The sequence below is a fragment of the Panthera leo genome, chromosome A3 (assembly GCF_018350215.1).
Source record: "Panthera leo isolate Ple1 chromosome A3, P.leo_Ple1_pat1.1, whole genome shotgun sequence".
Taxonomy (NCBI): Eukaryota; Metazoa; Chordata; class Mammalia; order Carnivora; family Felidae; genus Panthera; species Panthera leo.
Window position 1 is genome coordinate 21,226,173 of NC_056681.1, and position 59,559 is coordinate 21,285,731.

A 59,559-nucleotide genomic window follows, 5' to 3' on the forward strand; every position below is an offset into this window, starting at 1 on the left:
TCTTATGTATGTGATCCTCTTGAGGGAAGAAATTTCTTATTCCTCACCGTGTCCCTACTCTCAGCACAGCAGCCTGACAAGTATTTTTTGAATGGACAAGTGAACCTTGATTCTTCCAGCTTCTGTTCTCCTGGCTTGATTCAGCTATATAACTCCCACCAGCTGCTTCATCAGGGCCTCTGTGACCAAGCACCTATTTTCTGATGGGATCATGGCTCTTCCTGACCCTAATCCTGGTTCTTGGGCCACTTTGGTAACACTCGGTGAAGGTTTCCTTAAGCTCGGGAGACCTAGGATGACTCTGTTTCAAGACGCAACAGTAAAGAAGGAGACAGTTGATATTTTGGTGTTGGCTGAAATATGCCTATTGTCTCTCTCCATGTCAGGTTCACAAGTTCAAGACTAAAGATTGCTGAATTAGATGGGGAGTATTTTAGGAAAGCTGGAAAACAGGCAACGTGAAGCAGATGGACAGAATAGTAAAGTACCCTAATTTCCAGTTTTCCAGTCCAAACAAGCATCTGACAACCTCAGATGCGCATGCTATTTATGAAATCGGCCTGCAACATTTTTCACTACTTACTATGCCAGGAAATGCGAAACGAGCTGAGCCACTCACCAGAAGTAAGACAGGTCCCTCCGTTTCTCTGAGTCTTGGTTTCCTCCCTTATAAAATGGAAGATAATTAAATCTACCTCACTGGGTTGTTGCGAAGATGAAATGAGATAATTATATAGACGGGCTTACTTAGTACAGCGCGTGGCATACAATCAAATTTCAATCAGTGGTGGTGGTGATTACCACCAAGTCCTACAGGGATATCTGCAAATGAGCAAAGAGGAAAGTATTTATGGTGTCACGTTGACAGATGAGTCTGTCATAATGACATATTTGTTCTTCATGCTAACTAGCAACATGCAAGACGTGCTCATCAAATAAAAATAGCTGATATTTATCGAGCGTGCACTATGAGGCAGGTACTGTGCTATGCATTCGACATGCATCGTCTTATTTGACCCTAACTATTGGGGGTAGGTGCACAGGGTCAAATCACAGAGCCAGAAACTGAGGCCCAAGGAGGCAGAATAACAGGCTCCAGGCCCCCACGGCGATTGAGGGACAACGCGCTAATTCAACAGGCTCTAAATGATTTCATCAGGCTGCTTCCTGATGCGGGTGTAGTTAGGTATCCTGGTGACACGGTGTTTGTAATCACGGGGACAGAGGGGTCTCCATGAGCCCTTTCTGGTGCACACGGTCAAGACCACGATTGGCCTCATTCCACATCCTTGAATGCTGATTGAGCTGTTTGTGTGTGTCAGTCACTGTACTGGTAAGTAACACCCTTGAGGCTGTTAGGTGCAGACTCGTCTGGCTCCCCTGGCAAAGGCACAGTGGTGGTCAATGTAAGGTCTCTGGTAAGAAAAATAGGAAGACAGGAGTTTTGGTCACTTGGCCATGCCTTGCAAAAATTCAGGGACAGCTGAACGCCAGGCCTTCTGGAACATTAACGTGGTTTGGAGATTGGAGTATTGTTTTTCCCCATAAGCGTTCTAGAAATGGCTCCCTCCCTCGCAACGGGAGCTTAGTGCTCTGCACCTTTGGATTCTGTGGTTAAAGGGACTCAATTCCTGTCTCTTCCTGTTTCTGCAACCGATTACTCTGGCTCTTCACATACTCATCACATCTCCCCAGAGGAAAACCTGTTCTTAGTACTAAACCAAGGTCACGGGTTAGCACTGCCTGTCGGGTGCTTCCCTAATCCACTGAGCTGTGGGTGGGAGGGCGACAGGGCCAGAGTTGGCAGGTGTAGAGCCTGCCCTCAAGACAGGCACAGCCTCCATTGCAGCCACTCATAATCAGGTACAGCCCTGCAGTGGCCTCATTGGCTGGTTCCTGGGCCTGGTACCCCAGAGGAAAGTTTCCTGCCACCCCATCCATGCTGTGAGGGAGGCAGCCAGGCTGCTATGAACACCCAGAGGTGAGAGGCCCTCCCTAGACTCAAATGACACCTCCCGGGTGAGGCCTTCCCCGTCCACTCAGTTTCAAATGCTGCTCTTCCTCTTGCCCCAGACTTCCTGTTCGTTTCCCTGCTTTATTATTCTTTCGCTCAGCCCTTCTCCAGCAAAGTTTAGGACGTTGTTTATGGTCTGTCTCAGTCCTCTGAAATGAAAGGACCATGAAGGCAGGGGGTTGCTCTTTTGCCTTCTCTTGCAGCCCAGTTCTGAGAATCGTGCCTCCCACAATGGACACTTGGTATGAATGAAAGGCGGGGCAGACAATCCACGCTGGCTGGAGGTTTAGCCAAGGAAGGCTTCCTGAAGGAAGTGACGCAAGCTGAGTCAGGCCAGCATCTGAAACGGGGGGTGCATCCCAAGCAGGCAGGCCGGGAAAAGGGGAGCACGTTCGGGAACCTTCAGTAGTCGCATGGCTGGGGCCTGCGGTGCTGGTGCGGTGTGGCGTGTGACGGGAGGGTGGACAGGCATGCCATGGGCAGTGAGGAGGGTCCCTCATGTACCCTGGAGGATGGGCAGTCTCCGCTAGGGCTGAGGGTCAGGTGGGGCAAGGGTTGCAGAGGGCGGGGGAGGGCAGACAGAAGAGGCTGGGCCGGGGGTGAGGGTCATTTACAGTTTGAAAGTAAACGAGTTATTTTTCGAGAAGAGCTGTGCTCTGAGCGTATCCTGTGCCCGACGCGGCAGTACTTGCTTCCAGCATGCTAGCTCCCTGACCCCACATGCCATCGTGGTACTAGGGTGCAAAGGATGAGTGGGCCTTCCACAGCCTGACCCGTGGGGCTTACTGGGGAGGAAATTTTGGTGACCTGGGCCAAGCCAGTCAGTGATCACGCCTCTAAGAGTCCCAAGACTCCTCTCCCTTGACCATTTCAGCAACCAAGGCGACGTCACCTCTTCCCTCCTTCCCACTCTGTCACTGCCCCCTCCTACAATGGCAGCAGAGATCCCCCAGGCCATAGGACAGAGGTGCAGGGCAGGGGATGGGGGTGGGGGTGTAGGGAGTTAAGAAAACAAACAGAATAAAGAAGGGTCTGCTACTGAAAGCGGACAGGAATCTGCTACCGAATCTGACAGGAAACTACTTGGCAACGAAGGGCCAGTCAGTATTACGGAAAGACGTCTACAGAGATCAAGGCCACAACCAACAGTTAGGCGTCCCTGAAAAGGAAGGAACTTTGGCCAAGCTGGGGAAAATGCATTCATTTTTCACTAGATGGCCAGGGGAACGGTTGGAGGACACTGGCCCAGAAAGAAGGGGAGTAGGAAGGAGGGGGCTCTTCAAGAGAAATAATGGGTGATGACAGGCCCTTGGGTAGGAATTGAGGAGAGGGGCGAGGCAGAAATAAGGATCTCTGCCCGAACTGGTGGGGAGAGTAGATCCTTTAGCCCCCAAGAATGCCTCCTGTTGACTGAGGCCATCAAGGCCTTGAACTCACAAAGGTAGGCCCGACCACCTGGGTTTGACCTCAGCCCCCATCAGTGATTTCAATTTCCACGGAAGGAATGGACAATCAGCCCCTCCCTCGCTACCTTTGGGAGAGCTCCTCTGTGTGGACCTACCCACAGGTGGTGAAGCGCAGGCGTGCTTAGCACACCACTGCCATTACTTCACCGGACAGAACTCTCAAAGGCCAAACCTACTTTGTGGGAACAGTAACAGAAATCCCGACACCTGGCCTTTGCCTACCCCAGCCCCAGAGTTCTCCAAGGGACGGTGTTCCTCGTCCATGCCATGCCCACCCCTGCTTAGAACCATCCCCTGAAATTCCCCCGGGGAACCCTCCTCCCCAGAGCTCAGAGCACTCCTGCCTCCTCTGTCTCTATGTCCACTCCACTGTCATCCTCTTTTCCAAAGCCCTGGCCCAGACGTCCTTCAGCCAATGACTCTAACACTTCCCTTTTCTCCCAAACCTGAGCCCCCCCCAAAAGCACTTGGGGTTGTTCAACCCCTACTTCAATTCCTACATCCCAACTCCTACCCCCTAAGTTGAGCCTTAGGAGTGCATTAAATGGAACATTCCAGTGAGTAAAAAATGGAAGATCTGCTTGTGACCCACTTTCTGTATACCTACCTTGTTGGCACATGGAGGTATGAATTTATCATTTTTAAAAAATTTTTAATGTTTATTTTTGAGAGGTAGAGAGATAGAGTACGAGCAGGGGAGGGGCAGAGACAGAGGGAGACACAGAATCTGAAGCAGGCTCCAGGCTCTGAGCTGTCAGCACAGAGCCCGACGCAGGGCTCGAACTCAAGAACCACGATATCATGACCTGAGCCGAAGCCGGATGCTCAACCGACGGAGCCACCCAGGCGCCCCTGGAGGTATGGGTTTTAAAAGAGAAGCAAAACAAAACGAGGAGGGCAGTTTCAAGATTTATTGGGTGGGTGAGGGGACAAGGATGCACAGTGCAGAAAACTCTTGGTTGTAAAAAGTTACAGGAGGAATAGGCAGGGGGACGTGGAGCCTGCTGGACACCTGGCTCAGGTGGAAGGGAACCAGTCTTCCTGGTCCCAGGTGCTGTGTGACACCTGCTGGGGGAGCGGCAGAGCCAGCTGAAGTCTCTAGCTCTGGACCTCAAGTCTCCAGGGTCCCAGGACTTTCCCTCTGGCCCGCTCACGCAGAGAGAAAAGTCCCTCCAGGCTGTGCTGAGGCAACAGGATAAGAAGGTCTGGCCATGGTTCACGTGGCGACATCATTCTTCACTCCGCCAGTGTCCATGATCAACTCCGAAATAATCTAAAGCAGAAAAGTCCAATGAGACCAAGTGCTTGGAACTTCTGTATCACCAACACAGGCCAACTTAGCCCCTTGGCATTAACTCACCATGAAGAGGTCCCTCCAGGGCAGCCGGGACCCAGGTCATCCTGAGAGGACCAATGCTCCATCTCCTTAAGGATTCTTCCAACAATCTCTAGATCCGAGGCAGCATCCCTAGGGTGAAGAGGACGTCGCAGAGCAGAGGGTCACAACATGCGTTTGGTTTCCAATGTTATCTCTCGACTGTCTTCAAGCCGCTATCAGTGAGAATGCCCCCATTCATCAGGGACGAGCTGCCAGTTTTGTTTCACACCAAACACAGCTCAAAAATGAATCGCAATGTTCCCAGAGAAGGGTCAAAATAAAACGATCTCTTGACAATTGGGCCTTTGCAGGGCAAGAGCAGATATAGTAATTGGTGGAGAGGTGGCTGGAGGGCTCAAGCTCAGAGGCTCCTCCCACTGAGCCCCCATCCCCCATGCTGGGAGTGAAGGCCACCACCGCAGCCTCTCTCCACGGTCTATTACATCCCTGCACATCTGTCTCCCAAGTGCTTGTGCTCATCCCTGCGTCAAACTCCTTCTCGTGTTGCTCCCCGCACCACCCAATACCTTTCTACTTCCCATCACGTTCCACCCCATCCAAGGCATGCACAGGGCCACCATATCCAAAAAGAGACTTCCCTTTGAAAACGTTACGGCAATCAGTAGAAACCACCCAGCATCGCGTAACGTCATCATGCAGAATTCATCCTGGCTCCTTAAACCCCAGAAAGTTTCGAAACCTCGACACCGACATAGCCCGTTTTCCCGTAACAGGAGGCCAAGCTGAGAAAGGCCAAGCTCAAGTCTCCCGTCATTGACTCTCACACAGCAGCCCTCGATGCCTGAGACCACACAGCACTAACTGGGGAGAAGGAGGAGTGTGCGAAAGCGCCAGCATTTGAAAGGGATGGGTGTAGACCCTCCAAACACGGGAAACTGCTTTCAACAATTCCTCTCCCTGCATTATCAATGACCAGAGCACAGACAGCCCGTGATCGCTTCTGAATGCAGGTGCATGCAAGGGGAGAGGGGAGAGAGGGGAGAGGGGAGAGGGGAGAGGGGAGAGGGGAGAGGGGAGAGGGGAGAGGGGAGAGGGGAGAGGGGAGAGGGGAGAGGGGAGAGGGGAGAGGGGAGAGGGAGAGGGGAGAGGGGAGAGGGGAGAGGGGAGAGGGGAGAGGGGAGAGGGGAGAGGGGAGAGGGGAGAGGGGAGAGGGGAGAGGGGAGAGGGGAGAGGGGAGAGGGGAGAGGGGAGAGGGGAGAGGGGAGAGGGGAGAGGGGAGAGGGGAGAGGGGAGAGGGGAGAGGGACCTAGGAAGGGGAGCAGGTGCTACTGGCCTGTGGAATAGGTGGAATCTGGGAAAACCACCCAAGCACAGGACCCCGTGAGTGGCCACTCTTTCTTGCAAAAGAAACCCATAGAACCTCCCTGCCAAGTGGAATCAAAGAAAAGTCACTTTGGACACAAACACTGGGAAAATATTAGGGTTGGAAATGATAGGGATCCTGTGGTTTTAAGCAGCACAGAAGTCACCAGTATCATAAGTTTGTTGTTTTAAATGGAGAAAATAAGGTTCTGAATAGATCACTGACTTAGAGAGCAGCAGAAGGGGATTCAAACCCAGGGGACGGGAGTGTCTGATGCGTGGGTCCACTCGTTTCCCATTAAAAACATGCTTCTGCCGTCACTCCAGGGAGGGAAGGCAGATACCCCAGAGAGCTCTCATCACCCAGTGAGACTCTGGAGGCCTTTCCTCTACAGCAGCCATTGAAGACATGTCAGGGACCAGATGTGATCTAGGTTACCTGGGGCTGAGGTGGGGAACAGATCTGAGGACTCATGGACATTACCGTCTCACTTCTCAGCTCCCCTATACCTTCTTAGGAAGCCCCTAGGAACCCCCACATGATTGTACCAGATGCAAGGAACCAACACTCCAGAGAACAAACCAGAGATCTTACCTCAAGGACACTGGGGTCTAGAATGTTCCTGATAGAACTCCCATGATGTCTCTCCACACAGTGGGCTCATCTGCAATAGACAAGAACCCAAGAATGGGCCCCCAACATGTCCCTGCTCACACCAGGGCAGGGCAGGGCAGGGCAGGGCAAGCATCAGGAAAGGTCTCAGCACAGTAGTTAGCAGATAGTAAAGTAAGCATTTGACAAAGATCGGCTGTTATTATTTCCTAAACAGACATGCTATTTCCTCATAGAGAAGATAGTAGTTAACCCTACTGTCCTAGGGGGAGACAGTGCTTGGTCTATGACAGGGTGGCCAATGCCGATTAATGCATAATTAACCAGTGAGAGGCTGGAAAGGACGCCAATGCCGGATTTATGGGAGTGCCGTGGCTGTCTGACAGCAACCATGCTGGGCCTCGAGGAGAACTCAAGTGACACATACAGCCTGGTTCCCAACAGCAGGGGCAGAAGTGAAAGCTCCAACAGTGACCCTAATGTACACACAACTGCCCCGAGGGCCCCGGGGACCCAAGGTGTCTACAGAGAGAAAGGGATGTGGGAAAGCTCCTGGAAGGTGTGGACGTGGACCCTCCAAACACAGGACAACTCTTTCCCTGAATCCTCTGCCTGAAATACCAGTGAGCCCGACATTGGCACCAGGTGACAGGAGACATCTAAAAGTGGGTAGGAAAGAGGAAGTGCAGGAAAGCCCCAGGTTTGGAAGGGACAGGAGTGGACGTTCCCAAGATGGGGAAACGGTTTTAGCAATTCCCTTCCCTGCACTATCACTGCTGACCTGGACACAGGCAGCCCATGTCAGTAGCCTATGTTCCCAGGCAGAGGAGAGCTGCCCAGCCAAGCCCAGGACCCTGAGCGCCATCACCATCTCATGAAAACACGTCATCTCCCGTCATCAAGAGGGGGCACGTGAAGACCAACTAGCGGCAAAAACTGCCTACATTGTTTAGTCCCCCACAGATACAGACGGGCGATCTACTACGTGCCACCAACCGTGGGCTCAAAGACAAAGAACACAGACAAGACTTCTGTCCTCCCAGAGCTCTGGCACTTTCCCCACTTAAAACACAGCGGAGCTCAGGGGCGCCTGGGTGGCGCAGTCGGTTAAGCGTCCGACTTCAGCCAGGTCACGATCTCACGGTCCGTGAGTTCGAGCCCCGCGTCAGGCTCTGGGCTGATGGCTCAGAGCCTGGAGCCTGTTTCCGATTCTGTGTCTCCCTCTCTCTCTGTCCCTCCCCCGTTCATGCTCTGTCTCTCTCTGTCCCAAAAATAAATAAACGTTGAAAAAAAAAATTTAAAAAAAAAAAAAAAAAAAAAAAAAAAAAAACACAGCGGAGCTCAGAAGGACCTAACCTAGCCAACGTGATGCGCTCGCCACAGGCTGAGGCAGGATCTGAACCCAGACCTCTCTGGCCCCCAGACACACCCCCATCCACCACACCAGGCCTCCTGGGGGCTTTCTCAGAACCCGCAGGAGCTCCAGGACGCTCCCCCCCCCACCCAAACCCCCCACGGTGGTGTGGCAGGAAGGCAACGAGTCCCTGCTCAAGGATCTCCTGAGCAGCAGCACTTACCCAGGCCTCACCCCCTGGACACCGCGGGGGCACATCCGGCGCTGCGGCTCAGGGTCCTGCAGCAAAGAAGGGGGCGCTGCCTGACGCACAGCCCCCAAAGCCGTCCAACGGAGAGTTTCCATCTGCTTCCAACAGAGCCCCGGAGCCCGCAACGCCTACGCAGGAGACAGCACGGGGAAGGGGCTTTAGTGCAAAACAAAGACACCGGAATCGGCCTCTGCCACTCTGGGGCCCCGCGAGTCCCCCAATTGAAAACTCACACAACCGCTCTGCACAACGGGGGTTTTAACGCTTTCTCTCAAAGGCTGTTTGTTGACGAGAAAACGGGTTAACGCTCACATGGTCACTTCGTGGGCAACCGATGAAGCGCTTTGGGGGATTCGAGGCCCAGAGCCGGAGGTGGGTGTGTGCGTGAAAATCACGCGGCCCCGGGAGCTTTTCAGGCCCGGGGCCACACGGGGCTCCGCACCACTGGTGGCGGCACTCGGCCCGCGCGTCGCCGGACCCGCTTCTGGTAGTTGGCGGGACACGAGTCTTCCCCGCGCGCGGGGGATCAGACCCGGAGTCCCATTCTCGGGGACACGCATCCCGAGAGGTCCGCAGCCGGCGGAGGGGCTGGGCCCGGACCCAGGAGCGGGGCCTGAAATCGGCGCTGACCTCCGCCGGCTCTCCCCGTCCCCCCGGGCCTCAGTTTCTCCTCCTGTCGGGGGGGGGGGGGCGGTGGATGATGCACCGGCCTTGGGAGGCCGCGGGGGGTTTCCTGTGCATCGCGGCCCCGCAGCGACTCACCCGGGGAGCCGGGCCTGTCGCCGGCAGGGTCAGAGGGGACGGCGCGAGAGGGTGCAGCACGCCTCCTAATCGTTCAGGACTATTTGGGACAGCAGCCACTGCCGCAGGAAACTGCTACACCCGGCCCGCGCCGGCGGAAATGCAGCTCGACGGCGAGCTGCGCCCTAGAGAGGCATCTCCCGGGCTGAACGCGCGCGCGCTGCCTCTTATCGCCCCCTGGTGGAGAGGAGGTCAATATCTGACCCGCCAAGTATCCAACCCTTCACTTTCCCATCGCCGCATCCAACCATCCATCCATCCATCCATCCATCCATCCATCCATCCATCCATTTACCCCTAAGAGAAAATAGAGGGCACCAACTTTCTTATCCATCCATCCACCTACGCACTCATCCATTCATCCATCTAGATGTTCATCTAGACTCCCATCCGCACAGAAAAAATATACTGAGCAGCTACTTCATGTTAGGGACTGGGCTAAGCATTGGAAATGTATTGCAGAAGACAGGGTTCTGATATATTTTGTTGCTGTTATATTCTTGTGGAGATAATGAATCAGCAAATGCAATAATTTAAAATCATGACAAGTGCTACAAAGGAAGTGGGCATGGTGGTATAATAGTGGGGACCTACTTAGCCAGGGCCGACAGCAAGGGCCTGCCCGAGGAAATGGTGTAACAGTGTTTTTCATAGCATGCTGTCACTGCAATGCCCCATCCCATCAACGCTACAGATGACAGCTACAACCATAATATCAACTAATAATGACTAAGTGTTGAATGCACCCAATATTCCAGGCATTTTGATTCGTTTAATCACGTCAATCATGTAAGATAAACCCTACTATTATTAATTTTGCCGATGAGGAAACAAAAGCTCAGAAAGTTTAATTCATGTATACAAGATCACGCAGTTAACGTGTTAAGAAGTGTGCATGATCTGAGAATGAACCCTACTTGTGAGCTAACCAGTTAGCCCGTTGTTTCGTAGGTGCTGGCAGAGGACAGAAAATTCCTGAGGCAGTCTGAGGACCTTATTACTGTGGCAAAGCAGAGAGGGCTTTAAGTTTCTTGATGTTGTTGGTTCCCATGCCTCAGAGGTCCCATGGAGTGGTGCAGGGCCCATGATGGCTGCCTGGACACACAATGCGTTACAGTGTTACAAAAGAGGAGGAACACTGAGCTTAGGGGATTTGCCACTTGGAGCAAACAGAAGTAAGCCTGCTTTTAGTGTGGGAGGAGACTTTATCTCATCCTTCAAGGTTTGCTCACTGCAAAACACAGCTCTAAGAAAGGGCCTGGGGGAAAAAGGAGTCAAAGGCCTTGCCTTGTTAGCATGCCCACAGGGCCCGTGGCAAATTGCTTCTCCTAAACAGAAGATATCAGAGTCAAAATTCAAACCCAGAAATCAATCTAAGAGCAATTTAATAGGTGCTTAAAAGTATGTTTGGTAATATTTAATTTCTCTTTTTTTGGTAATACTTAATTTCTATTCCTGATCAGAAAAGTGTATTTCGGCATACTTGGATTAAATGAATGCTTTCCTCATGTGATACAGACCATCACCAGCCAACAGCATTACATTTCAATGCCTACATTTAGAGGTATTCTTGGAAAAACTAGGACCAACAAATTGCCTATTTTCATGAGGATCTGGATATTAAGTGGCTGGGCTATCCAGAGTTTGGGCCTAGTCACTCTTTCTCCCTGGTTTTCTTGTGGCACTCTTCCTGTTGAATTCAATCGAGTTGTAAATGTCACTTATGGTGTCCTGCCCTCCTCTGACAAAAAACTGGATGTGAGACCCAAGCTGGGTAGGTCATACTTTCTTCCTTGATTTGCCATGGTGAATGTGAGGAAGTACGGATCCAAAAGCAGCTGTGGAACCATGAATAGAGTTATCCCTCTATTAATTTCCAAAAAGGTGGCTTCTTGGAAGTGATATGCTTTGGTAGGGTATTGAAGGGCTCACGAAGAAAGGGAGAACAGGAAGAAGTTCAGGGAAAGGGAGGAAGAAGTATCAGAAGCTGAAGTTGGGGAAGGGGCAGAGGAATAGTATGCGAAGTAGTTAGGAACTGGATGGGGTCTTACCTTGACATCTCATTGCATGGCCTGTAACAAATGAGCTTTATTTTTTATTATATTTATTTATTTATTTATTAAAAAAAATTTTTTTAACGTTTATTCATTTTGAAAGACAGAGAGAGACAGAGCACAAGCAGGGGTGGGGCGGAGAGAGGGGGACACAGAATCTGAAGCAGGCTCCAGGCTCTGAGGTGTCAGCACAGAGCCCGATCCAGGGCTCGAACTCACAAACCGTGAGATCATGACCTGAGCCGAAGTTGGATGCTCAACCGACTGAACCACCCAGGAGCCCCAATTATTTTTATTTTTTTCATGTTTATTTATTTTGAGAGAGAGAGAGAGCGTGCACGTGCTCATGAGCAAGGGAGGGGCAGAGAGGGGGAGGACAGAGAATCCTAAGCAGTTTCCACACTGTCAGCGCAGAGCCCGGTGCAGGGCTTCAGCTCATGAACCATGAGATCGTGACCTGAGCTGAAACCCAGAGTGAGATGCTTAGCTGACTGAGCCACCCAGGTACCCCAACAGATGAGCTTTAAATGTTGACACAGGAGAAGAGAAATCCTCATTCTTGCTATGAAAGAGGGACCCACTTAATTCTAAAATGCAAGAAGAATTCCATCTGTCTGCTCATAGCACTGGAGGTGTTAAAAAAATAATAAGAAAAAAGGACACTCGAAAGATCTAAATAGAGCAAATCAATGAAATTACAAAAATAGAAAGTAAAATGGCAGAAAATGAACATAACCATACGTAGAGCAGCAGAGGCAAACAATTTTCGGAATGAGAAAGGGGTCATAGCATGATATTATACATGGAAAATCAGATAGACTCCACCAAAAGTCTGCTAGAACTGATACATGAATTTAACAAAGTTGTGGGATACAAAATCAATGTACAGAAATCAGTTGCATTCTTATACAGTAATAATGAAGCAACAGAAAGACAAATAAAGAAACTGATCGCATTCACAATTGCACCAAGAAGCATAAAATACCTAGGGATAAATCTAATGAAAGATGTAAAAGATCTGTATGCTAAAAACTATAGAAAGCTTATGAAGGAGATTGAAGAAGCATAAAATACCTAGGGATAAATCTAACGAAAGATGTAAAAGATCTGTATGCTAAAAACTACAGAAAGCTTATGAAGGAAATTGAAGAAGATATAAAGAAATGGAAAAACATTCCGTGCTCATGGATTGGAAGAATAAATATTGTCAAAATGTCAATACTACCCAAAGCTATCTACACATTCAATGCAATCCCAATCAAAATTGCACCAGCATTCTTCTCGAAGCTAGAACAAGCAATCCTAAAATTCATATGGAACCACAAAAGGCCCCGAATAGCCAAAGTAATTTTGAAGAAGAAGACCAAAGCAGGAGGCATCACAATCCCAGACTTTAGCCTCTACTACAAAGCTGTAATCATTAAGACAGCATGGTATTGGCACAAAAACAGACACATAGACCAACGGAATGGAACAGAAACCCCAGAACTAGACCCACAAACGTATGGCCAACTAATCTTTGACAAAGCAGGAAAGAACATCCAATGGAAAAAAGACAGTCTCTTTAACAAATGGTGCTGGGAGAACTGGACAGCAACATGCAGAAGGTTGAAACTAGACCACTTTCTCACACCATTCACAAAAATAAACTCAAAATGGATAAAGGACCTGAATGTGAGACAGGAAACCATCAAAACCTTAGAGGAGAAAGCAGGAAAAGACCTCTCTGACCTCAGCCGTAGCAATTTCTTACTTGACACATCCCCAAAGGCAAGGGAATTAAAAGCAAAAATGAACTATTGGGACCTCATGAAGATAAAAAGCTTCTGAACAGCAAAGGAAACAACCAACAAAACTAAAAGGCAACCAATGGAATGGGAAAAGATATTTGCAAATGACATATCAGACACAGGGCTAGTATCCAAAATCTATAAAGAGCTCACCAAATTCCACACCCGAAAAACAAATAATCCAGTGAAGAAATGGGCAGAAAACATGAATAGACATTTTTCTAAAGAAGACATCCGGATGGCCAACAGGCACATGACAAGATGCTCAACATCACTCCTCATCAGGGAAATACAAATTAAAACCACACTCAGATATCACCTCACACCAGTCAGAGTGGCCAAAATGAACAGATCAGGAGACTATAGATGCTGGAGAGGATGTGGAGAAACAGAAACCCTCTTGCACTGTTGGTGGGAATGCAAATTGGTGCAGCCACTCTGGAAAACAGTGTGGAGGTTCCTCAAAAAATTAAAAATAGACCTAACCTATGACCCAGCAGTAGCACTGCTAGGAATTGACCCAAGGGATACAGGAGTACTGGTGCAGAGGGGCACTTGTACCCCTATGTTTATAGCAGCACTCTCCACAATAGCCAAATTATGGAAAGATCCTAAATGTCCATCAACTGATGAATGGATAAAGAAATTGTGGTTTATATACACAATGGAGTACTACGTGGCAATGAGAAAGAATGAAATATGGCCCTTTGTAGCAACGTGGATGGAACTGGAGAGTTGTGATGCTAAGTGAAATAAGCCATACAGAGAAAGACAGATACCATATGTTTTCACTCTTATGTGGATCCTGAGAAACTTAACAGAAACCCATGGGGGAGGGGAAGGAAAAAAAAAAAAAAAGAGGCTAGAGTGGGAGAGAGCCAAAGCATAAGAGACTCTTAAAAACTGAGAACAAACTGAGGGTTGATGGGGGGTGGGAGGGAGGGGAGGGTAGGTGATGGGTATTGAGGAGGGCACCTGTTGGGATGAGCACTGGGTGTTGTATGGAAACCAATTTGACAATAAATTTCAAAAAATAAAATAAAATAAAATAAAAATAAAACCCCTGGACACATGTGACCCTATTTTCCTTTCAGCTTTCACAAATGCTGGTTGCACATCACTGCGAATGTACTAAATGCCACTGAACTGTTCACCTTCCAATGGTTAATTCTCTACTAGAAGAATTTCGCCTCAATAAAAACATGACTTTAAGAAAAAAAAAAAAAAGAAAGGGGTCATAGTACAGTCAGAGCAGAGAGTAAAAAATTAGACAAATATAAAATTCAAAACTTAGGTAAAATGAACACATTCCTGAAAAATATATAGCAAAATTGTCTTAAGGAAAAATAGAAAACCTGAATTATCTTGTAACACTTTAAAAATGTTGAATCAGGCAGGGCAGCTGGGTGGCTCAGTTGGTTGAGCGACTGACTCTTGGTTTCTACTCAGGTCATGATCTGGTGGGTTCGTAGGTTCCAGGAGCCCACGTGGAGTTCACTCTTTCCCTCTCTCTCTGCCCCCACCCCTGACTCGTGTGTGTGTGTGTGTGTGTGTGTGTGTGTGTGTGTGTGTGCGCGCGCGCGCTCTGTCTCTCTCCCTTTCTGTGTCTCAAAATAAACTGAAAATTTTTTTAAATTTTTAAATAATAAAATATTGAATCATTAGTTAACACTATTTCCCGTAAGAAAACATCATACCATCATACCCAGCTTTTCAGCCTTATGTTGCATCCACACGACTCCTGAAACAGAATGCTACGGGCACCAGTGACAGTCACAACAAAGTTTATTACAATGAGAGGCAAGGCCGACCGATCGGGACCAACACTCTTGATAAGAGTGCGGCCTCGAACAGCCGGGGTACAGAGTTTTTATAACCGATCACATCGTTTTATCATCACCTGGGAACAGAACAAAGAAACAATTTCCAGATGAGTTAGAAACAGTTGCCTAATGAGGTGTTTACTTTAGACTTTCTGCCTCTAAGTTGCAACCAGTGGATCTCCTTGACCCTGCCTCTGATGCTCTTTTCTTTGAACTTTTGCTTCCTTAATTGGTGAAGCCTAATTTACAAGAGTATGAGGCGTAATTTATAAGAGTAAAGCAAGGCTGTTATCTCTTAACCTTCAATGTCAACACAAAGCTGTTATTTTTCAAGCTAAGCATTAGCCCTACACTACAATTTAACTCTTACACTTACACAGTCTCCAAGATAATAGAAAAAGAAGGAGCTGTTCTCAGTTCGTGTAACAACCATAACCCCCAAATTAGACAAGGTCAGTGAAGGAAAGTAAATTAAAGTCCAGCTCATGAAAATAGTCGTAAACATCTTTAAAAATATATTGGCAACTTTCAGGTGGAATTAGCCTTGGCCCCAATGTCCCTGAAGGGCGGGAACTGTGCTCCTATCTTGTGAATGTCGTCTGACCATTGATTTCAGACTTCTAGCTTCCGGAAGAATGAGAGAATAAATTTCTGCCATTGTAAGCCACACAGTTGGTGGTGCTTTGTTATGGCAGCCCTAGGAAACGAATACAACAGACACAGTTAAAATTATTCCCTGCCGCATATTAGCTGTATTAGCAATTCACTTCATCTTTCTGAACCTCAGTTTTATTATTAAAACTTTATTAGTTTTAAACTTGAAAATAGATAAGACATTGGGGCGCCTGGGTAGCTCAGTCGGTTAAGCCTCCGACTTCAGTTCAGGTCATGATCTCACGGTTCGTGAGTTCGAGCCCCGCATCGGGCTCTGTGTTGACAGCTCAGAGCATGGAGCCTGCTTCAGATTCTGTGTCCTCCCCCCCCCCCCGCCCCTCCCCTGCCTGCGCTCTGTCTCTCTCTCAAAAATAAATAAACGTTAAAAAAATAAAAAAATAATAAAATAGATAAGATATGGGGCAGCTGGGTGGCTCAGTCGGTTAAGTGTTTAACCCATGATTTCGGCTCAGGTCATGATCTCACAGTTCGTGAGTTGGAGCTCCGTATCGGGCTCTGCATGGACAGGGCAGACAGAGCCTGCTTGGGATTCTCTCTCTCTCCCTCTCTCCCCACCCCCATCTCTCAAAATAAATAAATAAACTAAAAAAAAGGAAGGAAGAAAGAAAGAAAGAAAGAAAGAAAGAAAGAAAGAAAGAAAGAAAGAAAGAAAGAAAGAAATTCTGGCCTATGCCACCGCATGGAAGAACCTTGAGTACATCATGCTAAGTGAAATAAACCAGACACAAAAGGACAAATACTACGTGATTCCACTTAGATGAAGCACTTAGGGTAGTCAAATTCAGAGACAGAGGGAGAATGGTAGCTGTCAGGGGCTGGGGAAGGGAGGAATGGGGAATCGTTGGTTAAAGGGTACGGTTTCAGTTATGCAAGATAAAAAATTCTGGAGACCGGTTGCACAACAGTGTGAATGTCCCTGACAGTACTGAACTGAATATTTTAAAACGGTCAAGATGAGGGGCGCCTGGGGGGCTGAGTCAGAGCACCCGACTCTTGATTTCATCTCAGGTCATGCATGATCTCAGGGTCGTGGGATCAAGCTCCACGCTGGGCTCTGCTTCCTCTCCCCTTCCACTCCCCCGCCCCCCAATAAATAAGTAAAATGGTCAAGATGATAACCCGTAAGGTGTGTATATTGTACTGCAATTAAAAAATTTAAAGGTAGGTCAAATAATACATTGAAACTTAGTACCATAAGTGCTTTTTAAAAAATGGATGTTCAACTGACTGAGCCACCCAGGTGCCTAAAAAATAGATGTTGACGGGGCGCCTGGGTGGCTCAGTCAGTTAAGTGTCTGACTTTAGCTCAGGTCACCATCGCACTGTCTGTGAGTTCGAGCCCTGTGTCGGGCTCTGGGCTGACAGCTGCTTCAGATTCTGTGTCTCCCTCTCTCTCTGCCACTCCCCTGCTCATGCTCTGTCTCTCTCTGTCTCAAAAACTAAAAAAAAAAAAACCACAAACTTTTAAAAAAAATTTTTAAAAGTAGATGTTGAGTGGGGTGCCTGGGTGGCTCAGTCAGTCAAGCGTCTGACTTCAACTCAGGTCATGATCTTGAGGTTCGTGAGTTCAAGCCCCGCGTTGGGCTGTGTGCTGACAGTTCAGAGCCTGGCACCTGCTTCGGATTCTGTGTCTCCCTCTCTCTCTGCCCCTTCCCTGCTTGCTTTGTGTCTCTCTCTCTCTTTCAAAAACAAATAAACATGAAAAAAATAGGTGCTAAGTTAGAGGAAGATGGTTTAATACATTTTAGGATCAACATTGTGATCATCACCATCACTTGATAAACGCTAATATCCATTTATAACAAAAAATTTCTTAGAATTCTAGAAATACCATATATATCACAATCCATTTGCCAATATCATACATAATGGTGGAATCATAGAAGCATTCTTCTGTTTTTATCTTGGAAGTCCCAGAGAAATAGCCCGGGGGTGGTATCGGGGGAGGGGGGAGCTCCGATGCTCTTGGTCGGGAAAATCCAAGGTTTTAAGAGTGAGGAATGGATGTGGTCAGCTACCATGCTGAAAGATAATGAGGCAAAGTCAAATATTACCCTAGAATGCCCAAGTATTCAAGCAAGAAAGTTAACAAGCCAGGAAAGTTTAAGTAATGACCCGCAAATATCTCAGTGATTCAGTTAGCAAGGAAGGTTCCAAGATGTTGTTCAGCCGAGTTAATTAGCTAGGAACATCCAGCTTTTTTTTTTTTAATTTTTTTTTTCAACGTTTTTTATTTATTTTTGGGACAGAGAGAGACAGAGCATGAACGGGGGAGGGGCAGAGAGAGAGGGAGACACAGAATCGGAAACAGGCTCCAGGCTCCGAGCCATCAGCCCAGAGCCTGACGCGGGGCTCGAACTCACGGACCGCGAGATCGTGACCTGGCTGAAGTCGGACGCTTAACCGACTGCGCCACCCAGGCGCCCCGGAACATCCAGCTTTATTAGTCAAGATTGTCCACCGTGGATAGAAGGGAAGTCTAAAGTCATCGCTGAGTTTATCAGTCTTTAGCTAGGACTCCAGTTCTCCAGGGCCCAGCCTTGCCAACCTCTGGAGGCGGAGAGGGCCACATCTTCTCATGCCTGCCTCCATGGCAGAGTCCTGAGCCAATTATAACTTCGCGGAGCCCATGCTGAGTCCCTCTCCAGAACCGGTGGTCCTCAGCCCAGGACAAAAATGAACCAGAAGCAAAACTAGTAGGAGAGAGGCTGGGAGGGACCCAGCTAGCCGACCTAGACAGGAGAGGCTGAGATGTGAGTGGAAACCAACCATGGTGGGAAGCATCTGGTGAGGGCCTGGGGCTATTGGAGACCCCAGAACAGGCCAAGATTCAGGCCACGAGCAGCTTAGGAAGAGCTTGTCCTGCTTGAGAGGCGCTGAGGGGCTAGACTGGCTATGGCTTCTGTCAGGTCTCAGTCCCACCCTGCAGGAGCCAGTCTACTTCTCCCGAAAGACACAGTAACAGAGGAGCAGTAAGACGCAAAGGAGGACAATGGCCAGGTACAGTAAGGTTTCCAGCATGGTGGGCATTCTTAGTAAGGGGACAGGGCCTGGAACTCCTGCAGTTCTCACAGGGCTGGTTCTTGGCTTCCACACCGGACCCTGGACACCACCTCCTTGGAACAATCTGCCCAACAAGCTTCAGCTCCACCTCCCCAAGGAAGGGGCTCTAGACCACAGGGATCTCTCAGCCACTGTGAGGTCACAAACTCCAGCATGGTGGAATGTTGGCCTCCCAGCCACAGTCCATACCTTTATTAATGTGACCAGTTTGTTGAAAGCAGGACTCCTGGTATGCAATCATACTTTTTTTTTTTTTTTTTGCCTGTCTCTTTAGACTTTCTTCTTAAAAAAAATTTTTTTTTTTAATGTTTATTTACTTTTGAGAGAGACAGAGACAGAGCGTGAGTGGGGGAGGGGAAGAGACAGAGGGAGACACAGAATCTGAAACAGGCTCCAGGCTCTGAGCTGTCAGCACAGAGCCCGATGCAGAGCTCAAACTCACGGACTGTGAGATCATGACCTGAGCTGAAGTCGGACGCCCAACCGACTGAGCCACCCAAGTGCCCCTCTTTAGACTTTCTAAATGGAAGTATCTTTTCCCTGACCCTGGAAAACTATAAGGCAGGCCTCATAGCTTTTCTGATCATTCTTTGGTAATAAGTATCACAATCACAAAAAATAGGGAACATAGTTTTTATTCAAGTATTTTAAAAGCCCAGTCCAATATACGAACCACATTTTCAATGATAACTTATGGGTAAGATTTCTCTCACCAGCTGGGGCCAAGCATAGGGTGGGCTGCTATTTGTTGGGAGGGGCCAGGAAACTTCTCCCTTATCCAAATGTGTTTCTCTTCACCAGGAGGACTCCACCCACTTCCCTATCCCCAATAGCTCCAGGATCAGAACAGATGGAATAAAGATTAAGGTGGGGGAGACTAGTCTCCAGGTTGGGCACATATTTAATGTAAGTCTTTCTCTCTTGGCCTCTTTATTCCAGGGCTTCTTTGGGGGAAACCCACTCCTGCACCCTTCATTCTCTAGGGACATGAACAGGCTCTCTCCTTGGGGTCTCCTCACCCTAGCGGGCTCTCTCTGGGGCGGGACATCTTGGGTAGCAGATGGACATTCCTACTGACACGGGAGACTGGGGAAGTTCTTGGGTCCTGAGCCCTCAACCACCAGCCAGTGCCAGGTCCTTGACTTTGCGGCAAGAAAGAATTCATGGCAGAATCAGAGTAAAACATAAATGAGAAGCTTTATTGTAAAGCAAAAGTACACGCTCGAAGACGAGGTTGTGCAGGCACGCCCAGAGAATTTGAGTGGCGCTGCGTAGACGTGGGATTCTGATTAACAGGCAGTTATAATCAACAGGTGGAATATTCCTGTAGGGTTCTGGAAATAGTCCCAAGACCCCTGTATACCATTAGGCATGCGCCAGCCTGATCCCTTGCGCTGGCCTTGATTTTTCTCTTGGGAACCTTCGTAAGCAGTCAAGATCTAGGCGGAGTCCTCTAGCGCCCCCCAGTGGACGGGTCATTCTCTTCAGTTGCAGGTTAATTGGGGATTTATGCTGCAGTTGAGCATCTGGGTGGCTAATCCTGGCCACGGGCATCCTGTTATTCAACAGGTGCCAGGCCAGTTCCCTGTTCCTTGTCCTTCCTCCGGAAGTTACCCGACATTTCCCTATTCTACCTGCCTCACTACCCCAGATTCTACACCTGCGGAAGAAGATGCTGCACCTTAGCCTGAGGCGTAGGGTAGGCGGGGCTCACCTGTGCTCCCCACCTTCAGGTAACCTATATCAAGCTCCCAGATGTTTCTGCTGGAACTCCTGGTACTCAGGCACTCCTCTTGTTCTCCCTCTTGGGGACAGGGGGTGGGACTATCTTAAGAAATAGAATTCATAATTCTCCCTCTTTTTGATGGCTGTGTATACTGCGAATAGCGTCAACTTGGAGGAGAGAATTTGGAGTCACAAGCAGTAAATTCTAGATCTGGTCTAGATCTGGTCTAGATCTGGTCCAATACTTTCTCTGGAAGGCAGCTGCCATTTTATTAGATGGAACCTTCAAAACTTGCCAACATTGGGCCACAATTTGCTTACCGTAACAGCAGTTTGTTGTTGTTCAGCGGTTCATCCCTACCTATATCCTATCTCTGTATGCCACCTTGGTGTCTTGCTGAAATAGCCATTTTAACATCCTGTTACGCTAATGATTAATGAGCGTCAGCCACGCCTCTTAGAATCCTAGCCTCTTGCAGCCACCGGCGGTGCACAAATAAACTGCCCCAGATCCCTTCCCTGGCATCATGGGAGCAAAGGGTGCAGGAGAGTAATCTAGGATTGAATCATTGCTCTCCTCTTTCACAATCTTCTTAGGGCACCCTTGCCTTAATCTCCAGCTCAGGACAATAAGGCCCCCAACCTGAGCCACGCGGGAGGCCCTGCCCCATCTAGAATGTCCCAGATTCATGGGGGTGCTGGGGACTGTAGAAGGGACATGCTCTCAGCCTCCTGCTTGCTTCTTCGCTCCTCTGGCTCAAAAGGGCTGATCCAAAAGCTGATGAACACAGCAGCCAGCAGCCACGGTGGCTTATGGAGCACTGGAAATGCAGCTCGTCCAAATGTGCTGTTAGTGTTAAACACGCACCGGATTCCAAAGACTTTGTACAGAGAAAAAAAGATGGCAGATATCTCATCAATAATTTTTTTAAAATATAATTTATTGTCAAGTTAACTAACATACAGTGTATACAGTGTGCTCTTGGCTTTGGGAGTGGGTTCCCAGAATTCATCGCTTACATACAACACCCAGTGATCATTAATCATTTAAAAATACGTTAAAATTTAAAAATACCTGCTGAAATAATATTTTGGTTATACTGGGTTAAATGAAATCCACTATTAAAATTAGTTTCACCTCTTTTTGGTACGTTCTTAACGTGGCTCTTAGAACATTTTAAATTACACATGTGGATAGCCTTGTATTTCTACTGAGAGTGCTGCCTTTTCAAACACAGCACGTTCTCTCAACCTCCTGAACAATCCCACAGTGTCCTCACAGTGACAGAAACTTTCTCAGAAATACTAAAGGGTAGCAACTATCATGCTTTGGATCTTTGCTCTGTGCTTCACCTTCAGAGACCCCCCCCCCCCCCACCGCCCTCCTCGGTTGCATCCTTCAGGCCTGGATTTCCACATTGTGCTGACCTGGTTAGCACCAGGTATCCGACCAGGGGAACCCCCTCCCCAGGCACACGGAAGTTTACACTTCAGAATGTGGGCTGAGTTAATGGCAGGGTTGCGGCAGGGCAGGTTCGAGAGGTACACGTGGCCCAGGATGCTGGCAGTGTGAGTGCTTGTGAGATTTGGGAGCCATGAGCCCTGTCTCATGCCTGTCTGCAGTCTCCTTTCGGGAGCATGGGGCTTCTATCCATCTTCTCTGCCACTCTGCAAATTTGATCAAACCCCTACTGCTTCCAAGACTCATTTTTAGGACTAAGTTTAGCAAAGCACTTGCCCACTTTTCCCTGTTACTCTCACGTTCTACTTTCAGGGCATCAGAACGATATTTTATTCTGACAATGTCCAAATATATGGTCAGAATTCATTCATTTATTCAATTGTGCCAGCCACTAAACTAGGTACTATGAATACAGCAGTCAATCAGGCAAGAACCCTATGGTCCAAACTCCCTGCAATCAGCATGAGCTCTTGCTAATAACAGCTGCTCACGTGAAAAAGCAACCATTTCTATAAGTTAATGACAAATCAGTGGCAAAAACAGAATAAAGAGAAAAGCAAAAACAAGTGAGTGAATGTTATTTCCCAAATTTCAGGCTGCTCTTGGAAGTTATTCCAAGCCCTACGGAGTCAGAATTTGAGCTCCGCGCCACCAGGGGGCGCGGCAGCGCCGTTTGCGCGGGATCCGCCTCCCGGAAACGCCGCTCTAGGACGCCACCCGCGCTCCGGCTGCATTTCCGCCGGCGCTGGGCGGAAGAGGAGTTTCCTGCTGCTGTGGTCGCCCGGCCGGATCTCCCGAGCCGTCCACGCCGCCGGTTTCCGTCTCCCGCAATCCCCAGACATCCGCAGCTTCCCGCACTGTCGGCTGTGTCTACGGCCGCTGTCCCGCGCCATAGGTCGCGGCTGCCCGGGGTGAGTCCACTGCGGGGATCGCTGGGCGCGTGGTCTGCCCCCCACCACCTTTCGGGGAAACCGAGGCCTGAGGAGTCGGGGAGAGCCGGCGGAGGTCAGCCGCGGTTCCAGGCCTCGCCCCTGGGTTCGGGCCCAGCTCCTCCACCGAGAGGTCGGTGCGGACCTCTCAGGATGCGTGTCCCGGGTCGGATCACTCGCCCTCAGCCCCCCTCACCCCTCCGCCGGGGAGACTCGGGTCCCGCCAACTACCAGAAGCGGGTCCGGCGACGCGCGGGCCGAGTGCCGCCGCCAGTGGTGCGGAGCCCCGTGTGGCCCCGGGCCTGAAAAGCTCCCGGGGCCGCGTGATTTTCACGCACACACCCACCTCCGGCTCTGGGCCTCGAATCCCCCAAAGCGCTTCATCGGTTGCCCACGAAGTGACCATGTGAGCGTTAACCCGTTTTCTCGTCAACAAACAGCCTTTGAGAGAAAGCGTTAAAACCCCCGTTGTGCAGAGCGGTTGTGTGAGTTTTCATTTGGGGGACTCGCGGGGCCCCAGAGCGGCAGAGGCCGATTCCGGTGTCTTTGTTTTGCACTAAAGCCCCTTCCCCGTGCTGTCTCCTGCGTAGGCGTTGCGGGCTCCGGGGCTCTGTTGGAAGCAGATGGAAACTCTCCGTTGGACGGCTTTGGGGGCTGTGCGTCAGGCAGCGCCCCCTTCTTTGCTGCAGGACCCTGAGCCGCAGCGCCGGATGTGCCCCCGCGGTGTCCAGGGGGTGAGGCCTGGGTAAGTGCTGCTGCTCAGGAGATCCTTGAGCAGGGACTCGTTGCCTTCCTGCCACACCACGGTGGGGGGTTGGGGGGGGCGTCCTGGAGCTCCTGCGGGTTCTGAGAAAGCCCCCAGGAGGCCTGGTGTGGTGGATGGGGGTGTGTCTGGGGGCCAGAGAGGTCTGGGTTCAGATCCTGCCTCAGCCTGTGGTGAGCGCATCACGTTGGCTAGGTTAGGTCCTTCTGAGCTCCGCTGTGTTTTAAGTGGGGAAAGTGCCAGAGCTCTGGGAGGACAGAAGTCTTGTCTGTGTTCTTTGTCTTTGAGCCCACGGTTGGTGGCACATAGTAGATCGTCCGTCTGTATCTGTGGGGGACTAAACAATGTAGGCGTTTTTGCCGCGAGTTGGTCTTCACGTGCCCCCTCTTGATGACGGGAGATGGCGTCTTTACATGAGATGGTGATGGCGCTCAGGGTCCTGGGCTTCGCTGGGCAGCTGGGGGCTTATAGGGCCTTCTCTCTTCCTGGCTCACTTTCTGCCTTTTCTGCACCTGCATTCGAAAGTGATCATGGTCTGTCTGTGTCCTGGTCATCGATAGTGCAGGGAGAGGACTTGCAGAAAGCACTTCCCCGTGTTTGGAGGGTCCCCTCTGTCCCTTCCAAACCCTGGAGCTTTCCCACACTTCTCACCACCTTTTTTTTAGGTGCCTCTTGGCACCTGTTGTCTTGTTGTACGCTCTATGCCTGGCTCAGCACAGTTTCTGTGAGGCTTTAAAAAGGGAGAACGAGAGTGGGTCCTGTGTCTGTGTGTCTGAGTTGGTGGCGGAGCCACAGCTGTGGTCTTCTGACACTGGTTTCTAATTTCAGCAGCCCGGTGTCCTTTTCTGCTCCTGCGTTGAAGTGAGTACAGGCTGCCTTTTTCTTGGTCGTTGGTAACGCAGGCAAAGGAAAAGTCGCAAGGTTCTTTCTATATTCAGAGGTTCCAAAATGGGACAACCTTAGGTGACCGAGCACAAGGTAGAGGGAGGGAGGCAGGCTTTCAGTGTGCTTACCTCCTAAGACCCAGATTCCCTCAGTGTTTTCCTGTTGGTAAAGATAGTGGGTTCCTGGGCGGGTAAGCAGTGCCACGGGCTTCTTGTCTCTTACAGGAGTGGGTCGTGACTGCTGTTCCTTGTTTGTGAAAGGCGACCTCAGGGAGAAGAACGTGGATCGGGAGGTCCCAGGTAAGTGGGATTCTCTAGAGCTCAGGTCTTGTGCGGGCTGTGAGGCTGGAGGGGTTCAGGTGATGAGGTGTGGGAAAGAGTGCCTTCTTCCCGCTGCTCCCAGCTGTCTGTGTCCCCTCAGGCTGGTAGGCACAGGTCAGGTCCCTCTTCTGCTCCTGAGAGCCCCTGATGAAGGCTGCTGTGACATTGAGAGGCAAGCAGCGGTGTCGGGATGGACAGAGAGAGGGCTGCGTTTTAGAGGCAAACCTAGACTCCTTTCCGGTTCCCAGCTGAGTGCTCTTACGTGAACCTGAGCGCTCTTCTGTGATCACCCACACCCAGTCTTTCAGAACCATGAATCCTCAGTATTTCTGCGCAGTCTCCTCACCTCTTGGTAGGGAGCGGTAAATCGTCCGTGCAAATAAGGGGAAGCTTCTGTGATCTTAGGCTGTAAATCTGGCCATTGGCCTGTCTGCTGGGCTCCTAGTTCAACTCAGTTCCTGGGCTGCTGTCCGAGGTCTCCCTTCTCGGCCCATTCACTGCCCTTCTCTGCTCCTGCATTCGAAAGTGATCGTGGGCGGCCCGTGCCCTGGTCATTGATAGTGCAGGGAGAGGAATTGCCGAAAGCGTTTCCCCGTGTTGGAAGGGCCCATCCTGTCCCTTCCAAACTCTGGAGCTTTCGTACACATCTCTCTGTCCGCTGATTTGTATTGCTTTCTGGTACTTGGCGCTGGGTGGCTCACCGAGTGCCCTTTTGCCGAGTAGGGAGGGCCCTGCCTCAGCGTGTTTCTGTTCATGGGCCGGTGGTGGAGTGCTGACAGGGGTCCCTCTTCCCCCAAGGCTCTCCCTGGGAAGCATTCTCTGCCTTCTCATTGCACCGCTTCCCACACCCTCAGCCCCGTTGGTCAGCCCTGATCACATTGGATGTCGGTGATTTGCTTGTCATTCCCCTATGCTGTGATCTCGAGGGCAGTGCCTCCGTCTTGGTGTCTGACACGTAGCAGTGGGTCAAAACAGAACAAGGTAGGGGAGATCGAGATGCTACATGGTGAGGCAATGGGCTTTTCCCACTCTGGACTGTCAGTGGGGAGACCGTACCTGCTCAAGGCTGAGGCATCCTGCTCTCCTTGGAAGTGTTTCTCTTGTCCTGGCCACGGGCTGTGCCTGTGGTCCACTGGGGGTAACATTCCCTCTGCTCTTAGGTTAAGGAGCAAGGAAGGGAGTAGTACCCCAGCTGGGCAGGACGTCGTCGTTGAGAATGCGTACGTAGGCAGCCCTTACGCACTAGATGGAGAACGTGGGGCCCTCCCACCACCCGTTACCCCTCCTGCTCCAGGCTCATTGCTGCCGGTCAGCGTGGCTCGCTCTCCAAAACCTGGCCTTGACAACTTTTTGATACAGATTGCTTAGCAACAAATTGATTGTGGGTACATAGGATAACACTGACATTACTTCTGTCACACATGTTCCCCAGGTCCCTTCCTAGAGTTAAGTTGTTCTTGTTCCTGAGACAGCAGTGTGGCTGTCCAAGTCCTGGTAGCAATGGCCCACGTTTGTGGGTGCTGGAATCCGCTGGCCGCTGTGCCAGGTACCCTCTGCACCCCCCCCCCCCCCCCCCCCGCCTGTTGTGAGTGCTCATTCACGCCTTGTCTCTTGCAGGTGGATCTGCATGTCCAGAGGCTCCATGAGAGGTGTCTTACAGCCAGGCACGAGGCCACAAATGCCCCGAGGTAAGGTTTTGGAGCCTTCTCTGGAATTGGGTCTTTTTGCATCTGTAAAGTCACACACGTGTGCCCTGGGGTCTGGATGAGGCAGCGAGATGAGAGTGGGCATCCATGAGTTCCCAGTTGTGTCCTGGCTGGGAGGCAATCCCCCACATAGTGAGAGGGGACAGGCCTCTAGAAAGCTGCGCTGGTGAAGGGCTTCCTTCCTGGAGTCAGCACCGTGCTGTGAGGGAAAGCATGTAGATTTAGGCACCAGAGACCTTGGTCCAGTTTCTGAGACATGCATGTCTGGCTTTGTGAGCCATCCTTCCTGGCGCTCTTTCTGTCCTTTTCTGCTCCCGTATCTGAAAGTGACTGCAGGCTGCCTGTGGCTTGGTCATTGGTAGTGCAGGGAGAGGAGTCACCAAGAGAAGTTCCCATGTTTGAAGGGTCCAGCCATCCTTTCCGAACCCTGGAGCTTTCCCACACTAGCTTTTTCCCCTTGCCCTTCCCTTCTGAGCTGGGGCCTCTGCTGGCCCCCTGTGAGGTGGTAACTGGGCTAGCCCCCCAACCTGTGGGGGCTCATTCTATCTTTCCACGTTACGGATTTTCTTGTCAGAAACAAGCCTACCTTTTAATTTGGACTTCACACTGGAATAAATTCACATGGCGCCCGAGGGCACACGTAAGAATTGGAAATCATGGCTTCTGCTGTTTGAATTTACAGGAGCCGAGGCCAGTCCGCAAGAACACGTCGGTCAAGGCAGTGTGTGAATTCAGCGCTCGTGTGTCTGTTGTCTTTGCTCCTTGACTGTCTCTTGAGCACAGCATGCATTGCTTCTCCAGGAGGTGTCAGGAACGTTAAATAAATGGAGAAAGAAAAACAAAGGTGGGGCCTGCTGTAGGGGCAAGGAGGAGTTCTATCAATTCTGAGTCAATAGAAATAGTTCTCATTTGTCACGGTCAGCCAGAAGCCCGAGGAGTTCTCTTGTCACCCGCCGACAGGAGAAGGATGTGTTGATGGATCACCCTCTTTGTAGGTCTCCCTTCACTGACTTAATCTGTGCTTTGTGGGTTCTTTTGGAAAGGGTGACCCCGGGGGTTGACTGAAGAAGAAATTCTGAGTCCTGTGGCTCTTTGAAATCTATTTGTAGACTCCAGATTGCCCAGCTTGCTTCCTGATTCGTGTCAGCGAGGGTGTATGTTGCAGGCTGGGCACTCTGTAGTCCTCGTCAACAGCAGGCTGACCGTCTGCGTCTCATTCTGTGCGCTGCCCCTGTGTTCAGGGAGGCAGAAACCTTGCGACGGTGCCTTCGCTTGGTAGACTCAGATACAACGGGTGCCCCTGGGAGGCGCGTCTTGGCTCCCGGGTAAGAAGTGAGGTGAGGTTGGAGGCGAGGTCAAGGTATCCATCCCAGACTTCTGGCCTGGGAGCTCCTGTCTAGTTTTGAGACCCCTTCCGTTTGCCTTCAGGTCTCGTGCTTGCAGGTGGGATCCTGCCGGGCCACATGTTTTTGTTCCGTCTCACGATGATGTGGAGGGTAGTGAGAATAGTGTATGTGAACCACCCGGTGCCCAGGAGTCCTCTGATGACCCTGAGGTCCCCTTGCCTTTCAGACCTGCTCTCCACCCCTTTTGCGTCAGGGGCTTGTCCTGTCCCACAGCCTAGTTCCTGGTCCTGGGCTCCTCAGCCAGGCTGGAGGATTCAAGGGACAATGGCGACCATCCTGAAGACATTTTTTATCACCCCTACCCCCCACTCCAGGCCTGGCCATTCAGACCCCTGGGTGTGGAGTCCTGCAGGTTGAGTTGGGAGTCACTTGTGTAATCTTCTCAAGCGTTCATGACGTGTTTTCATGTATCCTTCAAATGGGCCCGGCAGTGTTGACCTTCAAAGGCCGGGGCACCTCACCAGAACAAGTCTTTGTTGGGAGTTTATCTGGCATTTGCCTTTTACGGCCGGGCCGTGTTAAGTGGGTCTCCGCGGAACAGGATGGCAGCTGCTGGGGCCTTGTGGCAGGCTGGGCAGACGAGTCGTGAACGTGTGTGGGAGGACTGCTGAGGATGAGGGTCCATCCCTTTGGTCAAGATGCAGTGGTTCCTCATGCCAGGCTCCCAACAGTGAGCGCTGAGCTGTCTCCCTGAGAATTACTCTCTGTGGTCAGTTGCCCTGGTCGTGAACTCCTAGAAAGAAAGCGATTTCTTATAAAAGCTGGATTTTTAAGATGTTTTTCTTTTATCATCCTTTCTGTCTTGGTGACAATCTAGTTTGGCGCATGTAAACTAGGAGCTTAGGCCTGGTTGATGCGGACCTTCTCCGTGATGTCACTTGGGGAGAAGGTAGCCTGGAGAGTAAATGCTTATATGCTTCTTCTCCCTCTTAGGTCAGCCTTCGGTCCGGAGGCTGTTGAAGTAAGTCCCAAGGCCGTGAGTCGTCGACCCTCGGGATGACGTGGGATGTGTGTTCGCTGAGACTTTTCTCCGAGGTGAGTTAGTGCCGAGTGCCGGAGACCCACAGGCAGCGGGGAAGCTGGTTTGCGTTTGTGTGGGTGGGAACTCCAAACCATCATCATCATCGTCGGTCTCACTTGTCCTTTCTTGTAGGTTCTCTCGGTGCCATTAGTAGTCACCAGAGGGGCAGAGAACGGAGAGGGAGTCCTCTATGCGAAGCATCCCCAGAGCACCCCGTGCCGTCCGCTCAGAGCACTTCGGAGCAGCTCTTGGCTCCGCGCGTGACATCAGAGGGCAGGTGCTGGGACTGCGGCCGGGTCCGCTCCGGCTGGCTCTGAGTCGGGACAGCCGTGCCCCGAGAAGCCGTAGACGGGAGGTCAGCCCCGCGTCCCTCTGCTGTGTCTGGAATGACTTGAATGAGCGAACGTTTTCCTCTCACATTCCAGCTGCTCATCACTTTCCCCTCTGCCTACCCATTCAATAAACCTTACGGACTTGCCGCGTCTGCCTTTTAAGTCATCTAACGAGCTGTGTGCCGCCGAGGCTGGACGTGAAATGGATCGCCTTCCAGTCGTGTTTTCACCCGTGAGCCTCTTCCTGTTAGGCTCCTGAGGCTTGGCACCCAGGCTACTGTCCGAGGTGTTCAGTTAGGACAAGGAGGTGACCAGGTGCTGGTAGAGTTGGCTCAGATTGAGGGCCCATGAAAAAGTCAAGGGTGTTGAAGAACAGGCCAGGGCTTTGGAAGGGGGGACGGGTGACAGGGTGGGCTGGAGTGAGGCAGGCAGTGATGCCATCGAGGAGGCTGGGGTGGCCTGAGTTCCGGGGCCTGGCTCATGAGTATAAATGCCTGCCTGTGTGGCCAGCTGTCCTAGTTTGGCTGGGTTTGAGGGATTTCCCAGGACCTGGGATTTTCATTGTTAAATCCGGGCAGGTCCTGGGCAAATTGGGACGAGTTAGTCAACTTACCTGGGGTATAAAATACATGGTGTCAGCCTCAGAGGGCAGGTTACTGAGTAAAGGTGGGGGCAGGGTGAGCGTGGAGTAACTGTCATCGGTGGACCTGGGGGGTATCCTCAAGGTCAGGTGTTTGTGGAGATAATTGGGGTAAATCAGTAATTGCAGTAAGGTGATGATGTGCTAAGGACGTGCAAGCGTGAACTTTTTAATTCCCATTTTATTTTTTATTTATTTTATTATTTTTTTAATGTTTATTTATTTTTGACAGAGAGAGACAGAGCATGAGCGGGAAAGGGGCAGAGAGAGGGAGACACAGAATCAGAAGCAGGCTCCAGGCTCTGAGCTGTCAGCACAGAGCCCGACGCGGGGCTCGAACTCACAGACCGTGAGATCATGACCTGAGCCGAAGTCAGACGCTCAACCGGCTGAGCCACCCAGGCGCCCCTTTAATTCCCATTTTAAAGATGGATGGGTCTATGTGAGGAAATAGGCCCCAAAGGCCATTACGAAAGGCCGCGTTGTCCCGTTTCTGCATTGGAAATCGGACTTGCCTCAGTGAGTTTGATACCTTGATGGGCGCCTGTGGGAGGCAGGCGTTCTCCGCGCCTCAGGTGTTCACTCTGCTGGCCAGTTCCCGACAGCGGCATCCAGAAGTCAAGTGTCTTTTTTTCTGCCTTCTCCGTGGACCGTCCTTTGACTTCTGGTCAGCTGCCGGAAGTTGGTAGTGTTGGCTGCTGTGGAGACACAGCAGCACAACATGGGCCCGGACTTCACAAGGGTGCACGGGGACGCCAGGTGCCAGGTCATGCCTGCCTCGCGGCGCTTGGGGCGTGTGAAGCGTGAGCCATCCCCAGTCTTTAGGGCCTGAACAAATCTGGGAAGAGCGTCAACAACCAAGGTGACCCAGGAGCCAGGCTTCAGGCCAGGGAGGTATGATTCTTGCCGAGAATTGTGTGCTTACCGGAGGGCCCGATGGATCAGGTAATGGGAGATTCCCATCGTACAGTCAAGAACTGGGAGTACGAGAGCTGGTTAGAGTGAAGGTTCATTCATTACGAGAAAAAAAAAGCGCGTTTCTGTATGAGCCAGAGCCCGTGCTGAAAGTGGGGATAGGATGGGGAATACGTTTGGGTTCTCACGGTATCCCTGAAAGGTCTCTACAATGTGTTGTTTATATGCTTAATGTCTGGAACGTGCGCCTCTGTTGGGCACTGCTATAGGTTGGGGATACTGCTCCGAACACAACACACAGGAGGCCTCACGGAGCTTATAGGACTGCAGTCCCTCAGGGTGAGCCGCTAGCCATGTGTGGCTGTTTATCTAAATTGATAACAAAAACGTGAAGTTCACATCTTCCCTTGCACCAGCCGTATTTCAGATGTTCGGTGGCCACAAGCGGCTGCTGTGTGGGGCCGCGCAGGTGCATAGACTGTTCCTGTCACTGCAAGAAGTGTTAAAAAGAAAACTCACAGGCCCAAAATGGCGTCACGTAGGCCAAGTCCCCAAACCCAGGCTTAATACCTGATCGAAATGCAGCGTCAGCTCGCCGCGGAAGTGCAGTCTTAACCGGTCAGAAATTTTTCTGATGGGTGCCTGTGAGTCCACTGCATGGGCTCTCTCCATCCCCAAAGGAAGATGAAATAATCTGCATGATTAGACTCCCCTCCTGTTCCCCTTCAGGGAAAGCAACCTTGCCTGGAAGCATTCGTTTGCAAATGGCTCTTGCCCTACCTCTCTTCTCTCCAGGCTGGGTGGGATGCTGCCCCACTCATTGTTTAATAAAGCCGACTAGATCTTGAAATTGACCAGGTTGAATTTTGTTTAACGTGAAGTCAGACAGCACAGCGCTGGTCTAGAAGGTGAGTTCAGGGCTAATTACGTGAACGAAGAGTGTTGCTGGACACCTTTACAGAAAGGCTGTTTCTCTAGGAGCCCACAGTGGTGCGACATCCCCTGCCGGGATGTTTAGGGTAGTTCTGAGTGTGGGCGGACAAAGTTGGGGCGGCCACCTGCAGGAGTGTAAGGTCACTGGCTTTGGGGTCACACAGACCTGAGTCTGTCCCCCCCCCCCCCCCCCCCGGTGGCATAAGGCAAGTTTCCACTACCTGACCTCGACTTCCTCTTGTAAAATGAGACCCACACCTTTACAAGAGTGGGGTGAGGTAGGGATTGAATAGACCGATGCATGTGAAAGCCTGAATAGTGTGTCCCTTTAGGAAATATTTAGTAACTGATAGCTATTACTATTATTTATTGAAGGTTTCTCTGCACCATACCGAAATTGATCATACTTCTTTTGGGCCTTGGGGGCTTTCATGGTGTAGCCCCTAATTTTTTTTTAAATATAATTTATTGTCAAATTGGCTAACATGTAGTGTGTGAGGTGTGCTCTTGGTTTTGGGGGTAGATTCCCGTGGTTCCTCGCTTACAGACAACACCCAGTGCTCATCCTAGCAAGTGCCCTTCTCAATGCCCATCACCCATTTTCCCCTTTCCTCTCCCCGCCCCCACCCCAATCAACCCTGTTTGTTCTCTGTATTTAAGAGTCTTTTATGGTTTGCCTCCCTCTCTCTAACAATTTTTCCCCCCTTCCCTTCCCCCATGGTCTTCTGTTAAGTTTCTCAAGCTCCACAGGAGCGAAAACATGGTATCTGTCTTTCTCTAACTGACTTATTTCACTTCTAATGCTGAAATTTGTGGGCAATCAAAAATAGTTCCGTTTAGGGGCGCCTGGGTGGCTCAGTCGGTTAAGCGTCCGAGTTCAGCTCAGGTCACGATCTCACGGTCCGTGAGTTCGAGCCCCGCGTCCGGCTCTGGGCTGATGGCTCAGAGCCTGGAGCCTGCTTCCGATTCTGTGTCTCCCTCTCTCTCTGCCCCTCCCCCGTTCATGCTCTGTCTCTTTCTGTCTCAAAAATAAAATAAACGTTAAAAAAAGAAAAAAAAAATAGTTCCGTTCCTTTTACAGCAGAAGATTTGCATAATAATAGATGCTTAAAAACATTTATCTCCAAATTAGAGTATACATGCTTTTCTCAAGCATGTAAAGAGCCTTTATAAATACTGTTCATATTCTGAGTTATAAAACAAGTGGCAAATACCAAAGAATCTGTGTCCTATGAACTACATTTGCACTGCAATAGAAAGGCAATAACAACAAAAACAGGTCTGAAAAAATCCCTATGTTTGGGAAATTTAAAAACATTGAAAATACCTCATCAAAGATGATACCGTAAGCAGAATTAGAAATAGTAACAACCGAATGATAATAAAAATTTACATACCAAAGTTTGTGAATTGTAGCTCAAGTAATTACTAAGGAGAAATTTAAGCCTCGATGCTTGAAATAGAAGACTGAGATTTAATATGTAATAAAAAAGAAAATGGAAGTAATGCGAATAAAAATTAGCAGAAAGTAAAGCCAAATTTAGGGAATGATATAGATCACTTTTTGTATGTAAAAATTTATATTTTGATGAGCACATTTCGAGAAAACATCAAACGAAATTGCCTCAAGGAGAAATGGGAAACTGTAACAGTCTGATAAAGACCACGGGGGACAGAGCTCAATAAAGATTTATTTGCCTGTTACAACATGAACTTTTCTCGGTCCCTATCAAAGCTGTGATTTTCTGAAAAGAAATCTTGGATCTGTCCTTGAATGAATATATAATGACGCAAACACTTATCTCCTTATTGGAGACCATTGATACAATCCATTTGGAGGGGTGTATAGGGGCCATGAGGCTTTGGCTTCAGACTACACAATTTTCTCAGAATTCAGCTGTAGACAGGCCATGCACGAGAAACATCATTGGTCAGGCTTTTAAATTTTTCCCACCAGTGTTGAAGACCACAGCCATTTACCTCTCCTGGCGGTAAGACTGAACAATTATAACGAATACAGGTGGTCAGAGTGGAAGAGAGTGAAAGCCTCTTTTGAGGGGTAACGATTTCTGAGGATGTAGTGAAGGATTACCTTGGACTGAGAACATACACGCTGCTAAGACATTGATCGACTAGGAGCTCTAGGCTTATATCCTAAAGTGTGTACCCTGACTGTCACTGATTGACAGGGATGCTGAAACTTTCAAATCACTCTGTAGACCGTTCTTGTCCCCGTCTTTGTGCTTGGCAGGAGCATGTTTCTTTTAAGTCGAAAAGTACAAAATTATTCAAATGTTTTCATATTAATATGGTCTATACATAAATAACTCAGGAAAATGGAACTTCTTTTGTTGGCTTTGCGTGGTTTTTTTTTTTTTAATCCTAAATTTGGAAAACAAAGAGCTCTCACAAGTTTTGAGTTGATTAAAACTTAGAGAATGGATAAGATCTAATTATATCTTGGGGCACCTGGGTGGCTCAGTCAGTGAAGCATCCGACTTCGGCTCAGGTCTGATCTCACTGTTTGTGAGTTCAAGCCCTGCATCGGGCTCTGTGCTGGCAGCTCAGAGCCTGGAGCCTGCTTCAGATTCTGTGTCTCCCTCTCTCTCTCTGCCCCTCCCCTGCTCATGCTCTGTCTCTCTTTGTCTCTTAACAATAAATACATGTTAAAAAAAAAGATGTAATTATATCTTTTATCCCTTCTAAGATGAAGGGGCAAATCTTTGTGTATTCTGGTGGCTATTCAAGGAAACCCAAAGACAGTTTAGGACTAAAGGACGTTTTCACTATTTTTTTCTGAATTTGGGAAAGGGAAAGGGAAGAATTGTCAGAGGACAATATATGAACACAATTTTCAAATGTAAGAAAAAGTTCTTACAAGCCAATATTTTAAAACTCGCAGCAAAAAGTAAATACCTATTAGAAACTTAACTTTAAAAAAAAAATAAGGAGCTTTATTAAAACGAATCCGGAGTATGCCAGATATAACATACAGATGGCCAACAGACGCACGAAAAGATGCTCTGCGTCACTAACCAGGGAAATGCAAATCAAAACCACGATGCGATACCACCTCATGTGAATTGAAATGGTTAGTATCAAAAAATAAGTGTTGTCGACGTGGAGAAAAAGGAACTCTTGTGCACTGTTCATGGCAATGTAAATTGATGTAACCACTGTGGAAAACGGTATGGAAGTTTAAAAAAAAATTTAAAAATAGAACTGCCACCTGATTCAGTAATTCCACTACTGGATATTTACCCGAATAAAATGGAAATACTAACTTGAAACAATATATGCACCCCTGTGTTTACTGTGGTGTTACTTAACAGTAGCCAAGATAGGAAAGCGACCCAAGTGTCCCATCGACAGATGAACGAGTAAGGAAGATGTCGGATGGACACACAGTGGAATATTAATCATCCATAAAAAAAGAATGGAGTCTTGCCATTTGCAATGACATGGATAGAGCTAGAGAGTATAATGCTAAGTGAAATACGTCAATCAGACAAATACCACATGATTTCACTCATGGAATTTAAGAAACAACCAAAATGAGCAAAGAAGAAAAGCATACTTAACTATAGAGAGCAAACCGGTGGTTACCAGAGGGCAGGTGGGTGGGGAGGTACGTGGTGTAATCCGGGAAGGGGATTAAGAGTGCACTGGCCATCGGGGCACCTGGGTGACTCAGTCGGTTGAGCCTCTGACTTCGGCTCAGGTCGTGATCTCATGGTCTGTGAGTTCAAGCCCTGAGTCAGGCTCTGTGCTGACAGCTCAGAGCCTGGAGCCTGCTTCGGATTCTGTGTCTCCCTCTCTCTCTGGCCCTCCCCCGTTCATGGTCTGTCTCTCTCTGTCTCAAAAATAAATAAACATTTAAAAAAAAAAAAAAAAAAAGAGTGCACTGGCCATGATGAGCACCGAGGAGAGTATAGAAGTGTCAAAGCATTATTTTGTACACCTGAAACTAATATAACACTAGGTCAATTTTACAGGGATTAAAAAAAGTGGGTACAGAATAGTTAATTTCACCAAAACCCCCTAAATTCTAATTTTAGTTTTGTGAATGTGCCAACCATGTAACCGTGCAGTAAAAGATTTATAAACCTTTCTCCTTACGGATAAAGTCATTGAGCCAACTTTGTCAAAAATTTTTAATACCGGTTTTTGGTTTTTGAAACACGGTAGGTATTATAACCCAAGTCCAAAAATTCTTACTAAAATGTGGACGTTTACAGTATAACCTTTCATATTATTTTTATTATTTAGAGACTTTAAAAAGTGGGGGGCTTATTTGCAAAATATAATTAACCTTATGAACATATTACAAAAAGCAATGTACGTATCATAGTGAATTTATCATCCTGGGAAACTAATAATTCCCTGAAGCAAACTACCTGTGTTATCTTACTTCTCCCTGTAATTATGCCTAATACTGTCTTAGCCATTTCTGCTAATTACCATCATTAGCAAAGTAAACATCTTTTGTTTTCTCTAGACTCTAGAAAACTAGATGACGGGAGGACTATCGAGCTGTTTTTCTCCCTGAGCTTACATTGAATATTTTTATAGTTACACACATCACCCATCTGGTTAATTTATAGCTGTTTTAAACGTGGAAGACTGAGGATAAATTGGAACTGGGTTCAGTGACCAAAGTTTAAAACTGGTTTTTAACTTGGAAATTATCTACGATCCAAAAAGATTTATCTGCAAACTCAAATTAACACTTGAGGTTTTACAGAAGTTAAGCAAGGATCTAAAAATTACGGTTTTAGCTACAACGTGGTCTTTCTGATTGGTACTGCTATGAAGACGGTAGGATTGAAACCCCTGCAGGGCTTCAGCTTGAGCTGTGGCACAAGAGCATCCCCTTCCTGATTGGAAAGTCTGTGCCCCCATTGTCCTTTAAGGGTGATGATCTTGTCACTTTATTTTTTTTTTAATTTTTTTTTTTAACATTTATTTATTTTTGAGACAGAGAGAGACAGAGCATGAACAGGGGAGGGTCAGAGAGAGAGGGAGACTCAGAATCCGAAACAGGCTCCAGGCTCTGAGCGGTCAGCACAGAGCCCGACGTGGGGCTCGAACTCACAGACCGCGAGATCATGACCTGAGCCGAAGTTGGCCGCCCAACCGCCTGAGCCACCCAGGCGCCCCTGATCTTGTCACTTTAAATTCTCTTGAGTCACACCAGGTGAGAAGCAGGAATCAGGCAGAAGGAGACGAAAATGTCAGCTTTGTTGTTCGTAAGAGCTGGTGGGGGAGGGCTCCCTAATACCTAACCCCCTCTGAATGCAGGCTGTCCCCACCGCCACCCAGGGGCAGAACTTTCAACAGGATTCTTTAAGAAAATATGCCACCAAACCGAGGCATCCGGCGATCAGGGTGACATGTTGAGCTCTGAAAATACGAATGGGTCAATTTTTGATCACAGATTTCAGCTGAAAATGAAGCGTTCTGATGGCAGCCAGTTAGGAAAATCCTGAATGGGCTGTCCCGTGTGCTCAGACAAGGGAGCACCAGGGACGGGCCCAGCTGTTTTTCCGGCTTCAGAAAGGTCCCTCAGGAATGGAGGTGGAAAAGGAAGATGGGTGACCCACAGGCTTTCGGGAGGACTCCTGCTGAATTGTCCCAGAAGGACTGGGGTTGGAAGTCAGAGTCTAGGGACACAGAAGTGGTCAGATCAGAAAAGTCACCCATTGTCTTGGAAGGGGATGGTGTAGGTTGTAGGTTTTTCACATGACAATGACGAGACCCTCATCAAGCTGCCTTCTCCATGAGAGATGACAGATGGTGACAGACTAATAATGGAGATGATAGAGGAAATGATCTTGGACAAAAGACCTTATGCCCGAGCCTGGCTTGGAGAGGCAGGAATTCCTGCCTTCAGGGGACAGTGGGGGCTAGCTGGACAGGGAGTTTATCAGCACAGAACAGAGTAGGCTGGACATCAGCCTTTGGTAACTAACTGAGCATTCAAGGCAAATATTTCACTTTGGTTCATTATCTTTCACCATCCTTGCTGACCATCTCCCATCTTCACTCTTAGACATCCTGGATTTTCCTGGGTAAGGTCATCGGACCTTGCTGGCTCATTTCCTGGGCCTTCCGAGGTAAAAAAACACAACACTTCGATGATTTCATCAGAGGTATGCTGTTGGTTGATGGTTCGAGACAGATTTATTTAAAATTTGGAAGTCTGTCATCCAACTCCTAGTGTATTAAAGGATCTTTAAAAAAAAAACATTTTTTTTTTTTTTTTTTTTTTTACATTTATTTGTTTTTGAGAAACAGAGTGAGACAAAGCGTGAGCTGGGGAGGAGCAGAGAGAGAAGGAGACACAGAATCCGAAGCAGGCTCCAGGCTCTGAGCAAGCGGTCAGCACAGAGCCTGATGTGGGGCTGGAACCCATGAACCGCAAGATACGACCCGAGCCGAAGTCGGCCGCTCGACCAACTGAGCCACCCAGGCGCCCCGTTCCCATTTCGATCAATATCACACATCAAGGAAGCGCTGAGCCCCCTCTGTCTGACTCTTGCTCCTGTAACCACGACACCAAAGGACACAGGGGACTAAGTTCATGTTTCGTGGTGAGCGAGGTGCTTTGAGCTGTGTGGCGACCAGACATTGCTCATGCTTTCCAAACCCTTTACTGAGGTTTATTCCGGTGGCCGGCAGGTAGGTAGCCAGGGGCAAGCCACCCAGAGTAAGGCTAAGGACAGCCGTAAAGAAACCACGAAGGGACACGGGAAGGAGGAGGAGGAGAAAGGAGGGGGGGAAGGGGTCACCTGTTCAGGCTTGTGTTCAGGTGCCACAGGCTCCCCGGTGACTAGTGCCCACGTGGAGGGGGCCCTCACGGGAGTGGAGGCAGTGCGGCTGCAGCCTCCGGACCCCCACGGGGGCAGGGGCAGCCCCAGCTGTGATGCCGTCCCCTCCTCCGGCCATGGGTACTCCTCTTCAGTGTTCGGCCTCTTCAAGGTTGGCCCCCAAGAGCAAGAAGTTCTGGAGAGGAGGCAAACAGGACACACAAGAAAGCTCACTTTGTGAGCAGCGTAGGAGAGGAGCTTCCCGAAAGGGGAACCCCCACTGGGTCTAGAGGCACGTTCTCACTTGAACCGAAACACCAGGTCAAGTGCAAAGGCCATGCCTTTAGGTCTTGGAGGTTGTTTGGTTTTTTTTTTAATTTTTTATTTTCAACGTTTTTTATTTATTTTTGGGACAGAGAGAGACAGAGCATGAACGGGGGAGGGGCAGAGAGAGAGGGAGACACAGAATCGGAAACAGGCTCCAGGCTCCGAGCCATCAGCCCAGAGCCTGATGCGGGGCTCGAACTCACAGACCGCGAGATCGTGACCTGGCTGAAGTCGGACGCGTAACCGACTGCGCCACCCAGGCGCCCCAGGTCTTGGAGGTTTTTAGAAACACTGTCCCTCTCAGCTGCCTGCCCCCCGGGAATTTATTTGCATTTCCCGATCTGCTGAGTTCTGGAAGACACGCATGAATGTCACTGTCCGTCCCCCAGAAGTTTTTTCTCCCAGGAGAACAATGTGCCTCTGGGTGCTGCCTCAGTTTACTCCCCTCGCATAATTAATTTATAAGGATGTAGTCTAGAATTACCTTGGAGTAAGAACATGCTATGAACACTGAAGACATGGGTGTCTCTGGAGTTATAAACTGTCATTGTCCCTGTCCCTGCCCCTGACGTGCTTCTTGCGCTAAAAGGCCTGGTCAGTTTTTCTCCGGGAACATCCCTTGCTGCTGTGGGAGGGAAGGCTGGCTGGTGGCCCAGCGGGGACTCTCACACCACCAAGGAGGTTCTGGCTCTTCAACCCGGAAGTGGTGCGTCTAATCTGACCCCTGTGCACGCTTTCCTCCTGCCACACGTGGGTATAGGGCCCTCCACATTGTTGATGTGCAGTTAAGGTCTTTGAACTGAATTACTGGGAGCCTTTCTACACGAAGCCAAGATTCCACATAATCCAAACCTGCATCTGCACTCCAAAATTTAAAACAAAAATATCTGTCCCTACAAACATTAAGTCCAGGATATAAGTGGGAATCAGGGGCCCCCCCTAATATCTACCAGCCCCGAAAGCAGCCCTCCCAGGAGGCCTTAGGGCTCCCCATCCAGACCCCGCGTCTCACTGACCTTGTGGACGTGGAGCTCCAAACTGTTGAGGTAGGTGTCCCTTGGCAGAGGCAGAGGGAAGCCCTCCTCAAGCTTTGCTGGAAGATAAACAGCAGAGAGACACGGGTTGGACGGAGAAGGCTGAGGACGTGTGGGGACACAGCTCACTGCATTGGCCGCTGGCCGGTGACAGGGCGGGCTGCTTTGAAATGTGGTAGGCTGCTGGATTCGGGGCCGGTTTTCTGTGGGGAGCGGGGCATGTAGATGAAAATGCCCGGCAAATGCGGCTTCCTCAGGAGGGGACAGATGTGGACAGCCTCCACCAGCCAGAGTGGCCGGGATGGGACATGCTGTACTTATAACCAGGGACTCGTCCCCGAGGACCATCATCTCCGCCGCTCTCTCTTTTCCAGGATGACTTCCTGCTCTAACCTCATGGTGGTAAAAGGCAGGTGGTGAGGCCAGCTGGAGAAGGCCGTGGCGTAGAAGGAGGCCGGCTGGTTCTCCGGCAGCTACTGGGCCAAGCGCTGCTTCCATCAAGGTCAAGGTCACCGAGCAAGTCAGTCACCCAACCTGGCCCTGGTGCCAACTCCAGATGTTCTCCAGGTGCTGCCTGGAATGCCCCTCCTCCCTTGACCCAACTCCCTGTGCTTTGGGACTCAACTTGACCCTCACCTCCTGGAAGCCTGGACCGACCTCTAAGTCATGTTCAGTGCCTCCTCCTAGCTCCCACAGCACCCTGTGCTTCCTCTGTCAAGGCATTTGTCACGCAGGTTGTCACTGCCTGTTACACGTCTGCCTTCCCAACAAAGCGTGAGCTCCATGAGCACGGGGTCCCGGAAGAAGAGGGGCTCAGCCTGGTAAGTGGCAGGCCGACTGATCCCTGACTCCTACAGAAAGGGTGAATTCAACGTTTGCACGGTAGCAGCTAGGCTTACCGTTGAGGGAGGGGTACAGGGTGTGCAGCGCGTAGTAATTGAGGATGGCTTCCATCAGATCCACCTGGCGGGGGGGGGGGGGCGGCACAGAGCAAAGGGAACAAACAGGATGTGAATGAAAACGAGTCCGAGGGAAGGACATCTGCCTGGCCCCCGCCTCCAGAAACACCGACATGCCACCCCACTCCCAAAGCAGGTTGGCTGCCGATGAACAAACAGCTCCTTACTCCCGATCTCCTAAACCCCAGTCTCTGACCTTCCTTCGCCATCAGGACGTACAGGCTCATCTTATGGCAACCCCGGACCTGAACTGCCGTCGGGATATTTCGTGGTTCTTACTCCACTCGGTGCAAACACTTTAAAATTTTGCTGCAGAAGTTTTAATGTGTTTGGTGATAGAGCGCTGCCCCAGATCCCCCTGAAAGAGTTAGCTAAGCTATGCTGGACGCCCCAGATTTCCTGTCAAAAGTTCTCAATTCTGAAGCCCATCAGCTCTAAGGGCTTTGGGTAAGGTGTTGTGGACCTGGGCTCCTGTTATCATGATATCACGACACTGAATATATACCGAGAGCTTACTCTGTTTGAGGCACTTTGTCAAAGGGTCTTACTAACTTCATTGCCCCACGTCACATGATAGCTCCCGTTCGAAGTAGCTGGGGTGGGTATCAGTATTCCCATTTTACGGTCAGGGAAACTGAGGCCCAGAAAGGTTAAGTCATTTTCCCCACGTCACGCAGTAACCCAGCGGCACATCTGGTAAAAGCGCCCAGATCTATCTTCCTTCAACGCTCTTGATGTCCACGTCCTGTTGCCTCCGTTGGCCCTCAGGCAACGCCCTTCTTGGAGGATTAACTTTTAGACACGGCATCCGTTTCCATGATGCGTCTTCTGTGGCCTCCCCCCCCCCCCACCCCGTGCCGAATCCCTGCTCGGAGAACACACAGAAGAGGTGCTGGGGAAAACAACTCACGTTGAAGTAACGGACGTTGGAGTGTTTCAGTTCCAATTTCAGCTTACTGCATGGAGAAAGAGAGGCACGGGTCACCGCGAGCCGTGACCTCTACTTCCTCGCCGTTACCCGAGGGGAGCACCCAGTGCCCACGGGCAAGGCCGTTTCCCGGGGGCCTGGGCACCCCAGCGTTTCTCTGCAGTGTGGTGCCTTTAAGGCCTTCAAGCATGCCCGGTGATTTAAGAAGAAGCGACGTTGTTAAAAATAAGGCTGGCAGAGCATCTGCAACAATTTACATAAATTATGACAATACAAACACTGACTGGAACAAGTGGGATACAAAAAGTAATGCTCTGCTCGGCCGATTATGTAAAACGGCACAAAAAATGGAAGGAAGCGGGAAACTATTACTACGTGGCAGGGTTAGGGGGGATTCGGGGTGGTTTTCTTTTACACCTTTGCAATTTCCAACTTTTTCTTGCCATGAGCACGCGTTATTTGCATGATAATTATGCAAACAATTATCATTGTTCTTGTCTGGGAACAGACAATATTGTTCCGGGGGGACCTCGGTTGCTGTCGCTGTAGCAGCCAACCCCCCGCCCCCCCCCCCCCACCTTTGAACCTCCTGGCTGCTGGCCGGGCTCTCTTGTTCAGGGATTCTAACTACCCTGGGCTGATCTCTGCTTTCTTCTCATGGAGCAGAATCGTTCTGCTAATTCCTTGATGAAACCACTGTGTGAGGTCCTCTTACGTCGTCCCTCATTTTGTCGTCTCTCCACAGCCCAAGCCGTTGTCTGTCCGCTCGGATACTGCGACCCCCGCCCCACCCCCACCCCCACCCCCGCCCCAGGCCAGGTTTATGCATAAACTCAAATTCCGGGACCTCTGCACGGCCCACAGCTTCACCATGGGCTTCTCTGTTTAAAGGCCTCTAAAGGAGATGTTCATCTTAATGGGGTCAGTGCACTTTATCAGCCAACACACATCTAGCCCCGAAGCCCGGAATCAGTTCCTCTGACGCACCCGCTGCACCTGTTCCCCAGCAGGCAGCAGCACCCAGAGCGAGTGACACACGGGACACAGGTGAGGGCTCCAGACGGAGGACACCGCCAGGGGAAGCGCCAGCCCTCGCTGAGGATATACTCCCTCCCGCCCAAAGCCTGCATCCCTCCCCCCCCCCCCCCCCCCCCACTGGCCCCCTGGTTAGGTAAGGACTTGCCTACTGACTGGGTGTCTGGACAGGGGAGCAGCAAGGAGTGGCTGGGGCGTCTTTAACCCTGCATCCCAAATCTCCCTTTCTCCTGTGCAGGTTACTGATAGTTTTTCTCAATCTTTTATACAAAGTCCCTGCAGAGCCCCCCGTCTTCCAGGTAGATTACGGTTCCTAAGTTATCCCTTTGCGGAAGTCCGGCTCCTCCACTGATGCCTGAGAGGGGACAGGGAAGCATGCCTTTCATGCATGCCATGTCAACATGCCTTTCCAAAGGGGCACCTGGATTACAGGATAGGCCAGCCCCCGTGGAGATCTCTGTTTCCAAGGGTCAATGCCAGTCCTATCAGCGAACAGACTAGATGCTCTAGCCACTGCCGGGTTCTCCCCATCCTGCCCTATTTCCTCCCCTCATCCTGCGGCCTCTTACCTGCCCGTGGTCACCGAACCAACGATCCTGCCGGAGCTCACACTGATGGTGGCGGAGATGTTGGTCGTCTAGAAAAGCAAAGGGGGGTAACCCAGACTCTCAGCCCATGTAGAAGTCCGGTTGGCTCCCAGTCCAGGAGAAAATGCTTCAGAAATAGAAGCCACGGGGGGCGCCTGGGTGGCCCAGTCGGTTGAGCGTCTGACTTCAGCTCAGGTCACGATCTCGCGGTCCGTGAGTTCGAGCCCCGCGTCAGGCTCTGGGCTGATGGCTCGGAGCCTGGAGCCTGCTTCCGATTCTGTGTCTCCCTCTCTCTCTGCCCCTCCCCCATTCATGCTCTGTCTCTCTCTGTCTCAAAAATAAATAAACATTAAAAAAAAAATTAAAAAAAAAAGAAATAGAAGCCACGGCGGGATGTGGAACATGTAGGTGAAAAGGAGCGACCCGAGGATTGTGGGCTGGGGATGCAGAATGTTGGTGGCTCCCCAGCCGATTTTAAGAAAGGTGAGCTGGGGTTTTAGAGGTCTTAATGGAAGCATCAAGAAGGGGAAATAAGCCGGAGCTAAAGACACAGAACATTCGAATAGGGAGACCGTCCACCGACAAGTATGACTGGGCTTTGAAGCAGGCTACTAAGAGAAGTTCAGAGAGTCCCTGAGCCCTAGGGACATTTAAAGATACCACCAGCCGACCCCGGGGCCTGGTCCGTCGAGGGGTGGGGTTGAACCAGGCGACATCTAGGGTGGTTCGCTATTCTGGATTTATGTCTCTTGCCAAATTTGGGGAATTCCCAGCCATTATTACTTTGAGACTCTGAAGACATGAAGGTGAGATCTTTTGTCGGAGTCCCACGGGGCCCTGAGGCTCCTTACGTCTGTTCAGTCTGCGGGTTCGGACTGGCTCATTTCTATCGTCCTATCTTTTAATTCACTCCTTTTCTCTGTTCCACTGACACACCCCGGCAGGGGTGTTGGGCATGTTGGTATAGCCTTAAGCGAGTTATGGATTGTCTATAAGTTTTCTGTCTTACGAGGCTGTCCCGTTTTTGGTCCTTTGGCTAGAGACAGGAGGATGTTGTTGGGGCTCTTTTTTGCTTGTGCCTGGGAGTGTTTCCACCTTGCCCCAAATTGAACTCTGTAGGGCAAAAAGAAAACCCAGGGCACTCATCATCATGCCGTTCCTTCGATCCTGAGGCCCCTGGCCCATCCACCTTTTTCTCTCTGCCTTTCAGAGTTTTCTTGTTTATTTTATATGTAATGTGTGAGGTTTTTGGTTGTACTCAGCAGGAGTGGGGGAAATGGACATCTATCTAGCCCATCTTCCCAGAAGCAGAAGTGTTTTGCCCCTTTTGAAATTGGATTGTCATTTAAAATTTTTTAATGTTTATTCATTTTTGAGAGAGAGAGATAGACGGAGGGGGTGGAGAATGAGCGGGGGAGGGTCAGAGAGAGAGGGAGACACAGAATCGGAAGCAAGTTCCAGGCTCTGAGCTGTCAGCACAGAGCTCGACATGGGGATCGAACTCACGAACCGTGAGATCATGACCTGAGCCAAAGTCGGACGCTTAACCGACTGAGCCAACCAGGCGTCCCTGGCTTGTTGTTTTTATGACTGACTTGTAAGAGTTCTTTATATATTCTGGAAGCACATCCCTTCCCATATATATGCTTTGCAAACATTTTCTCTCTTTCTGTGGGTTTTCTCACTTTTTTGAATTATGTCCTTTGAAGCACAGAAGTTTTTAATTTTGGTGACGTCCAATTTACCCATTTTTTAATTTTGTTGTTCATGCTTTTGATTTGCATCTTAGAAGCCTTTGCCTAACCCAAGGTCAAGAAGATTTAATACTGTGTTTTTTTTTTCTGAGAGTTTTGTAGTTTTAGCTCCCACCTTTGGGTTGGGGTCCACTTTTGGTCAATTTTTTGTGTAGGTATAAGGAAGGGGTCTGATTTCATTTTGCATGTGGATATCCAGTTGTCCCAGCACCATTTCTTAAAAGCTTCTTTTTGGGGCACCTGGGTGACTCAGTCGGTTAAGCGTCCAACTCTTGATTTCGGCTCAGGTCGTGATCTCATGGTTCATGAGGTCGAGCCCGGTGTTGGGGAGACTGCTTGGGATTCTCTCTCTCTCCTGCTGTCTCTGCCCCTTCCCCACTTGTGCGTGTTCTCTCTCTCAAAATAAGTAAACTTAAAAAAAATCTTATTCTTCCTCCGCTGAATTGCCTTGGTCCCCTTGTTGAGAATCATTTGGCTGTAAATATGGTGATGTATTTCTGGATTCCTAATTCTATTCCGTTGATCTGTATGTCTCTCTTTGCACCAGCACCACACTATCTTGATTACTGTAGCCTTCTAGTAAGTTCTGAAATAGGGAAGTAGGAGCTCTACAGCTTGTTTTTCTTTTTCAGGATTGTTTTGGCTATTCTAGGCCCCTTGAGTTTGCATATGAATTTTAGGATCAGCTTGCCGAAAAAAGCCAGTTGGGATTTTGATAGGGATTGTGTTGAACGTGTAGCTCAGTTTGGAGAGTATTGCCATCGTAAGACTTCTTTACATTTTATACCTTCTTTAAAAAGGTAATTTAATGATTTTTATTTATACTAATTTCAGAAGGGTTGTGCTTTAAATCAAACACGTTTTTATAGCAAATGTAAGAGTGCGCAAGCTAAAATTGTCCAACGTAGCTGGAGGGAATGACTTTTAAGCTTTCTCGCAATTGTGACAGTGTATGATGTGATTAAGTATGCCCTTGGGAAGCCTGAAATGCAAGGTCCCCTCACGCCGCTGGCAAGAAGAAGCAGCCTCCAGCGTCTACGAACTGTGCAGTCTCCCGGTCCTTCAGAGGAGGGAGAGGCTTACACCGTGGCAGGTGGAACCCCTTGCTCCTCTGGGGAGCTGGGATCAGACTTACCACCCTGAGTTCGAAGAGTAGCTTGCGCTCAGAGGAGGTGGGCAGGAGAGCGAAGGCCTGGATGTCTATCACTGGACTGAGGGTCACATTTCCAGGGGTGAACATCAGGAACGGGGCCGATTCGGGAGACGTCTCGAGCTCTAGCTCCGTATTGGGGTACAACCTGGCCAGCTGGAGAAAGAGGGCAGAGACTCAGGGGAGGGCAGGAGACAGACAGAAGGAGCCCGAGCTGTATCAGGGAAGGGCAGGTGGGCAGATCCCCAAAGTCCAAACTTCCAAGGGCCTTTGACCAGCAGTGGAAATGTGACAGGAGGGCGGGCATTGTGTTTTCCAGAACTCTTTCCAATAGACAGGTGTTGTGATTGGAAAGTGTACTCTAATAAAGTGAGAGACACCCCCAGTGGGCACGCTCCAGTAACAGCGATGGTCACCATACTGCTGCCTATGCGGGCCAGCTTGTGTTGACTACAGTGTGAATTTGGGGCTGGGGCTGAATTGCCTGGTTCAAGAGAGGGGGCACCGATTGTCCTCCACTGGGCTTCCGCCACTTTTCAGCTACGCTTTACATAAACGTCAAACAAATATCAATTAGTGGCCTAGCCCCAAATTATGAGCCGGCCCGATGTGCCCTCCCCCCTTGTGCCCCAGAAAGATCTTATACATTTGCGCTGGTTCGGTGCTATCATCTCCCATGTGACCCTCCCAGCGACCCGGCGGGTCAGGTATTATTATTGTCCCCGTTTGACAGACGAGGAAACTGAGGCCCGACGAGACGGAGTTCCAGAGTTGGAGAGTTCCAGAGATGGAGAACTCTCTCTAGAGTTCCAGGGATGGAGAACAGCAGACCCGGGGTTCAAACACAGGCAATCAATCCGAATCCAGATCCTGAGACTTTATGCCACAAGGGGCCAGAGAATGATGGGACTGGTGCATGCAAAACTTAATAGCTTTTATCTCTACCCACCGTTCTAATAGGTAAGCTGTTTGGAGGAAGTGTAGGCACAGCTCGCGGCCACGCCAGTACAATCTCCGCATCTGGTCTAGGTCGAGGGGTTGCCTTATACTCCGAGATTAGTGTTCGCGGGTCTTACCTGAGGAATAATGGCCCGGAATGAGTTGGTGTGCAGGTGGATTGGAGAGTCCAGGGGAATCTGCAGTAGAAGAAGCACGAGGCTGCTTGAGACGCAGGACACGATGTGGACTTGGAGGTCAGACAGCTTGGGTTCAAATACCGCTGCTGCCAGCTTTTTGGCGGACTACTTTCCGGCACCCCTTGCTAGGTCCTGTGCCTGGAAAATGGGGATGATCGTGATAGCACCCGCCGAGCAGAGCGTGCGAGGATTGAATGAGACCATGTGTGGGCAGAGCGCTAAGTGCCTGGAAACCCAGTAAACTCTTAACAAAAGTCGGTTTTTGTTGTTCATAGTTTCTCAGGATGCTCCCCTCAAGGGAGACCAGTGAGGTCTCGTAACCAGCGCGACCTGGATTTAATCTACTGCCAGAGATGGCTGGCCCCCCAACCTCTCTCATGGTGCCATCCTCTACCGGCCCCAATGACTTGCTGATTTTCCGGCTTGGCGAACGCTGCCTGCACCTGCACGCAGCCCACCTTGCTGGATCTCTCCTCCCTCACGATCCCCTCTTTCCGCGGGCTGCTCGTATGGCACTCATCATAGTGCTTGGCTGTGGGGGTGCGAGGCTCAGACTTCAGGGGGTCCACTTCCAGGAGGGGGGTCGGCTGGCAGCATCCTGCTGTCTCATTCAGGCCCCACACCGTTCGTGCTGGGGCCACACTCTCCCAGACAGCCCTCAGCCCCCGGCGGAGAACAGCCAGGGTGTATGTAGATCTGGAGAATTTGGTGGTCACAGGCGGGATTAAGACAATGAGCCAGACGCAGGGGCGCCTGGGTGGGTGAGTCGGTCACGCCTCCGACTTGGCTCGGGTCACGATCTCACGGTTTGTGGGTTTGGGGGCCCTCCAGCACTCCTACCCAGCGCGCCCGCCTGCCCCCTCCTCCACGGTGTCGGTGTCGGGACTGCATCTCCCGCTGAGGGCTCTCCCTTCCTACTCCCCCCTCCTCTCCCCTTTATCCTTCACGGGCGCTGCCCCGCATCCCTCTCTCCCAAGTCCAGCTCCGCCTTGGGATCCGCCACTCGGAGGACCAGACAGGTTACCGCAGAGTCTGGCTTACGTTTGAAAGCACTACCAACAGTAGCTTATCTGTATCGTGGGTCAGACACCGCGCTCTTTACAGATCCCTGGGGAAGAGGCAGCTCTGGGATCCACATGCACAGACGGAAACTGAGGCACAGACTGGATTTGAACCCACACGGCAGGTTTCAGATGGCACGTTCTTTCCCTGAACACTGCTAACCTTGGTCTACTGTCCTGCCTGACGCTCTCTCCTGGGACCCCCAGGCTCCTCCTTCTCTTACTCACGTGCTGGTTTTGGATGGTGAAATTCATGCGCCCAGCCTGGTGGTAAACCCGGCTGGCTGTGTTGAAGACATGCTCGGAGACGGCAAAGTAGACCGAGTGGTCCTGTTTCTCAGGCAGCCTGATGGGAGGAGCATCGAAGGGGGCTGGGGAGCGCCAGTTTCGGCCAAAGAATTCACCCTGGAGACAGAGGGACACATCACCCACCTAAGGTTCCTACCAGAGAGGGTGCCCGGCAGAGGCATCCAAAGCCTGCCTAGGGAAGTCTCCTGCGCCCTGGGTGGTGGTTCCTCTCCAGAATGTGGGCCTGGGGTCCTGAAAGTGTCCTTCTGGCCCCACAATATTTAGACCCTGACAACCGTCCCAAATCTCCCTGTTATCGAGCCGGGTGGGGAGGTATGTGCCGTGTTCTCCCAGGCTCAGGATGTGGCACGTGGAAAGCATGTAGGAAGCATGGAGTCTGGAGATTAACTGTATCCGTTTGAACCCTGGCCTGCCACTTACTAGCTCTGGGACTTTGGGTGAGTCCCCAGCTTCCTTGTGCCTCGACCGCTTCATTTGCCGAATTAGGATGGGGCCAATGGTTTCTAGGTGGCGTAAATTTTAAATAAGTTAATATTCGTACAAATACTCAGCATCTGGCACATAGTAAGGAGCAGATGTGTTCGGTTCGTAAATACGATTGGAGGAGGCTGGCGCTCTAGGGCCTGGCTCAACCCCCCGGGGAATCCTGGAGGAGACTGGAATCTAGAGAAGGTATATTACTTTCCTGTTGCTGCTGTGGACACTGGCCAAGGATGGGGACTTATAGGCAGATGGACTAGAGAAGGAGGGGAGGAGCCGACTCTGGGAGGTAGAATTGATTTTCTGCTAGTCCTGAGCTCTAAAGTCCCCTCTCCACAGCAACTTACCTTGAAGGGTGTGTCTATGACTTGAGAAGTCACTTGGGGAGCTCCTACTAAACTGTAGTCAATGCCGGCAACCTGGTCAATCATGGCGATAACTGTGGAACAGGAAAGAGACAGTGTTATGAATAGGGTAGTCAGACACAGTTGTGTGCGTTGTGCACTGCACAGTTTCAGGGCTCTCCTTTCACGTGGACTTTTGCCTTTGGAGAATGGACATGGGGCTGGGGCCGACCCATGGTACCTTCAGTCACAAAGAGAGTGCTGTGTGCATCCGTTCACTCGTTCATTCAATGTTTACTGAGCATGTGCTATGTGCCAAGTGTAATGCAAGAGGCTGATGAAACAGCTGAGCGAGAGAGCCCAAATCCCTGTCCTTTGACAGTCCAGGGTGGGGAGGAAGATAGGGAAAGACAATCAAATACTCGAGCAAGTAAATGCAAAAGTGCAACTCTGTTAGGTAGCGTAGGTCCCTTGGATGGTATCAGCCGTATAATAGAGGGCGAAATAGGGGGTTGCAGCTTGATTTGGACAGGGAGTCAGAGGAGGGGTTGCTTGGGCTCTGATCTGAAGGAGGAGTGGGTGTTGACTCAGTGAAAGGGGGGTGGAAGTGGGGCAGGACGTTCCTGGCAGAGGGAACGATATGTGCAAGGACCTTGTAGCAGTACAGAGCGTATTAGAGGCACGTAGGGTGTATTAGAGGAGTTGGCGATGTTAGAGGCATATCGGGACTGTGTGGCCGGCCACATTGCCGGACCACGCAAGGCCTTGTCACTCGAAGCTGGGCTCAGTGTCCTGCGAGTCAGAGGAATCTTTGCTAGGTCCCAAGAAGAGGGGGAGACCCGACCTGATTGTAAAAGGTCCCTGTGGCAGCCAGAGGGGCAGGGCTGGGTGGACCCCCGGCCCTACGCGGGGAGTTCAGAGCATCCCTGTTTCGTTAAAGCAGCCAGGGCAGAGCCGACCCGTGATTCTCCCATGCGTTTGTCATTCTCTGCCCACCTCGTGCTCCCGGCAGGTTTCCGAGTCACTACCCTTAACCTCCTGAGTCCCCCACCTCCGGAAGAGACCCCCGAGAGAGGGGGTTACCCCGTATCCAACTCTAAGGTGGAGAGGTCCTTAGGGGGGAAAGTTCTCCCGGGGCTCTTGGGAAATGATGGTGATGGCTCCAGGGGTGCCAGGTGTCCCGGCATCTGATGGCACCCAGAGAAGGGAGGGGGCCTCCAAACCTGGCAGCGTCCGGAGATAGGGCTCCAGGTGAGAGGCTGTTGACTTCCGGACCATTTCACAGATCTGTCCAAAGTGCGTGAGAAAGTCAGGTGAGTCTCCCTCTACCCTCTGTCTCCTTGGTCCTGCCCTTCCCCCCACCACCCTCCAGGAAACCTGGGTTATCTCCCCACCCTGTAGGTAGGTGTGTGAGGGGGGGGAGGAGCGTGTCGAAAGGGAGAAGAGGCCGCTACCTTCATCAACACGCAACACTTGGTCATTGTGCCATTTGGGCTGGGCCACACACGGGGGCCCAGCTTAAGTTCCTAGACTTTTCTGGAACCCATGTTAAAAGTGGACGGTGGCCAAGTCTGGCCCCGGGGTCTGCCCTTGTCATGGTCCTCAGTTCAATGTCTTGGCAGCTGAGGGGCAAGAAGTGTAGCACGTAGACGCGCTTATTAGAGAGCGAGGGGTAAAGCAGAAGAGCCGTTAGGTGCAGGAGGCAGCTCTTGAACCAGAGGCTCCAGCCCCTCCTTCCTCAGCCCCTTGGCTTCCTCTTCTTGCTCTGGCTCCCGGCTACCTGGGAATAAGGGATCCTACGGAGCAAGGTGCCTGGTCTGCAGGCAGTACTGATGAGGGCCACCAGAGGGCCCCAAAGCAAAGCCAGAAGGAGAGTCCTGAGACCAGTTCCTCAGTGGCCACCAGCCTGCTCCCAACGTCCAGAATTCCGGCTTGCACGATCCCAGAAGTCCCTAGTCTTCCAATTTCCCAACTTCTGCTATTCCTACACCACCTCTCTGACTTGGCCTTTCTCACCTCTTCATTTACTTAATGTTCACTTTGCATCAAGGGGCCTTTCAAGAATCACATACACGTAATAAAAAATACAGAAATGTTATAGCACTCATCAGCGAAAAGCACTCATCAGGCCTCCCTTGGCATACACACGATATAACTGGGAAAAAAGAATACAAGGGATTGAAAAAAAAAGCCAGGCTAGATACGGCTGCCTCGTTGGATCATGCTCCCTTTTTTTTTTTTTTTTTGTGAGAAGCGTTCAGGATACGTTGACCCCAAACGGAGACTTCCCCTTTGATGAAAGAGGGAGAGGACTGCAAAGGGGATCACTCGTTCACGCCATCATTCTGCACGATGCAATACCGAGGCTCCACAATCACTTAAAATCAACACTTTGTTTGGGGGAAGTTTCCCCACTTTGGGAGCCACTGTTTTGTGCAAACTCCAAGCCAGCTTGCATCAGGTGGGCCTGACCTGGCCTCTCCCGGAGCACGAGGAAAGGGCAGCGCCACCCAGGAAGCTGGCCCTGCTGGGGCCTGACCTCGCCCACCCCAAGCCCCTGGGTCAGAGGTCCTCTCTGTCTTCATATCTCTGTCTGCACCCTCAGTCCCGTGGGGGCCGCAGCCAGGGCTCCCATCCCGGGAAACTGACCAGTCCTTGGGCTCAGCCTCTCCGACACCTGCCCCATTCCCCACTGGACGCAGGGTATCCAGATTTTTCTGGCCCATGTTTCCTATATGAGCTGGGCAGAGACCACAACTTGCCTCTGACCTCAGCCTGCTGCACAGGGCTCCTGGGGCATATATGGCAATGAAAATAGCCTCGTGTCAGTTCCTCTGCCCTTCCTCTGTATGAGGCACTCGTCAGTGCCTGGGTGCATGATGTCATACGGTCCTCCCATCAGCTTTTCAGTGTAGACGCTGTGATTATTTGTTTTATAAATAAGAATCCCAAGGCTCAGGGGCACCTGAGTGGCTCAGTTGGTTAGGTGACTGACTTCGGCTTGGGTCATGATCTCACAACTCATGAGGTCGAGCCCCGCATCGGGCTCTGTGCTGACACCTCGGAGCCTGGAGCCTGCTTCGGATTCTGTGTCTCCCTTTCTCCCTGCCCCTCCCCCACTCACACACACTTTCTTTCCTTCTCTCTCTCAAAAATAAATGAAACATTTAAAAACATGAAAAAAAAAAATCCCAGGGCTCAGAGAGGGTAAGCCCGTTAACCACAGCATCCCAGTCAGACAAGTTGCAGAGCTGGGATTTAGACCCCAGAGGTCTGACTGCAGGACTCATGTGGTCAAGAGCAAAGATTCCGGGAGGTGAAATGCAGTTGAGAAATGAGTCTCAACAGTAATGCTGGTGAGTGCTCTGAGCACAGCCTGTGTGCCGGGAGCGCTAAGTGGTTATCGAATCAAATCCTTACCAGCCCCTTTCAAGGTAGGGCTCATTGTCCCAATTTAACAAATGAGTAGAGTGAGGTTCCAGGGGGTCCTTCAGTGTGCCCAAAGACACACACCAGGTAAGTGGAAGAGGCACTCCCAAGAAGAGGCATGCTTTGCCTCCAAGGCTTTTTCCGGAGGTGAGAGGTACTGAAGATCAGCCCCACTATGATTTTCAATATGGTGCATTTGGGGTGGGGGGAGGGTGAGCCATATTTAAGAATATTTAAGAATGAGTCATATTTAAGTTTCACCTTAAATATGGTGGAAAAGATATCCAAAATTTTTCCGAAAAAGTTTTGGATTTGGTTTGGCATTCATTTAAATCCTTAGAACACCTGGACTTGATTTTTGTGTATGGTGTGAGGGAAGGATCCGACCAAAGTCACTCGTCCGTATGTCTGTAATATTATCTACAACTAGATATCAAACGCTCTGCCAGGTACAAATGCCAATTTAGCATACGTGGTCCCACAAACTTAGGAAAGCCTTGAAGTTTGCTTTTGCACCATAAATGAAGAAAGTTTTACGAAGCACATTCAAATGACAGCATACTTAGGAGGCAAGGCTCTTTCCAAATATCAAATATGTACCTATGTACGTGCCAAACCGTCCTTGTATTAATCACAAATCTACTTATCCTTTTGCTTACCTTTTGTTCCAAGATGTTTTTGAAATTGTTTTCAATTCTTTTATGGAAGAGGTTCAGGATCCAGCTGGAAAAAAAGAGGAAAGAAGTCAGGATCCACTTTGTGATTAACTAGGACTCCAAAAAGGAGGGCCATTCGCGGGTCTGATCTTCCCCCACGTTGTCCCAAGAAGGGACCCAGCCAGATGAGGAACTCTCATGTACTCTTAGTGGGAACGTAAATTGGTGCAAACATTCTGGAGAAAGTATGGAGGATCCTCAACAAATTAAAAATGGAACTATCATATGACCCAGCAATTCCACCTCTAGGTACTTATCTGAAGAAACTGAAAACGCTAACTTGAAAAGTTATCGGCACCTCTGTATTAACTACAGCATTATTTATAAGAGCCAAGATATAAAAACAACCTAAACGTTCATCAAAGGATGAATGAATAAAGAAAATGTGGTACACACACACAGACACACACACACACACAGACACACACACACAGGAATATTAGTCAACCATAAAAAAGAAGGCTGTCTTACGATTTGCAACAACATGGCTGGTCCTTGAGGATATTACGCTAAGTGAAATAAGTCAGACAGAGAGAGAGACAAATACCATACGATCTCCCTTATGCGTGGAATCTAAAAAAACACAACAATCAAGCTCAGAGATACGGAGAACACATTGGTGGTTGCGGGGGCAGGGGGCAAAATGGGCGGAAGAGGTCAAAAGGGACAAACATCCGTTACAAAACAAATAAGTCATGGGGCTATGACGTACAGCGTGGTGACTATAGATAATAATGCTTTATTGCATATTTGAAAGTTGCTAAGAGTAGGTCTTAAAAGTTCTCATCACAGGGGCGCCTGGGTGGCTCAGTCGGTTGAGCGTCCGACTTCAGCTCAGGTCACGATCTCGCGGTCCGTGAGTTCGAGCCCCGCGTCGGGCTCTGGGCTGATGGCTCGGAGCCTGGAGCCTGCTTCTGATTCTGTGTCTCCCTCTCTCTCTGCCCCTCCCCCGTTCATGCTCTGTCTCTCTCTCTGTCTCAAAAATAAATAAATGTTAAAAAAAAAAAAGTTCTCATCACAATAAAAATACGTGCAACCCTGCGTGGTGACAGATGTTAACGAGACTCACTGTGGTGATCATTTCACAATCTATACAAGTATCGGGTCACTGTGTCGTACGCCTGGAACTACTATAACGTCATGTGTGAATTATACCTCAAGAAAAGAAAAACAAGCAGAGTAAGGTCCATTCTCTATACCCTACAAAATCCACTGAACAACTTACCTGGCAGTTTAGCAAGTAGTTATTCATTCAACAAACATTTACTGAGCGCCTCTGATGGGCCAAGCACTGAGTTAGGTGTTGAGGGGCCACTGGTGAATAACCTCCTGGGCTCATGCTGTGAGTCTAACCCACTTCAGGTAAAGCTGCTCTCAGAGAAACCCTCCCCACCCCAGGTAGCACTCGGTGAGAATTGTGCCCCCAAACAGACATCCCACGCTATGTGCTCTCCCGGGGTGAGGGTAAGAGGTTGTAGGAAATGAGTGAGTCCGTGGAATTATGTCTGGAAAAATTTTTTCTCCCATAGATTTTTCTTTGCCATTCAATGCTTGCTGATTGGGTGATGTGTATTATGAATGTAGGTATATTATAAATTCATGCAGTAAAATCGGACACAAGTATTCCCTGGGATTCTGCAGAAAGCATCTTGAACTTTCCAGGGTTTTGTCCCCTGAGCAAGCCCCAGGACTCATAGCCTGGGTGAACGTTGGCCCCCTGGGTGGATCTGAATGATGCTGGCTGTAGAGAGCACGGCTGGAGTCCCTGACAGCTGTGGGTGGGGTGTTGCTTCCAGAAAAGCCCACCCCCTCTGACACCTCTGAGGACCCCTCCAACACTGAGTAGAAGCATAACAGACTAAAGCAGTAGGAAACTTTCCTTGGGTCACAGACTTCATAAAGTCATCCTGGCCCGATTCTTCCTCTTGTTGCCCAGATTCGGTCCAACTCCTAAATCTGTCCCATGCCTTTTCCCCCACGTCCCCTGCCATCACCTGCCTGGGACATTATCGTCTCTCACCCGGACAACTGCCTCTCTCCTCTCTGGTCTCCCTCCACTCACTCTGCCCAGCTCTAATCTCCTAGGGAGTGATCTTCTAAAAAAAGCCAATCTGATTATATCACTGCCTTTCTTAAAATCCTTCAATGGCTCCCCGCTGCCTGACGTTGGGATAAAGACTAGAGTCTGGCTCCCGCCTATTCCTTTCGCTCTTTCTAATTAAGCACCACCCCTTCAGGTATACTGGCCTCCGCTCCCTTCCTGGGAAGTACAGACTTTTCATGCCTCAGGATCTTTGCACATGTTTCTTCCTCCACCGGAGAAGATCCCCCCTCCTCCTCTTTTGCTAAGAATCAAGGCTCGTTTCAGATATCCTTTCCGTGAAGAATCTGTCTCTGCCCAAATTATATTCACAGCATCTGGACTCTCTCCTTATAAGCGTGTTATCACAACTATGTTGAAAGCAATTCAATAGATATTAATATACTTTATGTCTCCTTCCCCCCACTGGAATACGAATTACACCAAGGTGGGGACCCTGTGTGTTGTGTATCATCTCGTATTCCTAGCATTGAGCTCAGGATCTGGCAAATAATAGGGGATCAATAAATATTTGTTGAATGAACAATTAAATAGTTACCAACTCCCCACTTGGGTCAAGACCATGGGTAATCATACTTCTGTGTCCCTATCAGTGGCACCCACCCATGTAGCTATCACCACCATAACAAACTAGCTAAAATATTTCTCTGGCCGCCACTGTGTTCATCTCCATCGTGTGTGTGTGTGTGTGTGTGTGTGTGTGTGTGTGTGTGTGTGTGTAAACTACACAGAATTTCATGGCTTTGCTCCTGAGAAATGGGGTACTATGCCCACCCAGTTAAAACAATACAGTAGTGGGGCCCCCCGGGTGGCTCAGTCAGTTAAGTGTCCAACTTCGGCTCAGGTCATGATCTCCCGGTTCGTGGGTTCGAGCCCCGCATCGGGCTCTGTGCTGACAGCTCGGAGCCTGGCGCCTGCTTCAGATTCTGTCTCCCCCTCTCTCTGCCCTCCCCCTGCTTGCACTCTGTCTCTCTCTCTCTCTCTCTCTCTCTCTCAAAAATAAATAAACATGAACAAATTAAAATTAAATAGATAAAACAATACAGTGGTTTAAAGCCATCCAGGCTCAGCTAAAAGTTTCCTTTTCCAAATGGCAGTCTTAAGTTCAAAGCCCCTCGTATTTGTGCAGAAAACATTTGTCAGTAGAGTAAATGCACAGCTAACGGTCTCTGGGCTTCCTGAAATACAAATGCCCCTGCAGCTGACAGGATTAAAGGACCCCATGTTTCTGTTGACATTTTTTCCCCCAACGTGGTCATCCAATGAATTCATGTCTAGCAAAGAGGTGATTGGTTATTCATTCTGTTTGCCACCGCTCCCTTGCCAGTTCCCTTCTGCTCTCCTCTGTGTCCTGGGGGCTGGCCTCTGGAGATTCATCCCTCAGGCTCCCCTGCTGTCTGGCTGATGAGGGGGTGCAGGCAGGAATGAGCGAGGGGTTGGGGTATTTACCGGGTGTGTCCCTGCTGTGCCACAGGGACAGGGTGTGTGAGTATACCTGCCCCAGGGCCCCTTCTCCAAGGTTCCAGCTCTTTCTAGGCTCTGGCAACACCCTTCTCTCCCCTTTCACCTTCACCCCTAGGGGTGGTAACAGCTCCCTACTGTCGTCGGTCTCCAGGAGTTTCAACACCCCTTGTTGAACACCCCTTAGCCCTGTCCACACTCCAGTTAAGATTCTCTTCATCAGATTCTTATCAGTTAGGCCCTGTGTCCTGCCAGGATCTGGGCGATGCAGTGACAACCCCAGCGGAGGGAAGGCAGTCATCTGGGGACTGGCATTATTCATTCGATGTTCACTGAGCATCTCCTCCGGGCAAGTCACTTTGGAATCCTGGGTTGCCATTAAAGGCCCTCTTGCCCAGGTGCCAGCAGACTCCCTCTTAAAGGGCCAGATAGTGCACATTTTTGGCATCGCAGGCCACACGGTCTCTGTTGCAACGACTCAACTCTGCCCTTGCAGCGCTAAAGCAGTTGTAGACGACATGGGAGTAAGTGAGTGTGGCTGAGTGCCCATGGCTTTATTTACAAAAACACGAGGCAGACTGGATCGGCCTGCAGGTTCACTGACCTCTGATCTTGATGAACCTTAAATCTTGCTCTTATGCCCCACTGGGAGCATCCCTGGGTGGGCCGGATGTCGAGGCATCTCCGAGAATCTCCAGCAAGCATGTGGAGTCTCTTACCTTAGAGATCCAGAAATGTCGATGCTGACGTGGCCAATGGAGTTGCTGCAGTGGGTCACAGAGGCAGTGGGTCGTCCAGACTGGTCCTTGCCCAAGTTCAGGGAAACCGAGATGGAAATGCCATCCACGCGCACGTCGAAAGTACCATCGAGGGTGCTGATTGGGAGAAATGGGAAGCAAATGTGTGATCGGTCCCCTGTAGGAAGAGGAGCCAATAGAATGCAGACCAGTCCCCAGTTCCCCACTAACTAGACCAGTCCCCAGTTCCCCACTAACTAGCTGTGTATCCTAACTGAGCCTCTACTCTGTCATGAGCTAAAACAGCGAGCATTTATTGAACATCTGCTGTGTGCCAGGCAGGCACGCTGCTAAATGCCTTACATCTGCTCTGTTATTAAATCCACAACTGCATCTATGAGATGGGTTAATATTGACCCCATTCTACAGATGATAAAATAGAGGCTTAAGGATAGTCATATCTGGGTCCTTCCTAGACGGGTTAAGAACCCAGAAATGGAAACCCAGAGTGGGAGGACCTGCCCTTGCCCAAGTCTCACCCAAATCCACTCACATGAAAGCCTTTTTCACCTTCCAGTTCCCGCTGACAGCCACGTAGTTATTGGACAAGGAGGCTGTGATCCCCTGCGTTGGGCGTAGTCTCAAATCCGAGTTCCTGAGCTCGAAGCGATGGATCTTCAGTCTGGAGAAGGAAGGCAGACTATCAAACCCAGAAAAGCCAGGTGCCCATTAGTCCTCCACACGAGGCTCTCGGCTCTAGGGTTGTTAGTGATTCGCTGGTTTTATGAATTTCTGGCTGCTTCACTATCCTCTACTTGGCTCTTCGGTTCTTTTAACACCTTGGAGAAAGTTCCCTATATTAGATTCCCTCCATCGAAGTTCCTCGTGTGGATTCTGCTTTTTCGGCTGGTCCGTGATGGATACAGTCACCCTACCCGGTACATAACCCCTCCCTGTGGCCATTTGAGTTCGTGGCTCTTGTCAAATCAACACTCATTAGTTCACTCAACCAACATCCATTGAGACCCTGTTCTGTGAGACCCGGTTCTAGGCACAGGAGACACAGAGATTCACAGCTCAGCCCTTGTCCTTGAAGAACTCCCAGTGGATGGCAGATCTGGATGTGTTAACAAACTAAAAAGTATCTCACTGCGAAAACCAGATGCAAGGATACTGTAGGGCTGTGGGAAGGGCTATTGACCTTTAAGTGGCATGGCCTGATCCCTCATCTGGGCAATCAGGAGAGTACCTGGGGGTCTCTGGCAGAACAAAAATCTAGGGGTACTTTCTATAGGACTGACCTCGCGGGGCTCATAAATGGTTTCTAAGGCTCTCCTTCCCATCCTGATGATTCAAGAAACATATAGAACCTTCCAGAAGCCCCACAAGAGCTGGCCGTGATCCTTTTGCCTTTAACCCAAGTGATGATTCCATGTTTATTTCCTCCCACCCCGTGAACCTAGGCCCCCATTCTTCTTCCTCCGCTGCCCCTGCAGTGGAGAATGGAGACCTCACCTGTAAAACTCATAGCTCACGCTTTTAATCCAACCGACTTTGAAGC

At 50.0% G+C, this 59,559-nt stretch overlaps 2 protein-coding genes, 2 long non-coding RNA genes and 4 other non-coding genes across 11 annotated transcripts in view; 4 read left to right on the top strand and 4 right to left on the bottom strand.

The window, feature by feature from the left end:
* Positions 1-4,377: 4,377 nt before the first annotated feature.
* Positions 4,378-9,280, bottom strand: LOC122214914. Of its 2 annotated transcripts, none has more exons than XR_006200154.1 (5): positions 9,161-9,280; positions 8,372-8,526; positions 6,777-6,846; positions 4,841-4,948; positions 4,378-4,753 (listed from the first exon to the last, which is right to left on the bottom strand). It is a non-coding gene; the product is annotated as an uncharacterized LOC122214914 (long non-coding RNA). The 2 variants fall into 2 exon arrangements; XR_006200155.1 differs by lacking the exon at positions 9,161-9,280 and adding an exon at positions 8,711-9,093.
* LOC122216734 lies at positions 5,698-5,831 on the bottom strand. The gene has a single exon (XR_006201079.1). It is a non-coding gene; the product is annotated as a small nucleolar RNA SNORA71 (small nucleolar RNA).
* A 13,267-nt stretch (positions 9,281-22,547) lies between the features above and the next one.
* LOC122215557 lies at positions 22,548-29,299 on the top strand. Of its 3 annotated transcripts, none has more exons than XR_006200448.1 (7): positions 22,548-22,702; positions 23,311-23,465; positions 24,593-24,667; positions 26,306-26,376; positions 27,077-27,238; positions 28,734-28,835; positions 28,954-29,299. It is a non-coding gene; the product is annotated as an uncharacterized LOC122215557 (long non-coding RNA). The 3 variants fall into 3 exon arrangements; XR_006200449.1 differs by lacking the exon at positions 22,548-22,702 and adding an exon at positions 22,725-23,126; XR_006200450.1 differs by lacking the exon at positions 27,077-27,238.
* LOC122216733 lies at positions 23,994-24,126 on the top strand. Its single transcript, XR_006201078.1, has one exon. It is a non-coding gene; the product is annotated as a small nucleolar RNA SNORA71 (small nucleolar RNA).
* Positions 25,200-25,332, top strand: LOC122216732. Its single transcript, XR_006201077.1, has one exon. It is a non-coding gene; the product is annotated as a small nucleolar RNA SNORA71 (small nucleolar RNA).
* On the top strand, positions 26,707-26,837 carry LOC122216735. Its single transcript, XR_006201080.1, has one exon. It is a non-coding gene; the product is annotated as a small nucleolar RNA SNORA71 (small nucleolar RNA).
* An 8,783-nt stretch (positions 29,300-38,082) lies between the features above and the next one.
* LOC122214840 (lipopolysaccharide-binding protein-like) lies at positions 38,083-51,035 on the bottom strand. The gene is made up of 11 exons (XM_042930082.1): positions 51,009-51,035; positions 50,778-50,841; positions 49,558-49,649; positions 48,650-48,826; positions 47,301-47,360; positions 46,210-46,380; positions 43,303-43,370; positions 41,681-41,726; positions 40,711-40,774; positions 39,794-39,870; positions 38,083-38,646 (listed from the first exon to the last, which is right to left on the bottom strand). The coding sequence occupies exons 1-11, from the start codon at positions 51,033-51,035 to the stop codon at positions 38,602-38,604; spliced, it is 891 nt and encodes a 296-aa protein (XP_042786016.1). The 3' UTR covers positions 38,083-38,601.
* A 6,061-nt stretch (positions 51,036-57,096) lies between these two features.
* Positions 57,097-59,559, bottom strand: part of LOC122214915 (lipopolysaccharide-binding protein-like) — a 3,353-nt gene continuing 890 nt past the window's right edge. The window contains exons 2-5 of the mRNA XM_042930125.1: positions 59,514-59,559; positions 58,552-58,680; positions 57,981-58,136; positions 57,097-57,201 (exon numbers count right to left, since the gene is read on the bottom strand). The exon at positions 59,514-59,559 is cut by the window's right edge and continues 69 nt beyond it. Coding sequence (XP_042786059.1) covers positions 57,174-57,201; positions 57,981-58,136; positions 58,552-58,680; positions 59,514-59,559 — 359 coding nt within the window. The 3' untranslated portion in view covers positions 57,097-57,173. The remainder of the gene's footprint in view (positions 57,202-57,980; positions 58,137-58,551; positions 58,681-59,513) is intronic.

What these genes read in the sequence shown, in the direction of transcription:
- LOC122214840 (XM_042930082.1), bottom strand. Translation starts at nt 51,035, where the DNA reads ATGACCAAGTGTTGCGTGTTGATGAAG. An exon ending in AGTGTTGCGTGTTGATGAAG is followed by an intron (nt 50,842 to 51,008) that starts GTAGCGGCCTCT and finishes CACTTTGGACAG; the next exon opens with ATCTGTGAAATGGTCCGGAA. An exon ending in TCCGGGCCATTATTCCTCAG is followed by an intron (nt 46,381 to 47,300) that starts GTAAGACCCGCG and finishes CTCTTTCTCCAG; the next exon opens with CTGGCCAGGTTGTACCCCAA.